The sequence below is a fragment of the Protomyctophum bolini genome (genome assembly GCF_963924005.1).
Source record: "Protomyctophum bolini genome assembly, chromosome: 3".
NCBI lineage: Eukaryota > Metazoa > Chordata > Actinopteri > Myctophiformes > Myctophidae > Protomyctophum > Protomyctophum bolini.
The window spans coordinates 9,599,467-9,660,414 of NC_137864.1; the positions used below are offsets into that span (position 1 = coordinate 9,599,467).

General features: G+C 41.5%; 2 protein-coding genes across 3 annotated transcripts; both read right to left on the bottom strand.

Annotated features, from left to right (window-relative positions):
• Positions 1–27,740: 27,740 nt before the first annotated feature.
• b3gnt2a (UDP-GlcNAc:betaGal beta-1,3-N-acetylglucosaminyltransferase 2a) lies at positions 27,741–30,801 on the bottom strand. The gene is made up of 2 exons (XM_080759929.1): positions 30,671–30,801; positions 27,741–29,382 (listed from the first exon to the last, which is right to left on the bottom strand). Exon 2 carries the CDS (start codon positions 29,359–29,361, stop codon positions 28,156–28,158), a length of 1,206 nt encoding a protein of 401 aa, XP_080616055.1. The 5' UTR covers positions 29,362–29,382; positions 30,671–30,801; the 3' UTR covers positions 27,741–28,155.
• Positions 30,673–47,955, bottom strand: commd1 (copper metabolism (Murr1) domain containing 1; the record flags this gene model as incomplete). Of its 2 annotated transcripts, XM_080759931.1 has the most annotated exons (4): positions 30,673–30,802; positions 36,439–36,525; positions 46,511–46,801; positions 47,782–47,955. In XM_080759931.1, the coding sequence occupies 4 exons, from the start codon at positions 47,953–47,955 to the stop codon at positions 30,794–30,796; spliced, it is 561 nt and encodes a 186-aa protein (XP_080616057.1). In that variant the 3' UTR covers positions 30,673–30,793. The 2 variants fall into 2 exon arrangements, with proteins under 2 accessions (XP_080616057.1, XP_080616056.1); XM_080759930.1 differs by lacking the exons at positions 30,673–30,802; positions 36,439–36,525 and adding an exon at positions 40,353–42,876.
• Positions 47,956–60,948: the final 12,993 nt, after the last annotated feature.

The following is a 60,948-nucleotide window of genomic DNA, read 5'->3' on the forward strand; positions in this document are numbered from 1 at the left end:
TTCATTTGGTGAATAAAAAAGACATTGACAATGTATACTAATACATGTGAGTTTCTGAATTAATTCTGAAAATAGTCAAAAGATTTCATCAATATACTGCCCCTTATAGCAGGAAATCGGAGATCCCATTGTAAATATCCTGCTAGCGAGATCAGAATCTAACACAGCCTTCAGTTTGCATTCAGTTTACTGTGCGGTAAAGAAAGGTAGCTAAGCTCAATTGGTATAATCCCTGCAGCATGATGGACAGATCTTTTACTTAACCAAATACATCCCGTGTTTGTACATCTTGTAACCTATGGATTAGATAGGAGTGGCAAATAAATCAGATAAGGATATTACCTGGTGATATTATCACCTCCAGTGAAATGGAGGAACGACAGGAGGATAATAACCGAAAGCAATAGCATCAGTATGGCATATCTGAAACAAATTCCTCTAATTTAAATATGAGCTTCTTTTGCTTTTGCAAACTCATCATAATCCACGTATACACAGAGCTCGCACACACAGCCTTTAAGGTGACAGATGCATCAACACTCAAGCCACGTTCAAAGGAGGTCGCATCTGCCTCTCCCCCATGGCCGACATTGGGAACGTCTCTTCCCCCATAATCCTCTTTGACTTTATTCATGCAAAGGTCATCTCTGATTCCCCAAATGGAGGTGGTTGTAGTAGCCAGTCTCCAGACAGACACGCTAGGGGAACCATGGCAGTCACTGGGAGGAGGAGGCGGTCGGGTATAAGGACACTTGTCATAGTTCTTCGATGCGTGTCACTCGGCATCATTTCATGCTCAAGGCCTTGAGAATATATTTGAGAACAGAGAAATGTCCACTTGGGCTTCAGAAAGAAATGCCCATTTTACAGAAAAGACACACAGTCATTATACTGAATGAAGTGTAAAGGCACACCACCGACCATGTAAAGCGAATGGAACCTCATCATCCAGAGTGCAAAGGAGAAGAGGTCACTTCTATCCAGAGACAAAGTACTAATTAAGAACAGTCAGTCGACTGCCTGCACACACAGATAGTTAGAAAGCTCTCAGCTGTCATAAGACAGCTTGTGCCAGGATGTCAGGGATCCAGTGAATTGTAACAGCACCACTACGCTTCAAAATAAAGAGCTTTGAACAGCAATGAAGTTTGCTGCTGGTTGCAAAGACAGATCAATTTTGGCCAAAAGAATGGAACAGACAGTAGGGACTCGGGAGGACTGTGAAACACTGCTGGAGAATAAAATCAAGTCAAAGACAAATGCGGTTACAATACAAATTTAAATATATCTCTGCTGTTGCGAAGGAAAAATGCAATACTGCCTCATCAAAGCTGGTGTTGTGACTTTAATATATTGTCAATAACTTCTATGAGACTGGGAGAGGTGGTGGAGTTGCCTTAGCAGACAGTTTGAGGGTCCAATGGAGTTAAGAGGTTTTGTCGGAAGTAGTTGGTTTCCTAGCTCCCAACAGCAACGATACAGTATATAAGAGTTCCTTTTGTTGCATGTTATGGTTAAATATCTGGTCAGTGAAACAGAAACAAATGGGTAGCCACCATAAATCTACGATAATAATGGACATGTTTTTATTCTCTAGGTCTAGGATGGTCTTTGATCAGCTAGGGCACTGCACGCACGCACACACACACACACACACACACACACACACACACACACACAATTACCATTTGCCGTTTCATTTTTGGGACTGTTAAAATCTTTTACGTTGGTCAAAGTCAACATTTGAGTAAATCAGTCCTGTCGACTCCTATGTTTTTGGTTCATGATGGGGTGAGACATTTCCAAATAGCATATTTCCCATCTACAAATCAACTTTTTCAAGAATGTGAATAAACCCAATGTATAAGTTCAAAACATATCCCGGATTGGGCCTCTAAACACTAAATAATGCTGATGCAACTGCATTCTCCATCTCCAACAGCATATTTCATGTGCATTGGTGGAATACTGGAGAACTCGGGTCGCCGACTCTTCTTCATCTTTGCCGAGATTTCTTCCCCTTTCGCCGACTCTTCGTCACTTTCCGGTCCGAGTTCTGTCTGAGAACTCGGACGGAAAGTGACGAAGAGTCGGCGAAACGGGAAGAAATCTCGGCACTGGAGCGCGCATCTAGCTACTACATGATGATCATGCACGCTGATCAGACAGCAGATCAATAAAAGCATGCAAAAGCATTCAGCTTTCACAAGTGTGCCCATATAGAGAAGGAAAATAATTAAGAATTCGGTGGCATTTCTTTCACATTGCAAAAGAGCAATTTTTGCTCTTTGTCCTTATAGATAGAAATGATATTCCCATTCGTCTTTGTGTCTGCCCGTGTAACGCACCAGCGAGTGTGAGGGGTTGGGGAACGGATGCAAAGTACATATGAAACTAACGTTAGCTCCCATGCTAGCTAGTAGCTTCCCTCGTCAACACAACAACACCACAGATCGGGTGGAAGCTGCTGATATCACGTTGCTTGTGCCCGTGGATGGGAAATAAGATTTAAAAGGCTATGGAAGCGTGGATGAAAGGCAAAGCACAGATGTGTGCAAAGTTTTGTCGGATCTGCCTGTGCATTCCGTCTGCTGCAGTGCGTGTGTGTTCTGTCAACTTCTGTGTTACTCTTGTGAGTCTGTCACTGGCTGGCTGAATGCATAGTTAAAGAGCGTCACTCATAAGCATGCGCCCTTCCTGCGCTGGAAGATCTACAAGTTATCTACCCGCCGCAATGCACGGCACGTTGGGCTTGTACATCTGTGTTTCTCCCGCAGTTTAGTTGAATTATATCGATTCACAACTTTATTTGCCCCTTCACTTCAGCAGCACAGAGACGCCTGTATGATAGACTCACGGAGCTGCATGGCCAGACTTTTTTCACTGATCACATAACGCGGGCAACGCTCGCACAATAACTATAGCGCCGTTATGGAATGGGGAAATGTAAAGCGTTAGGTTACTGCAAATAGTAGTTACGTTATGTAACGCAATCCAGTAACCCCAGTTTGAAATGCATATCATCAGTGTTTGGGTTTGTTTTGGTTGTGTTGCTTTAGCATCGTTAGCACAGTAGCTGGCAGTAGCTAACATTCAGAAACTTGCAGCTGCTGAAAGTGCCCCGAAACGTGGAGAATATTCGGCAGAATCTGAAGAAGAGTCGTCGCGCGGCGAATCTTCTTAAGAGTCTGCCGAATATTCTCCACGGTTTGCCGACTTGTCTTGAGAAGTCGGCAAAAAGGGTAAATCCGCCGAGTGTTCTTGTTACCCATTGGTGATCTACAGTGATGCGTTTTGATTGTTTCCATTTTCAACAGAACTCCAGGCTCCCTTTTTATAAAAACGATGCTCCATTAATTGGCAGTCGTGGGTGATTTGTCGTTGCCAAGATTTCTTTTCTCCACGCGTTTCTTGTTTGCCCGTTCTATTTGCTTGCATTGTTGTGTGTGTGTTTTTCTCTCCTTCTTCTCATCTCCGCCTGCTTCATTGTTTGTGGTTTAATCGCAGCTTATTCCTGGGTCTACGTTTCTTTTTCCTTGTGTTTTCATTTCATCCTCCCCGTCTCTGAGGGCTTGTTTTCTGTGCGTGCCATGGCTCTTTTCATGTGTCCCTCGCCGGTGGAAATCGACGCTTGGATCCACAGTGTGTGGAAGAACAAAACAAATAGGCAAACACCAGCCACAGAACACAGATGCAGGGTGGCTCCCTCAAATTCCTCCATCTGTGTGCGTGTGAGTGCGTGCCATGCATGCGTGCGTGCGTGCGTGGCTGCATGCGTGTGTGTGTGTGTTTCACACTGGAACGCGCACGCACCAGAGAAGAAGTGGTGCTGCAACACCGCACAACATCACTCCGAACAAAGGGTGATTTTGAAACCGGAGCCCACAATGCGTTCATACTGTATACATGTGCTCTGCAGATAGAATGACAGACGGTAGGCTCACTCTGAGGGTCGTCATAGTTCCACATTTATACAGCACACACCTCCATTACTCTATTCACCATCATGTTGCAGCCCGCCACCTGAATTCAACAATCTTATCATCGCCTTTGCAGAAGGGACTTCAGAGCGCTGCACTAATATCTAGAGAAGGCCCGCAGTGGTGTGTGAATGCCAGACACAGCCATATACACCATCCCGCTCAAAGCCAAGGCACAGATAACAAACAGACAAACTCTATTGAAATTTGGGAAAGTCATCCATTCTGCTATAATCAGGAAAGAGAGTGGGAAGGAGGGAGAGATGTAGGGAGCGAGAGGCCACACAGAAAAATCACCAATGTTGATGTACAAATGGAACCAAATGGACCCGTGATTCCATTTGTTCACTAAGGATTTTTACAGTGCAAAATGTGTCAGAGGTAGCAGTGCTTTATCATAGGACCAGCCACATTACATTACAGAGGGGCCACTAAGTCTACAGCCAGACCTTTCAGCAGGTTGGTACACTCGAGGAATGGTGGCAGGGATGAAAAACGATAATAAAAAAGAAAAAGCATTCCGGTATCCCGTCACTGCAGAGGCACTTGACATTTCTGATGACATTTGAGCCCCTTTGAATGTGCCTGAAATTGCGACGTTTCATCCCGGCGTAATGCTACACTTTAGAAAACCCCATCTTATCTGCCAGATTATGCTGCCATATTATATGGAGGTATTATGCTGCGCTAATAGTGCATGTAGATACTTCACAAATGATACTAAAAATGCCTCACATCACACACAAGGAGGATTTGGCCCTTTAGTAAAGAAATACTTCCGAATATGCAAATGCCTACAGAGGAATTGGGGCTTAACAGATTTGACTCACTCAGACAATGGCGTGCGCCTCTTTTCCCAGGATGCAACTGTCCGTCAGTTTGCAGGATTAGGGCTCTGGGTTGTGACAATGTGTTGAATGAAAAAAGGACAATGAGACACCTCTTTTATTATTGGGATATGACTATAAATGTTTCTCTTATTATGCCAGAAGAATGATTAAAAGCTTGAAGAAGAAGAGGGAGAGGATAAGGCTTGGCACTGCCCCCTGTAGACTAATCTTCTTCACTGCAACTTCCTCTGTGTGTGCCATGAGGTCAGTCTGACAAAGCATGCTCCAAAAAAAAAAGAAAAAAGAAAAAGCAAGGGTAGAAGTCATTCTACTTTCACTTGCAGTAAATATATTTTTTAGAAGAACTACTTTTGGAAAGGGAAGAAATACAGAGTTGCCTATTCTGTTATGGAACAATCAGGAGGAGATTCTATTTAAGTTTGCTTTGATTGCCTTTTCTCTCGTAGGTAAATCTTTGAGAAAGCGTTGGGGTTGGTATGATGCATTCATATGGAAGTCCTTGCCATAAGAGATAGGTTTGTAATTTACTAAGTAACCTGACTACTACTACTTGAGTAATATTTAAGTCAAGAAAGTAATAAAACGTAAGTATTTTCAGGTGCCTGATGTACTTTTAGCTGTAAAATAGCTGGTATAAGTATCGGTATCATTAAAGTATATGGCCTGGCCTCTGCAGGCAAGGGTTATTGTACTAGTTCCCTCCAATAGGTTTCATTTGCTCAGAGCCTCAGGGAGAGAACTAACCGGCGCAATACAAAATACATTAATACATTAATGTATTAATACATACATTAATAAGAGAACAAATACTTACTTGGAAAAATTACCATGTAGAACATGAATATTGTCTTTTGCTAACCCTATAAGGCTGATATAAATTCAATTCAGTCTGAATTCTCTGCTAGAACAACTTTCACTTCCACCACTTGACTCTGCATAAGTGGTAGACAGTGGATGGATGGATAAGATGATAATTTGTAGACATATTAATTGCGTAATTGCGTAATTGAGTACAATGACACAAACCTGCATCAAAATGTTTCATAGATTATGAAATAATCGATGAAATACACAGCAAGTTCCCAACAGGCCCTAAACAATACACATGGTTTTTATTTTGTTATCGGCCAAAACAGCTGATGTGAAAATGTCAATCCACTTTTCCAAGCACATGCCATTATTTTATTATAAAAGGAGTACATGAATGGTCTAAGATCAGGTAAGGTTATAGACCCATATTGAACAGATGTCCCAATATTGATCCACAGCTGCTCTGGGTTGAGGGAGGGGGCAGTAGGCTAATCTGTATTATGGTAAAAAGGGGAATAGAGTGCGTGGTTGTGGAGAAGACAGCCTCAGGTTATGCCTTCATTCACACCCTCCAGAAAGCCTTCTGTTTCATTGCGGGCATCAATACATTCTGGAAGTGTGTTGTCAGTTAACCATACATAACACTTTGCGGAGGAAATCAAAGCAGAGAGGAAATCAAAGCCATAGGCTATGACCTGAAATACTATACTTAATCTCTGACAGGACACTGCTTAACAGGGACACATTTTAGTGGAGCTGCGGAAAGCAAGTGCTTTTACCGTATACCAACTACTATAATGAGGCTGCTGATTTGACCACCGGAGGGTAGGCTACTGCAAAGACCAAAACAAACTTGAAACACGCCACGCACAACCCAACTAATACACAACTCTAGTTGTGGCCTTTCTTAATTTTCAGTCTTATTAATTACAAGCTTAGCACCGTGATTTCAGCTTGCCTGGCATTGCCAGGGTTATTGGGCTGCAGATCAGCGGTTCGGTTACCCAGCAATGACTAAGTTATTGTGTTGGTGAAATAGGCTCTCACCCTCCCTCTCCTTATCCCTCACTCCCGCGTGCTTCCAAATGCCACGGCAATCCTGTCCCGATTTGTGCCTCAGCCCCGCCCCCGGAATCCTCCCTCTCCCCCTATCCCTCTCTTAGCCCCTCGGTCTCCCTATTCCTCTCCCTCCCATAGCCCGTCTCCCTATCACTCTCTCCCATGTTGTCGGGATCTCAATATATGGGCATTTGACATTCACAACAGAAAGCTTTGCCAACGATGCTGGTTTGCGCTGACATCAGGCATGGCCATATTTGAGCATAATATGCTTGCTCACATCTTGGAAATGAATGTCCTTGTTTGGCCATTACAAGCATTGCCTCACAATGCCAATTTGAGCTGATGTCCGACTCAGGCATGTCCATATTGGGGCATAGCCTGTCGACCCACCGCAGATACCGCTGCAATGAACTTTATATAGAAGATAGAATATCATAAAGATGGTCTTTCAATTTTTTGGGTCCTATGTTTTGGGTCCAATGCATTGATGCATTGGGCCCAAATGCTCATAGGAGCGAAATTGATTTAGTCCCTTGTTTGTGCCGAATCTGGGTTGCACATGGTTAGCTTAACTCCCTCTGGTATTGTGGGTGTGGACTTCGTTGACATTAAGTAAGTATTTAGACAGCTACATTGGTATCTTGGTGGTGTTTCGAATCTTGTGGACCAGACCCATTGCAATTATAGGGGTTATATGTGACCATACCATTAACAACCTATACCAGTAAGAGTGCTTTGGCATGGGGGTCAGATCAACATATGGAATTAATTCTGTACTGGCCATATATGGAGCGTGTATTGTACAGGGTTTGATGAGGTCAGATCAACATGTCAGAACAGGTCAGCTCCATATCTGGAGATCTAAGGGTGGCAGCAGGGGCAGTGTCTTGAGTGTACAGGGTTTGATGAGGTCTGGCCATATATGGAATGTCAGAACAGGTCAGCTCCATATATGAAGATCTAATAAGCGTGGCAGTGGGGGCAGTGTCTTGAGTGTACAGGGTTTGATGAGGGCCGAGGTAGGACCGGGCCTTACTTTTCGGCCTGTTGAGAACTCTAGTTTTCACCCGCTGCTGGGCGTGGCTGCACGACTGCACGTATACATAACTTTGGGGCGGGCCCGTCTAGAGTTTGAATGAATGGACAGGTATCAGTCAAAAGGAGACATCGAAGAGGAAGGACGGGTGGGGAGGGATCAACATATGCAATGTCAGAACAGGTCACCTCCTTTTATGGAGATCTAAAGGTTTGAGGTCCGATGTAGAGTTGCAGGCCGGCACCTAGATCTGCATATTATGCAGATCTAGGTGATGATCCAGTCTTCTCCATGTATGGCTATCCAGGGTTTGATTAGGTCGTGTGTCGTGATCTTCATACCATATATGGAGCGTGTCATGAGGCGTGATGGACTGACGGCCATATATGGAGGCGTGACAGAGCGACGGACGGGTTTTGCATGTTTTCATAGAAATCTGTGAGCTACAGTCGCAACAAGGCAAAAATGTCAAAATGTCATTATGCTTTAAGTAGCATGTGATGTGTCAAACTACGGGGTTTTCATTATTCTGAATCCATTCCAAGCTTTAGTGTTGCACAAAAAACACACCTTGGGCTAAAAACGGTCAAAACCAGCACATTTGGGCAAGTGGCTCTGGCCGTTTTTAGCCCAAGGAGTGTTTTTTGTGATAAACTAATGCTTGGAATGGATTAAGAATCATGAAAACCTGAAAACGTATATAGGTTGATAATGGTATGGTCACATATACTGACTATAAAATAACTTGCTTAATAACGACAGCCAGTCAGCAAGTGGATTTATGAATGTATATGTAGACAATATTTTAGGCAGATAAAAAAAACTACAGTATATAACAAATTTCCCACTTTAAACAAAATAATCCTGTTGGCTGCCACACTATACGCATAATATTATGTCCTTTTTGTATTTTTCAATACATTACAAAATTCATCTTCATTCATTTCTAATTTATGATACCAAATTGCACTGGTCTGTGTTACTGTTTGTCTGTAAAGCACGTGATACTCTCCTTCTTGGGGTAACAACGGTTTCCAACACTTTTGTTCAAGAATGAACTGCTTTATTTATTTACTTTGGTTTAGCCGTTTTAGTTTTTTGAGTATTTTCTGTCTTTTGATTTGTGAATTGTAATATTGCTGTATATGAATGTCTACCTGTTGAGTTATTTTGTTCTTTATCTTGGCTACATTGAAGACGAGGTGCTGCCCCTCAACTGTACTCGAGTTGAAATAAAGGTTATGATGATGATGATGACTTTACAGAGTGGTATAAGAAGTAAAAACAGCAACAAAATAATAATAATGAAAAATAACAGTAGTAAATAACATTCTGTCATTTACTTGGGGGGTGCCAAAGAGGTGGTGGGCCATGGCTGTGTGAATGGAGGTCTTGGTGATATGAGATGCAGGGTCAGTGCAGTACCTCCTATCTAGATTCAATCAGAGTTCACATGGCCACGGTCAGTGTGCTGTAGTAGAGACAGGTCCCTTATCGGTCCAGCCAGTCCACTCACCACCTCTGCCTGCAAACCAGCAGCTCACAGCCCAATCACACTTCACAGGGCTCTGCTAATAGAAAAATAAATTGCAGAAGGAAACTCCAATACAATGTGCCATGGGAAGAAAAAAATAAATCTTTCCTCTGATATAATAGCGACACCACACTCATATCAGGTTAATAAAAATCTGTGGGATTATCGCTGAGCTCATCCCATTTGGGAGATGCAAGGTCAGCATTTCAAACAAATGCAGTCTATTTTTTTTTTTACTTCCCTAGCAACATAGAACACACAGGCTGCCCTGCATGTGGTCATCATGACATCACCTCAGCTCTGCCCCACAAGAGTCAACTTTAGGCCATTGATCAAGAAATGCTACAGAGATAGAATGGAAGCAAAATGGTCATTAGATAATGAATTTAATAACCACTAACCAGCTAACAACATCAAGTAAAGCAAAATATCAGACACATCGTGTCATATCCATTTGTTTGGTTTGGGGGGGTTCACACTGGTTCGAACAGTGGGGTCCAGGGATCCCCTGGGGTCCTTGGGGGTGTTCCAGGGGGTCCCCAGCGAAATGAGGAACTGCCCATTTGATTTCAGCTATGCAAAAAGTAGATTCATGTTTTCCAACAATGTTGACAAATGCTGACAAATCATCTCTTGTGGAGGTACCTGGCACAAACTCATTTCAAACGGGGGTCCGCAGCAATTTGAGGGTGCTTGACAGGAAAATATTTGAGAACTGCTACTGTATCTATTATGTAGCAATATCATCTACACACGCTGCAAAGTAATGCTATTTTTATTTTTTATTTTTTGGCTTTATTGATAGAATCAAGTGAAGACTGAAAGGAGAGAGGGGGAGAGACATGCAGCAAAGGTCGTCATGAACGGGACTCAAACGCGCAACGCGCTGTCAGGCCAAAGCCTATATGTGGCATGTCCCTGGACCACTTGGCCAGCGGGCGCCCCCAAAGTAATGCTATTAAACATCTTTTTTTATTCAGTTCAATAAAGTACCAGTAAGACGCCCTGAGGGCGAGAAGCGACCTTGACCTTGCACGCATCCGCCCGGGTGACGGTGGCAGATGGCAGACTGCTGGGCAAGCGCTGGCGCTTTGCATTGGGGGAGTCAAATCAACATATGGAATGAATTCTGTGCTGGCCATATATAGTGTGTCTTGAGTGTACAGGGTTTGATGAGGTCAGATCGACAAGAGTTCCTGGCTGGCTTCATATATGCAGATCTAGGATGATCCAGTCTTCTCCATGTATGGTTATCCAAGGTTAGATGAGGTCAGTGTCGTGATCTAATATATGGAGATGGCCATATATACACGTATATATATATATATATATAGTGACATCATGATGTCACATGATGTCACAAGGCATGATGAACCATATATGGTGGTGAGACGCAGGATTTCATAGTAAATGTGTGAGACCTTCGGTCGCAAAAACAACTATATTTCTCGATGTTATTTCACTGCACAGAGATACAATAACACTTTCCTGGGCTGCTGAAATACTTAAACAATTTATTCCCTTCAATTGGTGTACACACACTAAACCTTATGCCATTTCTTCATTTTATGGTGGTTCAGAGAGTGAAATATCATACATCAATTCCTTATGTTATGGAATTTAACTTAAGGCAGAAAACAATATAACCATTGACAGTAAGTAAAATCTGGGTTTTGCCCTGCCAAAGTACAAATGAGCTGACCACCTTGTGCAGCAGTGTACTGTACATTAATGAGTCACCAATACAGTATTATAAGGGCAATGTTATACACGAGGGGCGAGTAAGCCCACCCAAGCTGCCACTACAGTGTACCCAGAGGTTCATTAAACACTGTACACATCAGGTCCTTCTGTGTCCTTGTCTATCTCGCGGAGCAGATCACTGCCTGGCTCCAACACAAACACACTACACACACCCACTCTCACTGTGGTCCCAAGACAAAGCCTGGCCTCTCGCAACTCCAACCTCCGTTGGAAACGGAAGAACAGTGGAGGAAGTATGGAAGTCATCAAACTAAACTTCTCTTGAGGTCATACACATTACAGGTCAACAGCGGCAGAGGAATGTATCTCAGCGTGGTGCTGTTAATGGCTTAAGCACTATAGGTCTACTTGGCATACAGTGAATTGCAAAAATATCCCCATCTAAAATCTGAAGAATATTATCAATTTTCACATTTTTGAGGGGCGCTAGCCCCTCCTATATTCAGCTATAGTGTAGATTTTTGTCCAAAAAAGGCCATTTGTCTGAGCAAATCGGCTATTTTGTCATAATGTGAATATAAAATGCGATTGACAATGAAGCAAGAGTATTAGAGCAAATATAGCAATGCAGCAATAGACAAATAGATCAAATACAGCTATAGTGTAGACCCTGTCTGAGCAAATCGGCTACATGCTAACAACACAAACATTAAATCCCATTGACAATGAATGGAGATTTTACGTCATCTGAGGCTAATCTTCTATTTCGTCCTAATATGAATATTAAATGCCATTGACAATGAAGCAATAGACAATTAGAGCAAATAGACATGATGACACAAACACTGATAAGTTACATATTTTGGATCTCTCATTTCTCTTGGTGAGAATAAAGTGGGGTTACAGAAGGTGGATCTTTATATCATAAGTGCACCGGGATGCTGTGTAGTGGAAAACACGACAAACGGGGAGAGACAAGCAGAGCGAATCAAGCAGACAGAGAGAGAATGGACAAGAAGATTCAGTTGGCTAAGCAAAGAAAAGTAGGGTGGATGAAATCAAAGAGGGGATGGGAGCGATATCAAGACAAAACTCTACTTTGCCGAAAAAGGAATGCAGAGAGACAGAGAACCTGGCAAAACAGGATGAGACACAAAAGATAGCTCTTGATAGGAAAAGTCTAGAATTTACATGCAGAAGGGAATATCAGGGATGAAACTTTGATAACAATAGGTAGGACAATGGAGAAGTTAGAATTATCTAAGAAAAGAAAGGCAAAGAGGATGCCGTCTAAGAGGTTATTGAAGAACAGCAAACATAAGACTGTAGTAATTAATTAATAAATAATGTTAATTTATTGATATTTATTTTCGTATTTTTGTTTTAATGGATGATGTATACGATGATGAGAGCGCCCCTCACTTCACACGGGTGTGATTTTTTAAAACTTTTATCATCATTAAATTTGAATTGTGGATATTCAATGCTGTTTTTGAAAAAAAGAGAATTACTGTCATTCAATGTCCTCTATAGTCTATGTTAATGGTTCATCACCAACATCTTCAGATGGGATGTGACCATCTCCTACCCAACAAAGTATTATCTTAATGTACTACCAAATGAAGGAAATAATGGTCCATCAAGACAACACACGATATTGTACATTTATTGTACTTTGCTGACTCAAGTTTCATTGGTCAACTGATTCTAAATCACATCTTTGCAGCCGATTACCGCGACTTCACAGCACAATCCGATTAGGTAATCTTTTGCACCGGATGACGAAAATAACTCAAAGGCTAAGATTTACAGCACAACATCACACATGGGAGTTTCTCCCCCCACATGCACCAACAACAGTTACAATGCTTGTACAGTATACTCAGTTGGGGAGCTGAGGAGGGGATTATTATGGGGGGCAGCAGTGGAGAGGTATAGGTAGGTGAAGACAGCCATGGAGGTAGGGGTGGGGTTGGGTATACCCTCCTTGACCTCCAGCTCTACCTGAGGGCCAACAGACAGCTGAAGGAGTACCACACCCCCACACCCCCCACCCCCCCACCCCGCGTCCTGTGGATAGCTACACAGACCCCGCTGTCCATGAGACGTGAGGAGCATTGAAAACAGCTATCATACAGTACATGAAACAGCCATCATACATAAACAAAGACAATTTTCCCTTTAACACATTCAGACCGTAGGGCGTGTACAAACGTCATATCTAATCCAACCGTTGGTTCCAGTGGACGTGTACACACGTCATAGCACATCAAACAAAAAAATAAAAAGTCGGGTGCGCGCTGCCGTTCACTTCATTGTTTACGGCTCAGAAAGAATGCTTCGTAACTCGTAATCTATAGGGAGCTCTCCATGGTTTTGACCAAAAGGGCATACTTCTGTCTTAGAGCCCTGCAAGCCAACGGACCAACGGACAGGGCCGGGCTCGCGCCCCGTTGTATAAACTTTCCGATGCGAATTTCACCCAGACTGGACTTGCTTCTGCAGTGCGGCAGCATGCTGCTGTCCGCTCCATAGTGACGAGAAAACAACCCGACACACACACACACAAGCACACTAAAATCTGGTAAAGACTAAAGACTTAAAACAAACAACGTTTACATTCTATCAAACATTTCTCCTGCCTTCTCTCTGTCTCTCCGTGGCCCTGCACACCGCCGCACCATACTCTCGTCCTCTCTCTCACATTGATACAGGTATATCCATATATATTAAAAACTACAGTATGCTTTGGAAAATGGTCAGGTGTGTGTAACAATGGATTGTGTGCTTACATTTATGATGTGGTCTTGCCAGGTAGAGAGAGAACTGTCCGGATGTTCTGTCAGCACATCCCCTCCGGTCTTTCTTGGCATACACTGGTGGTCCCTGTTAACCAATGAACAATAAGGGGTTTTAAACTTCATTCTATCATAGCCCTTTTCAAGAACTCCTAGAGTACAACATGCATTTGTTTTCATATTTTCACATTTCTTATTTTAAGGGAATTAGTATTTCTTTGTATTTTAACTGTGTCAGAAATAAACAAATCAATCAATCAATCAAAACCACCTGATGTTGAACTGAATGACAACACTGATGATTTCCTGTTTTTGGCTATATGTTTTTGTCTCTAATTGACATGATGAATTGAACATCGTGGGCCCTGTCCACAGTTAACAGATTAGTATTGAGTTGTGCTTGAAATGTACTGTAAATCTGTTAATACATTCATAAATCATAAATCAATCAATCACCCCTCTCCCAACTCACTTGAGCGAGGCACCAACGAACCCCAACTTTCTTTGTACAACTAGGGAGCTGAGCTCCCAGGTGTCAAACTGTGTGGAACTGTGAGGAAAAAGAGCAAAAACATTTAGTGACTATAGCTCAGAATGAGTAATAGTTTGCAATACATTTACAATTATTACAAATCACATTTATAATATAGCTTGCATAATCAGGTGGCCAGGTCAATCTATGTCTTTAAGTCTATTTACATGCAGTTTGTATTGGTGATAGAATGCTTACGATAGCTATGCCTTTATTTCCACCTTCTGGTGGTCTACGCACACCTGGTCTTTGCACACCTGACCAGACCAGGTGCAGAAGGCCAGTCATCTTTATACTGTCTTTTATATTACATTGTTACCCTATTTCTACTAGTGCCACTACTTATTCTGTAGTTACCATAACTGTATCTTTGCTTCATTCTTACTGTATATAATAATACATACCCTATGCTTTCTGGGTTAAGGGCTTTCCGTGTCCCTTGAAGTGAATAATGCATATTGCACATTAACAACGATCAAGATTTAAGGTTTATTTTCTCAAATGGTGAGCATTTTCTCTCATGTTTAGTAAACTACAGAGGCATCAGTTCTAGACTACAATATACAAAGTATATTGTGTATGTATAAAGTGACTGTAAGAAATGGGAATAATAAAGGGGATATTTCTTCTCCACAGGAAAAGTGTAGCGTTGGAGCACAAAAGCACTAAGAGAGCAAACTGCCCTGCAATAAATAAATAAATAAAATAAAGTAAGGTCAGCAGACTCCCCATGTGACAGCACACTGCCTTGGATTAGGTGCGGTAAGCCTATTAATGTGCTTTGGACAAGGTGGGCCACCCTGTCTCCCGAGCCCAACCCAACATTAGTGAGTAGATTTCACTCCCAGCATGAAATGCTGCTACACGGTGGCCTTGTATTAGAGACTGAAAACTAAATCACAATCAAAAATTCAGTTCCATTCCATGTGATACTGTATCTCTCCTGTGTCCATTATATGGAAGTTATATGTTCATTTGAAGTGTGCTTGAGCAAACAGAGATACCAGCATCTTGGGCACTTCAGGAGAGACTACCCCAAAAAATATACTGGGGCACTCGACTGGTCTGCACTCTTCATGTGTTTTATTGTTTCAAATGTCTTCTTCCTCAGAGTCAAACAGGGCTTTACCAACAAGAACTGGAGAGTCTGGATTGGTCCAATGAGCTCTCGAAGAAACATGGCTTGCTTGGCTTCAAAACCAAATTTACATCAGTACTAAACAACATGGCTCCCTTGAGAACCATCAGGGTCAAAACACACTCGGAGCAATGTATGCATTCGGACATACTGACTGCAATGAAACCCAGACAAAAAATGCTCGAGTCAAACCTCGCCAAATGCCTCGACAGTGATCTCCAAGCTCAGCTGGGTAACCTAAAAAAATTGCAAAACTGCAAAGCTTTGGAAGCTACTCAATAACCAATAATGTTGCAGTCAGAAACTGAAAACCAGGTTTACAAACATCAAATTGAACGACACTCAACCCAAAATGACACTCATTAGCCCGTGGACCCCCATATGAAAATATATGCCAGGGACCCCCATATGAGAAGATTTTTACGACTCTAGAAGTGATTTTCAACCATTTTCATTTCAAGGACCCCCAGTTTGATATGCAACAGGCTACGGACTCCCATTTAATGGCATTTCTATCTCTGAAACCCCAAATTATTATATTGTAAAATCTATGTTAATTTAACTCTGAGAGTGTACAAATGAAACCAAACGTCCGTTTAGCTGGGGGACCCCCTGGAACTCCCTCAAGGACCCCTGGGGGTCCCGGGACCCCACTTTGGGAACAACTGGTGTAGAGCACATCAAAACTTTCTACAAAAACCTACTGTAGGTGTATGCAAAAGACCATTTTAAACTGGTAATGGTAACAACTGATGAGGTGCTCAAAACACCTGCAACCTAACAAGGCCACTGGCCATGACAATATTCCCTCCAAATTTCTCAGAGACTCAACCGTCTCATTAGCTCCAATCATCACCCACATAATAAACCTCTCCATCAAACAGGGACAGCAGGTCCCTCAAGATTTAAAACTCTCAAAAGTAAACCCCCTGCACAAGAAAGGCAGAAAATTAGACCCTGGACTGCCTGCTTTCTATTCTTAGCTCCATCTCGTAAGTGATGGAAGAAATAGTCTATGAACAGGTTGAAAAGTATCTTGCCAATAAAAAACAAATAGTACGAATAGTACGAATTCCAATCTGGCTTCAGAACAATCCATTCCACTGACACATGCCTCCTCTATTTGAGCGAGCACATCAAACACGGGGTGGATGCTGGCAAATACTGCAGCATGGTCATGCTGGACCTCCAAAAGGCTTTCGACACCGTAAACCAATCCATACTGATTAATAAGCTTAAAGCAATTGGTTTTGATAGCACATCAGGAAGCTGGATGCAACACAGCACCTCAAAGGCCCTTACAACAATGCTCCAGACATCGCAAAAGAAACTGGTCAGGCTACTACCCTGCCCATTTTGATAGGCTGGAATGGCTTACAGTACGTTTTAACAGCGGGAGACCTTAGAGACCAACGGCGAGCGTCGCTTGAATTTCATTGGCTATCGCCCAATCGCCCACTAGCGCCGGGCGACGTCGCCCAAAATATTTTTATCTTTTCGGCCGACGTTCCTCCGCCCACTTTTCGACCATCGCCTGTTCGCCTGCTATCGCCTCTATCGCCAGTAGTTGCCGGGTCCCATTGACAAATAATGCACTTCCACTTCCCGCTGTTAAAACGTAGTGTTAGGGTTGACGGGTTGAGTACAGCACCTTGCAATGGGCCTGGTCTACAAGATTCGCTACAACACTAAGATACCCATGTACCTGTCAAAATACTTCCTTAATGTCAACAAAGTCCACAATCACAACCCAGATTTGGTGCAAACAAGGGGTTCATTTCTCTCCTAAACTGTGGAACGCCCTACCAACAGCCATTAATAAATGTGAATACCTACTCTTTCAAATCTGGCCCCTGTAAAACTTTATATATGATTATATATATTTTTTCTCCATAGCCTATAAGTGTATATTTGTACGTCTTTAAATGTTCTGATGAATTGAAAATGGAGGACCCCCTGATGCAAACAAGTCTTTCTGGATTTATACCTGTACTGTATAACTGTACCCGTTCTACAAACTGAATATCCGTGTGAAGTGAGGGGCGCTCTTATTATACATCATCATACATGATCTCATGAATTGAATTTGTGATTGGTTAGCCGATTTGCTCGTCTACATGACGTACATTTTCCCTTCGTGGTCAATGGCATTTAATGTTTGTGTTGCCACAAATCTACATCATATTCGAGGCTCGCTCCCCTCAAAAATAGCAAAATGGGTAGTTTTGCTCTGTATTGGGGAGTGGGTGCAGCCGGTGCACACAAAGTACTGATATAGTAATAAATAAAACAAAAACAAATCCCACTCCTGGGGCCCTCTTATCACCATACATCACCAAATTCCGTGCTCAGCCAATCAAATCATCACATTCCGTGGTACACACTGACATGTAAAGCTGGGCGTTGCAATATGTGTGGTTGTCCCCTGGTAGACTAGGCTACATCTGGACTTCTTGTGGGAGAAATTTGGGTTCTCATCCGTGACAAAAGGGTTTAAGCTTGAATCCCAGGAAGGACATAAAAGTTATGGACTGCAGCTTTAAATAAAATATTAGAAGCCTGGAGAGATCCGTCAACATTTGTATCAATATTCAAAACAATAACAGCCAAATACATTGAAGTGAGTAATTTTATTAATACCCAAAGCATGAATGAATAGGCCAAGTTATGTCCCTGGAAGACAGCCTTCCCATACTGTGAAATTTCATAACATACAGAGAGAGGCATCATTACTTTCAAGGGTCCATAACCTGAATCAAAACATATCACAACTTTGCTGCTGCTGCTTCTGGGTCTATGACGTAGCTGTCTAGTGGTAGAAGAGGACTAAAGCGCACTAGGGACAGGTCTGCTGCAGGGCAGCAGTCCTCGGGATGGGACCAGCCGTCTTTGGGTCGCCTTATAGGTGGGGGTGGAGGGGGCAGGTCAGAGCAGCAAGGATCTGAAAGGTTGCCATCGACCTGAGTCCCGCTTGTGAAGATGAGGGCCCCCGTGTGGTGACGGTGGCACATTGCACCGACAACAAACAGGGTTATCAGGATGAGTCCACTCAGCAGGAAAAACATCACGTAGACTCCGTTGTTCAGCTCGGCAGGCGACTCAGAGCTACAGGCTGGGTAGGAACATCATAAAACTATTTAAAATGTGCGTCTGTCCAGGTGAGAGCGCTTGTGAATTTTCACATTTCACACAGCAAAATTCGGACTCTTAATTTAACCAAGCTGTCTAGAAGAGGCTCTGAGTGTCACGCTGACAGGCCAAGGAAGTTAACTCCCTGAAACGAAGCTTTCAGATAATGTTTTGTAATGTTTGAAATATACAGCCTACTGTGTATCTTTTTGAAACTTAATAAAATCACACCCGTGTGAAGTGAGGGGCACTCTTATCATAAACCATTAAATAGACACTGCCTATTTGCTCAGACACTGACGTAAAACTCTCCATTCATTGTTCTATAAACAGCTTTTGTCCCCACACGTCTCAAGATTTTCCATTGACCACGGTAAGAGAATTCCGGTCAAATGTCGGCTAAATGTTGTTCCCGCCCGTCTCAAGTTTTGCCATTGGCGATGAACGGAGAAATGACGTCAGAATTCCGCTAAATATGACGTAAATTAAACATCTAAACATTTAACGTCATTGAAGGGAAAATTGGAATATGAAAACGAGCAAATCAGATAAACCAATCACAGGCAACAGGCAATTATGAGATGATGCATGATGATAAGAGCTGATAATTCCGCGAAATATGACGTAAGTGAATCAAATATTAAACGCCATTGACATTGAAGGGAAAATATGTAAGCGAGCAAATCGGCTAAACAATCACACGTTGGTGGGAGCGCTTGGCCAATAAGGGACCACATTATGTACCTTATGTAGCAATGTCAAATGTCCACTAACATAAATTGATGTATGACGTCAAGAGCGCCCCTCATTTCCCACAGGTGTGATTTGTGGACTAAAATCTACACAAACAGCTGAATAAAGTCACACTTATGTGAAGTGAGGGGCCCTCTTATCATACATCATCACATTCAGACAGGCCAAATGAGATCTGGGATAAACATGGGAGCCAGCCATTATTAGACCCCTGCTTGTTCTCTTGCGCCATAATCCATAGAGGCATTGGGGTGAGAGAAACATTTCTGTTGTGAAACTATGGTCAACTAGAACTGCACTCTGCCGAGTGCATACTTGCTTGTTGCACACTAGTAGGCCATAAATGGCCTACTAGTGCGCAAGCAGAGCGCGCAAGTACTTTCGACCGCTGGAAACTATCACATCTCAGTATCTCTGTGAAGGAACGTTTGAAATGTATATCATTACGTGTAACTATTTGCTACCCAACTACTTTTTTACAGAAAAATGAATCATTGATATGTGATGAAAAAAAGGTATATAAACTGGTATATAAACTAAAATATATTATACAGTATAATTATTTTATTACTTATTGTAAATTGTCAATTGTTTTAAATGTATTTCATTTTGTACTATAGTGATATTAATACTAAATCATGATCAGAGTAATATGTGTCTCTAACTTCAATTTCTGTAATAATACTTTCAAATTTGTTGAAATATACATGATCTAAAATACTTCCGAAATCTGTAGTTGGATTTGTATCTCAGTGATGACGTAAGAGAAATGGTCATCTGTGTAATCTGGTCCCACCAGATACCACATTACGTCATCGTTGAGAGCTGGGACCAGAGTACACGGTGTGTATATGTATGACTAGCTCTCAGTGATGACGTAAGAGATATGGTCATCTGTGTAGTCTGGTCCCAGCAGACCAGGCACAGATTTACAAATTACAAATCACATTACAACTACATACAGAGTATGTAGTTGTAATTTGATTAGCAGTATACTGTGGTTACTTGGTTCCAAAAAGTGAAGCCAAGTTTTTTTCAACCGTAAGTCTGTGCCTGGTTTGCTGGGACCAGTTACAACATTACGTCATCGTTGAGAACTGGGACCAGAGTACATGGTGTGTATATGACGTAATGTTGTAACTTGTAACTTGTAACTAGTCTTAGCAAACCAGGCACAGACTGTATGTAGTTGTTCTAGTTACAACTACATACAGAGTATGTAGTTGTAATTTGATTAGCAGTATACTGTGGTTACTTGGTTCCAAAAAGTGACGCCAAGTTTTTTTCAACCGTAGGTTTGTGCCTGGTTTGCTGGGACCAGTTACAACATTACGTCATCGTTGAGAACTGGGACCAGAGTACATGGTGTGTATATGACGTAATGTTGTAACTAGTCCCAGCAAACCAGGCACAGACTTACGGTTGAAGAAAACTTGGCTTCACTTCGAAGAGACCAAGCGAAATGATTACTTGCGCGCTCTGCTTGCGCAAGTAATGATTGCGGTTGTTAAGGGGTGTGTTACAAAATAGTTTTCCTTGTTACGGTGCGTACCAGCGGCCTTCACATTGACACAGTGGGTTCCTCCTGATCCGAGGTGGGACACGTCCTTGAATCCGGGTCGGCAGTGGCACGCGTAGGATCCAAAATGGTTCACACACTCAGCATTGATGTCACACAGAACCAGCTGAGTCCCGCACTCGTTGACATCTAAAGTAGATGAACACAAGACAGAAACGAATGAACACACAGGATATATGATATCTTTTCACATTTTCCCCTTAATCAACTATTAAAGTGGAATATCGTTTATAATAAATTAAATCTATTAGTTTGATTAACTGTTACAGCCCTAGTACGCAGTGTAATTCTGTTCTAAAGTCCTATGCAAAAACAAAAAATATTTGTCCCCAATTTACAGCAGTATTAGATCAGATGCTCATTAGCATAATAATATGAGAATGCCTAATGTAGCTGAATTGTGGTTGCATACCTATTGTGGACATGGAAACAATGACAGCCTGCCTCTCACTGCTCCCTAGGCTGATGGTGGTTTGTCTAAGGCCCTCCAGGGAAGCAGGGAGTGCCCTGTGACGCGCAGGTGCCTCCCGAGTCTGGAGCCAGAGGATATACAGCACACCTGCATCCAACCTGAGCACAGAGATGGCACAATACAGGCAAAAAGTCAAGCTTAATAGTATGTGTAATATTGTGTTGCTTTTCATGTTTGCACTGGAGATAGGATCCCAATCAACTGCTGCTGGTGCCATTAATGAGTAAGTCTGTAGTTTGATGGCCATCACACCCAATGGCTTTAGTACGTCATTTACATCATGCTCTGAATTGTGACTTCAGCTGCATTCTGCACAGTTCGGCCGAATCAGCCACAGCAGTTTGAGGTAGGTTGTCTTTTGCAGACGAGCATATAACATAAAGCCATTAATAATATACAATTATATTATCATTTCAGAATGGAACTCAGAGGTGCGTTTGTATACCTTATTATTCTTTTGGATGATGTGCTTACAGGGTTATGAAGAACCAGTTGTGCAGAAATCTAAGGGAACAAGAAAGATGATTTGATTTGATGTTGTATACATGGGCTAATCTGACAAGGCATTAGAACAATCAAAATCTATATTTAAAATCGCCTCAAAAGAAAATTGGAGCACACCGATTTATGGGATTGTAATTTATTTTTGACATACCAAGTCTGTTATGGACTTTAGCAGTGATGCCGCTACATCATCCCAGGCATCTGCAGGATCATGTTGGAAACTGACCTCAATGGTGACTTCAAACAGAAGATCTGAGAAGCACCAAAACAAGATGTTAGTCATGTAACCACCAGTAACCACAGATATTTCATAAAAAGTAATACGGTAGGATTTCTTAACACTCACCCCCAGGTAGAGTGTTAAGTAGAATGTGTCGGGTATGATTTCTGTCATTTCCTATAGCAGAACGGAAACAGGCCAACATCCAAACAGACAGATAAAACATGCTGTATTTGAATGAGAACAGTATTTTACTTATTGCAGCAGAATTACAGCTCAGTTCTATCGTACATTTTGGTGCACATTATACAACTGTTAACCAAGGGGCGCATATATTATTTTAAGCCATTAATAAAACCTGAGGTCGATTCTAAAAATGTCTTCTAAATCCTAACAGTTTTTCATGTCAAGGATGGACCCTGAGCTTAACCTAACCCGAATGACTTCATGCCGTTTTGAACCTTGATGTGATAACCTTCCAGAAGAATGGGGAAAAGTAATCCACAGTAACAGTTTTTTGTATTGACTTTTGTATTCTGCATTTTCAATCAATCGGTCATTTGTTCCTTTGCCAAAAGAAAAAATGTACAGTTCTTACATGTGAGCTGCACAGTGCATGACATTAACACAAGGATCCCTTTTCTTGGGCAAACATTTGGCAAAAATAGCAGATCTACTGTACAATCTCAATAGGTCTGCTATTTTCAGAGAAGAGATTTGTGCAAAGGGAAAAAAGGAGTCAACCAGTAAAGAGCCCTGGGCAACCTAGTATACAGTGTCTAAGTGGTTAAACTAACATCTGTTGCTGTATACCCACCGTCCCTTCTATGCTCCAAGCGTGGTTCCACCATGTGGGGGTGAGGGTAGGTGCGTGTCTCCTCATCATCAACATCACGTGAAGCCTTAATGATCTGTATACTGTTCTCATCCTCTCCAACTTGCTCTAAATCTCCAACAGCTGCAGCGGTGGCCTCTGTTGGACCTTGTGTGGAGTCATCGTCAGTGACAAGAGAGTCTTCTTGTGTCGTCTGGTCCTGGACATCCACATCCCTCAGCGTTGCTGATGGCGTCTGTTGATGTGAAGAGATGGGATGTCGGTCTTCATCTGTGGGTAGTTGTGTTACTGTGGGAGAGGCAGCTCTCCCTGTGCGCAAGGTCTCCTGGGTGGACATTGCCACGTTGGGCAGAACAGTGAAATGGGATACATGACTGTCATTCACCTGACTGCTCTCCTCTTGTCCCTGAACGGGTGACTTCAAAGTGTCATCTGTCTCAGTTTGTTCCTCTGACTCCCCTGGAAGCCCGGCTTGGTCATCATCATCATACATACCATCATAGTTAACATCATAGTTAACTTTCTTAACATTAAGAAATGTGGGATGTTTTAATGAAACCGTCTTCTTTGATCTTGTGTCGACCGTGGGTGAAAATCTTGCGAAGCTCCTCTGACGAAGAGGCCGCTCTGTGACGTGGTGTTCTACATGCGGCTTCCTGCCTTGTTCTGTGATGTCGTCATGAGGATTATATACGACCGGCGGTCCAAAAGCTTGGTATCGGCCGTAGAATCCCCTGTATGGAGGGTCAGGGTAGCCACCGATGAGCAGAACCACATACAGCGTGTTAGAGAGGGATATGTACTCTGCCTCTCGCCAGCACTTCTGCAGGACCTTATGACCGGCAAAGTAACCAGTGGGTTCGTCGACATGGATCTGATCTTGCTTGAGGTGGCAGGAATCTTCTGGTGTTAAATCTTCGAGGTAGAGACGCACACGCTTCCCTGGAGCCACGGAAATGGTCCAGTTGCACCAGAGCGGTGGGCTGGAGCACATGTAGTCAGGGGAGAAGAACTCGCTGTTGTCGTCACGCATCACCTGGTGGCAGCTCTGCAGCGCGAAAAATGCATTATTTCTGTCTTTTCTTTGGCCATCTGAAGAACAACGAAAGGAAGAACAATAGTGCAAAGTTCACCTGGTGCAACAATAAGGCAGAGCAGGCTATGCATGAATAGTAAAATCATGAGTGTCCATTTCAAGCTGCAATTAATTCGAATATGTCACCCAACTGCTGCCCCGGAGAGGTGGAAAGTAACTAAGTACATTAACTTAGGTACTACTTAAGTACAGGTATTTGTACTTTACTATTTACTATGAGGCGATTTTACAACATTGCAGTATTGATTTTTCCACCACCACTGCATATGGAATCCCTTCCTTGCCTGGGGAGGTAATGCAAATAGAGCTTCAGGAAGTACACTACTTTTGTCAACCACTACAACTATACACATTTTAACTGTGTGTAGAAAATGGAAATGGGCGTACAGTTTGATTGATTGAATTGAATACTTAATAGTTTGCAGAAAAAAAGCCCAGGAATGAGTAGTTCAATACAAGGTCTGCAATAGGGATTTTAAACCCAAGAGTTAGCCTATATGGCTTGTTTCCATTTGGGTCCTTCAAATTCAATTTGGAAAGTAGATTCAGATTATTCAAGGAAGCCCTGGTGCAAAATAATATGTTGCTGCAGTTCACAACGTAAATAAAGTAGCGTCAATGTGTAGCCTTCTGACTCGAGCGAAAATATAGCTGTTCAACACAAAATTGTGATTCTTACCCCGACCATCATCAGCGCCGTTTATATCTGTCTGCAAAACAAGACAACAACAATCATATAATTATGTTTACCTATATGTTATAAAAAAAATGTAGGGGAGCTAGCTGGGTGTCGTATGAATGATATGGTCTTTGTATTGAAAATGCAAACTTACCTTTGAGTCACAGAGTTTAGGACATATAACAAATATGAGTAGAAATATGAATCTGCTTTTCAACCTTAAGCGATTTCTCGGCATTTTACGTTGCCTGTTTGATGTATTTGGAAATGTATGACCGTCAAGGATGCTGTTAACTTGAACTACTGAAAGACAATTTACAAACAACAGCTGAAACATATCAAGCCTCTGACGATTTGTGTAGAACAAATAGCTACCAGCAGATGTCACTGTAGCGCTTTCAATAAAAAATTAACCAATAAGACTGAATAAGTTGTTGCACTAGGCCTCTCTATTGACAAAACATTTAAAAAAAAGAATGTGTCAAATGTACAGTGCTACATATTATTTTTGTTTTTGAAATATAACATCGATCAACCATGAACCATTGATCAAAATCAAACGTCTCACCATGCTTTCCACGGTTTCCACCTCAAGACAGCTCTGAGGTTTATACACACACACACACACACACACACACACACACACACACACACACACACACACACACACACACACACTAAAGTGTTCCAGTGCAAGTTTGTAAAATGTATAGATGTGCCCACAGCTTGTTGTACGCTCTCCCAGTAGGCCTAAGCCAGGGGTGTCCAAACTTTTTTTCAAAGCCATATTAGAAAATATTAAAACACCCAAGGGCCAACTACATAATGTACCTTTGGATTAAACGTTTCTATTTAACTATCATCATCAATATTTAATATCAATGGTCTTTTGTCTGGTGTGCTGTGAACTAAACTCAAAAAGTGTATCTCAGCCTTTTTTCAGCCATCACATTACCAATTAAATGTAACCAAGCAAGCAAGGTAAAAAAGGAAAAGAAAAAAGAATACAAGGAACAAGGAACACTGACAAATTATACTCTGGGAAATGTCCAGGTTAAAAAAAGCTTTAATGTAAAAATGTCCTATACCCATACTGTTGGGTGTTCATAAATTCAGGTATGAAGCTGCAGGACATATACAAATCGCCCCAGGGCCGTATTTGGCCCGCAGGGCGCACTTTGGACACAGCTGGCCTAAACTATACTCCAATCAGGTATCACCCCAAATTAACTATGAAATGTATTGTTTTCCTTGAGACCACACATGGCAAATTAAACAATAATGAGCTGCATGCAAAATGCAGGCCACTAATGACGATTGTTTAAATGAATTATCATACAAAAATATCCACATATTTATTTTCCACAATGACTTACTTAATATAACAAACAAACACCAATAATCAAGGCCACACTCAACTCCAAATGAGATGTTATTGATGCTATTATGGACTTATGTTATGAACACAGATGCACATGATTACAGCAGCAATATATCTCACCTTTTGACAGCATACAGTACATACTGTAATGACAGCTGGTTACAAAACAAAAAAGCCAATTAACAGTAATCACAAAATGTACAATTTCATTCATCACAGTTACATTTGTCTCAAGTAGTCATAGTAGTAGCAAATTAAAACAATATCGTAAACACAGTCAAGTGATTAGAGTGAAAGGGTCACATGGTCAAGCTTTTCCAATAGCCAATATGCAGTAATGCAACACAGAAACCAACATGCACACTTCTTGTAGCTACAGTGGGTAAAACCAATAGTGAAATTCATTATATCATACCTTGATACCTGGTATGTCAGTTCATGAAAACACAATAAGAGCGAATACAGTCGAATCAGACTACGAATATTTTATATCACTGCCGTTCAGTAGTGTGGTGCAGTAGTTACACATTTCCCCAACAGAATGAGGCATTCCTGCTGATCTGATCTCACGAGCACCTCTCTGTGTTCCTCACTTTCATGTTGACATTAAATAATAAATATACAGACAGAGTGTAACCTATTCTCCACAAACGCAATACTGTGGAAAATGTCTCTCGAGACAGACTGTGGGAACTGGGAAAGAGGGTGCTGCTTCTCCTTATTTGCAGATGGGTTCTCAGAATGCATACAGTAAGAGCTGAGGCATAATTGAATGACTGAGTAGTTCTGTGGCAAGTGGTCTGCATTTATATAGCCTCTTGCTCCAAAGTGCTTTAAAATGTGTTACATTTGTGTGTGTGTGTGTGTGTGTGTGTGTGTGTGTGTGTGTGTGTGTGTGTGTGTGTGTGTGTGTGTGTGTGTGTGTGTGTGTGTGTGTGTCTGTGTGTGTTGCTCATGCTGCCACATCTGTATTTTAGTGCATGTGACAATTAAAATAAAGGTTTTATAAAGTTTTTTTTGTCCATGTACCTTTCACACTCACTTTCACACACCGACAGTAGAGGCAACCATGCAGAGCACCAACCTGCTCGTACGGTTTCACACAAATTCAGGAGGCACTGCCTCCTGAGCCAGCTGTTTGTCTTGTTTCTATAAGGGGTGCCCACGTTTTTTTTTACTTGAGAGCTACTTTCAAAAGGACCAGCTAAACAAGATCTATCCACTGAAACAATTATTATTGTTTGTATTTCTGAAAATAGTTTAAATATATGTACCCGAGGGGGCTTTCGAATAGCGGATTACATATAATTTGTCTTATAATGAGACAAATGCACTTGGAATGGGAAATAGAGGGGGAGAAATTGAATAGGTAGGAGTTTTTGTATTTATTTATTTGTGATGCTACAGACGTTTTTGTGCACAGCAACACTCTTGAAAACAAAATATTGCATTGTGGGTTTGAGCTGACAGGCCGTTTGATGTCAATCAATCAAGTGACCTTAATTCAAGTGTCAAAAATAGTTTTTTCTTTTAATATATTTAAAATAAATTAAATATTCTTTAGGGGCATATCATGTGATCTAACCGGCACAGCCTTTGTGATCTACTGTTAGATCAAGATCTACCTTCTGCGTACCCCTCAGCTACACAGTGAGCGGAAAACAAAGGACATGTTGAACATTGAAAGATAATTTCATCAGAAGTCAAACAAATCTTCAGTTCATGTAAGTAAAGAGAAAAACTGATTGTTGTTGCAGTTACACACTTACTTTAGCAAGAAAGTAACTCTATTATTCTTGCCCAAGTACTGTACTGTAGATTTAACAATTCAATTCAATTTAACATTGAAGGCTACACCTGGAGAGACGTCTCAAACGTGACTAATTAGATCTCTTGGTAAAGAGAACACTTTGTTGCTTCTTAAGTTCTTTTCATCACTTCTGAACAATAGCCCAGACAGATATCTTAGAATTCAGTCTTTCACAACTGTAAAAGTTTAAAATGATTCCAATAACAATAGTATGTATAACAAATGCAACTCTGCATAGATTGATATGAATGCTCACTGGCACTCTACATCGGGATCGGCGAGCCAAGACCATATCTGGATCATTTCCTGTGGTGTCCGACTGTGCACCAGCATTAGGCTCTTATAGATGCACGGGTTGTACCTGTACTTCTCCTCAATGCCAAAAGTCCTGAAGCCCTTGTGCTTTTCGGGGATGAGGCCCAGCTTTTTCAGACACATCCCCGTATAGACGTCATCAATAGGGTACAGCGCCACCTGTCCAGATATTGCACTGAGACGCAACGCCAGTTTGCCAGAATACAAGTACCCTCCACCGCCTGCGTAAGGCGGGTACTGTCCAACAAACACACTCTCTGGGATGAAGTACTTGAGCTTCGGGTCCCGGTGAGGCCCTGCGTTGTCGATGACATCACCTATGAACAGATCTTCAGCTCTGGCCTCTGGGAGACCTTCCAGGAAATCAATGATTTGCAGAGTGTTGACGAAGACGTCATCGTCAGCTTTAAGGATGTACTGCACTTGGGGACAGTGTTGGCTGAACCAATCCAGGAAAAGAACCTCCTTAAGGGTGAGGTTAAAAAAGGTATCCCTGTACTCCCATTGGAGGATGTCCCTGTGAAGCTCTGCCTCGTGCTCCAGCATCCACGACAGGTCAGGGAAGAAGTCGACCGATGTGGCACTTCCTAGCAGGAAAACCGTTACCACACCACGATTGGCTAAGACCCCCGCCCGTCCCCAGGATTCACGAATGGCCTGCCGCCGATCAAAGTGCGGAGCCAACGACTTTATAGCCAGCAGGAGGTAGGGTTTATTATCACATATGTGGGGTTGATTGATCAACATGGGGTAGGTCCTGCAATGCATGTGCCTTAGAAAGTCCTGAAAGCGTTGCGGTAATGTGTTGAAGTCCCAGATCTGAGTGGACACACGGACGTCCGTCTCACAAGGGTTGAGGGGCGCCGTGTCATTCAGCCAATCCGGCAGGTCAAGGAGGGAGCTGTTGGAGAGGGCTGATGAGAGGATGGGGTTGAAAAAGAAATCCAGGTGCTGCTGCTCCTTGTTCCAGAAGGACTTGCTTAGCGCCTGTCTTCGCCAGAACCTCTTGGATGGAATCCGGACCTTTCGTCGATCACTCTTGTCCTGGCCCAGGTTCCGAGACACGACCACCAGGACGCAGATGAAAATGTTGAGTATCAATATCATGCAGATCACCCTGGCTTTCCTGCGGCTGGTGGGCATGTTGCCTCCTCCTTTCTGGGCCTGGAAAGAGAGAGGAACAGGGGTTAAGATCGTCGAAACGTGACAAGAAACAGTCAATCTGTCTGCCTCTGAGGTTAGCACACTTACAACAGACTCAGAATAGAACATAGGTATATGTAGAAACATAGAAAGACTGGCTTTGTAAAAAGATGGAGACAAGAGTGTGGAATGTGTGGGAACAAATTGTGACCGTAGTCCTGCAGGAATGGGCCGATTCGCATATTTCCTACTCTCTCCTCTCTGACTTCAACAATGGCAGACAGGCATCATGGGATTCCATTTAGACATGCTCATGATACCAATTTACCAGCAGCATTAAGTCATGGCATATTGACTCCATACACACAAAAGTGCTCATGCATCTCAGCACTAACCTTTTAAAGCTTTTATTATTATTATTAGATTGTTTTTTTATTGCATGATATTCATCACATTGGCATGCAATTCAATGTAAGGAATTCTAAAATAGCACTAGTGTAAATAAGTGATTTCTGAAACATGTGGGTCCTGACTAAGTGAGTTCACATGACCACTATAAGAAAATCCCAGCAGCTGAGAAAAAAAAACAAGGAATGAAGTTTAACCTCAAATGACATTGCACATTAAAAACATTAAACATCAACCAGCTTAAAATAGGAAACTTACAACACAACACAACAGAACTGCACTTTCTAACACTGTAGTGATTTTACCTACTAGTGCCAGATGAGATGGTTTTATGGTTAACACAATACAGTGATTTAAGCTGCCAAAGATTTGTGCAAAGAGAGAACATTTCTCTCTTGCCGAACCACAGTTGCTCTCTCCACTCCGTTCTCATTAAATACAAACGCCAGGCCAACTCAAAAGTGTAAGAGTGAAAAAAGAGTAAACTGTATGACGGATTCACAAATAGCAAATGAAGTCATCTGCACAAATACGTCGTATGTAACACTTTTACAGCAGCAGTGAAATAGGAAATAGACACATTTCAGTTCCTCTGTGTTTCTGACACACGAATGTGAGGTCACATTATGCACATCATACCAAAAAGTGTGAACTTTATACAGTAGCTTCTGTTTATAGGGTTTTAACAGGTCATATGATAAAACTTCTTAGGCATTATCAACCATATACTTTGACCTTTTATGTATATAAAGTATGAACTGCACACTTTTGCTTGATTGGGTCTAGATTGTTTAGCTTCTCTGGTTTCCAAATTTGCTAGTTCTTCCAAATTCTGACTTTAATCCATTTGATTAAAAAGGCTATTGTGTGTGTTTTCCAAATTGTGAAGACCTGGTTTTACCTGACTAGTGGGAGGGAGTTGCTTGGTCCGTTGTGTTTGCAGACTTCCCAGAGCTCTATTCAAGCCATGTGGTTGGCTGGTAAATGTCCCCAGAAGACGCAGGTGTGGGGGCCTGGTACGTTATCAAGCCATCTGGAATGAAGCATAATCACACTGCTAATCAGAGAGTACACACTACCACCATGTTTTATGTTCACCTTTCTGTAACACTGGTAGTACAAACCAGGTCAAATGACCCGGAACATTATTAGATTTTCAATTCATCAGAACATTTAAAGAAGTACAAATTTACACTTCTATGATTTTTTTTAATCATATATACAGTCAACCTTTGGTCGTTGTAATATGTGCTTTATAAATAAAGTTTGAGTTGAGTTGAGTTGAGTGGAGTGGAGTACAATGGGACAGAAATTAGTCCTTGACCGTGATCTAGAGAATGGTTCTTACAGTAGGGGTGAATGGGCAAAAAACATGTAATAATAGCCTTGTTTGTTTTGCGAATATGAGATTCCATGTCTTTCACCCATGCCATTCTCGGACAGTGAACCATTGTGTTGTCCGTTGGATCAAATAATGTATCTATGTTCACATACAGTAGCAGCATGGCTCCAATTTGTAGTGGAAATACTTTCAATATTACTGTTTTATTAGGAGCATGAAATTTATGTGATGCAATTTCCAAATAGAGAGAACGAATTACTGTAGTAACAACTCGATTCCGGGGAATAAAAAGAAGGTTCAGACACATCACAAGTTAAACTAGAAATGCACTCTGTCGAGCTGCCAACTTGCGCTTTTCACACAAGTTAAGTAGGCCATGAATGGCCTACTTGTGCGTGAGCAGAGCGTGCAACCTACTGCTGACTTGTGTCAACTTACTGTCCGCCAAAAGGTATTTTGTCTCCCCTTTCTGAGTCCACCATGATGACCTCCAGATTGTATGTCTGGTAACAGGTGTCAAGTCTTGTTAGTGAGTCTCTGTCTTTGTCCCTTCTGAGTTATATGTCTATATATAACTCTGAGATATCCACATAACTTTGAAACATAGATGGGACATGTTGTCCCTCGGCCAATCAGGGAACACCGTTCTTACACACACACACACACACACACACACACACACACACACACACACACACACACACAGCCAATGAAATGAAACATACCATAGTTACGTCATCAAAAATACACAATCCCTGATTGGCCGAGCGACGCCACCGACATGCCAAAAATACACAATCCCTGATTGGCTGAGCGATGCCACCGGCATATGCAGCCGAAAACAGTATTTTTTTAAATGTAGCTGTTACTAAGGAGCCTCTCTTTGGAGAAGTTGAATACACCTGTTCAATGTCATTAAACATGAATTCCTTTATTGATGTATTAAATATGTTTTACTGCTGCACACCGGTGTCCTTGTATGAGTACAGTAGGTACAGTACATGGCAAATAAACAGAATCTGGCTCTGATAAAAAAAGGAGGTGAAATTACTAGATTAGGCATGCCTGCACAGGTCTAACCTGTGCAGGCAAGGAGCCAGGTTGCAAACCATTATCTGTCAGTTAATGCTTATATGGCTGTGAAATTGAATATTGTACCTTCAATAAAGCTGCCTTTTATTTTAACCAATTAAGACCCCCCATTAGAAAATGTTTTGTGCCAGGGACAGAAAAGAAGGCTTGTGTAAAAACACTTTCAATAGTTTTCCAAAAATGTTAAAAAATAGCAGATGGTTTTTTTTTCTCCAGAACTGTTATAAGTTATCCAATGTTCTAAATCCTGAGAGTTTTCTGAAAAACGTACAGTATGTTGACACAGATACCTTCCTGCCTTTAATGGTTTAACGTCCAATGAAACATTGGTGGTGCTAGAAGGGTTCACAGCCACGATGCCCAGCAAACAGTTCAGAACATTTCATGATAATCCACCCATTCTGTTTTGAGATGGGCCATGGCTTGTGTGCAAGTGGATATCTTAGCCTATGGGTGGTGCTAGAGCAGCTAGACGAAAGGCCATCGAGTCACCAATATCAGTAGGAATCATCCTCTGGGGGAGCAGGAAGTGGAAATCCCAGGAAATCCAGTCAGTAGTTCTCTAGACATGTTGTTTGGGGGCAGGGGCCAAATGTTGAATGGACTGAATGTTCAACCAATGGACAGACTGACTGACATAACCATCATTACCCTCATAAACCCTCTATCTATGGGCTACTTATTAGTATGGGCTATTTACTTAGTAAATATAACTTCAATTGGCTCTGTAGTTTATCCGCTCTTTTCCCCCTCTACTCCAAATCACCTTGCAACGAAAAATTGCAGATCTACAAGCTCACAATGTTTGTACCGTATAATTATCAGCTACTTTTGCGAATGTTCCCCTGGAACAGGGATCCTAGGTTCAAGTGGTTAGTTAGAGCCCCAACAATTAATAGTAATAATAATATTATTTTAATAATAATTAAAAAGTAAGTAACTAAGCAAGTTTAACAATACTTTTATTTGTATAGCACTTTTCAAAACAATTTCCAAAGTGCTTTACAAAATCAAGCAAACACACAAGCAGCAACACACTGAGCAACACATTCCACCTTCCAGTGGAGTTGCGTTGCTAGGGAACAGCTTGGATCCAACATAAGCACTTTACTGTAAACCTAACCCTATATGTTGAACGGGGTCCCCCAGGGCTCTAAACTAGATCTTCTAGTATTTCCAGTCAAATACGAGAAGAAATAAGGCTTTAAGGGCTTTCACTGTTGCAGTTTAAAATAGGATAAAGAAGGGAGAAAAAAAGAAAGGAACAAAAAAAGCCTGAGTTACCATGTTAAAACCAGTGTACTGTAGATTAAATAAAAAATATAAAGAGATTTCAGCGCAATTGATGAAAGGCACAGGAGACATGCCTTGGTTTTGTTCAACAGTCTGACAGACAGTTGCTAAATAAAAACTCTGCCAAAGTCTGGTGTTGTGGCTCTTGATACTCTGCTTGACTCTCCCCACTTTTCGCAGAACAGGGACGCTAGGGTTCATGAGTTCAATGAGTTAATTTGATGTAATCTACTGGACTGATATTCACAAACACTGCAACAGGAAATAAACTTGGAAACATTTAGAATGTTTATATTAAGTAAGTCCGAAAAGGTTCAGATATTAATCAGTAAATAGAAGAGATTAAGAGCTAGCCTTAATCTAGCCAAGAGAAGGGATAAAACAAGAAAAGAAAAACAGGAAACTATAAAATAGACTAGATAATATCAAATCTAGCACAGGTAAAATATGGAAATAATGTGAAGATAAAAGAATCAAACAATAATAGCAGAAAATAAGAGCTATAAGAGATTTTTGCAACTAATATAGTGGAAATATTGGTACAAGAGGACCTTTTATTTACAATGGAAGAGTAAGACATTATGTATAAAGGTACATTTTAGTCTGCCATTTAGTCTGTCATTTTAGTCTGTTGTTGGTGAGTTAAATTAACACTCAGATTTTTGTTGTGTGAAACATTCTATTATCGTGTGCTTTTGACCACACAATGTTGCAAACAATGAGTATCAAGTATCAACAGCAAGGTGTTAAAGCTTCCTTTGTAGTCTAAGACTCTTGTTACAGAAATATACCAACAGAACTGGAACATCGATCTAAACCCTGGTGAAGGAGGGCTAGTAAGATCCACTTACAGATCCACTGGCACCAGCAGCAGAGCAAAGGACACCTCGTCAGCAGCAGAGCTGTCAAATAATGATAAACACAAGTATTGTGTCCAACTGTTGAGTGTGAAATTGATATTAGCATGATTAACATACTTACTACCCTGGTGTCCAGCTTTGGCTTTGTTATTAATTGTTTGCCTGAGTCCCGTGGTGGGAGTTCTGGTCTGGTTCTGGTGAATATTAAGTAGTTCTGGTCATTTTTGTGGGGGTCTGGGGGCCACGCATAAAAAATAAAAATACTATTTGTATTGTTGACCTATTCACTAAAACAAGACCAGGATACCCACCACGGGACTCAGGCAATCAATTAATACCTTTGCAACCACTATATTTATGGCAAGTATTTCCTACAGCTTTAAGTCCAAAAATCTGAAGTAACCCCTTTAATTGGCTAAAGATACACTTTTGTCATACACATTAAGTGCATTTACATTGCATCTATTCTATACAGAACATGGTTGTACTGTTAACTAACTCATTCTCTCGCGCGCGCACACACACACACACACACACACACACACACACACACACACACACACACACACACACACACACACACACACACACACACACACACACAGGCTGGGAGGGCGTTAAATAACTTAGGATTAATGTCGCTCTGGGAAACCCTGCAACAACAGACTAGCCTGTTATTGTACTAACAGTTAACCTAGTTCTGTTATCTATTACTGTACTTTCCATGTAATGTAATGAGACGGGGCTTAAACTCCTACTGTTACTGTATCACTCGGATTTGAAATATTAAACCTGAAAGTAGCTGTAGTCTTTGCCTTAAAATGTATTGAAGATTCCAGGTTTTAAAGCAACAGATATAAATGCTGGAATTTGTGGAAAATAACATGGCATTAGTAGGCTACCTATGTTATAATTTGGCATTCTCATAAACAATAAATATGTTATAGCAGATACATTTGGGGTGTTTGAACAGCTAAATTCCGACACACTAGTAAATAAAGTTTGCGATGTCAACAGTGCAAGAAGTCAACCCTGCTAAATTCAACCAAACTCTTTGCAAATAGTCTACAAGGACAGGACACTTGGACAGGACACTGCGAATATTGCTGGTTTTGCATGCAAGAGTCAAGACATTTACGATGTATACATTTATAGGCCAATATTATACCAGTACAGTCAATTCCATCTGTAAAACTAAAGTAACTTCCTCTACTCATGATGAATGCTGATTTTTCAGCAGTTGGAGAAGTTGAACCATTCATATTTTAAGGCAACAAAACAGATATTGTTGTATATGGGAATATGGACTATAGTATTGTAAATATCTAAGTGTGTCTTATCTGTTGACTGTTGCCCTAGCTATTATGTTGAAATCGAATCTGTGTGGTAGGCCTATCACCTTGGACTTTTTACTGCAGACTGCTTACACATGATAGTCATATAGGAATATCAATTCTACCAGTGCATGTTTATAATGTTAGCACAAAATGTATTTAGTAGTAGCCTAAAACGTCTTCAGAGCCATTCAGCTTGTGATCAGATGTGTTAATGTGTAGCGTTGTTGCATTATGTGTTGCTGTTACATAAATGTAAAATGTCCAACAAGTCTGGATGTCTATAACTTTGAGTTTACCTATCTCCAGCTGTCTGCTACACCCAATTATGATAATCAGAAACTACAGCTTTATAGAAATTGTGTTAACTTCATAAGTGTAACATCTTCAGACAATCAAGTCAGGGCGAGTTAATTGAATGTTAAACGAAAAACTATAGGCTATGCACCTTCTGCTTACTATATATTCTGGTATGAAAACCCGTTGGGTTTTTCCTACACCTGCGGAAGAAGGGGACTATATAATACGTACTACCATGGCCAAATAAATGTTAACGGGTAATTGGGTAAACGGACATGCAGTATGAGAAAAGTTGACACAAGGTATAGATCACCTATTTTGCATGTTTTAAAACATGATTCGTGCAGTAGCGTGCGACCCAGACCATAATCAGGTAAAACCGTAAATCCACACCTTGTAGGCACTAGGCAGGACACGTGAGAAATTGAGAATATAACTGAAACTTTACCTGAATCATAAACGCTTTCTTTCTTCGGTCCATTCTGTTTCTGCAGCTCAGTGAGCTCACAACCAGAACCTGGAAGCTGGACCCTGCCTGTGGTTGTTGTATCACATCAGAGAGAGGATATTATGACAGTCCGGTCATTCATTCTCAGTTGGAACTTGGTCGCCATCTAGGGCCATTTACGAGGCGAAAGAGCTTGCCGTTTTATGCTAAGAAATGTTTGTACAGTAGCCATAGGCAGACGCCAGACGGGCAGAGGCAGGGCATGCATGCGCACGGGTGCTACAGTTCTTCTGTTGTGTGCGGTGACTGAAACTTTACCTGACTCGATCCTCCTTGTAGTTGACGTAGCATGCCTCAGGGGCCGCTATATGTACACTCCAAACCTACACCAAATACTAACTAAAGCATATGTTGAGCAAATGCCATTTGGCATAATGTGACCATACCATTAACAACCTATAAGGCCTAGACTGCTAAAAGCCTAGACTGCTAAAAAAAACTATTTTCAGCCGTCTATTGCTCAGTGGGTTACTCACAATGCTGAATGTATTGCACACAACAAAAACACACTCTCTCTCTCTCTCTCTCACACACACACACACACACACACACACACACACACACACACACACACACACACACACATCTCAGCCTCTTATCTCTTTTTAACACACATCTCTTTCCCTCTCCCACTGTCTGTTTTATACACACGCCCACGTGGCACGTGCACGCACGCGCGCACTCACACACACACACACACACACACACACGCACACAAACTTATGTTCCATTTAACCTTGGCCTACCTACTCCTTCCTTCCATCAAATAATCCTCTCAAACTCATATACTCTCTGGAATGAATCATAAATTACTACTGCTCAGTGCATGCACGAAGATGTAAGCGACTCACAAAATGTTCCAATAAGAGGTTGCTCTAGTGTCCAAAATGTAAATTTTTCAGAAAATGAAAAACATCCAGCTCAAGTGATTTAGGAGGTTTTTGCCGAAGCACTTTTTCATACTTTCCATTAATTGGTTCAATATTCTTATTTGGATTATTGCACTTTATGTCATGGTTTGCTCCTCTGGCCCCATGAGCCCTCTTCAACAGCAGCCCTGGCCACTTTGATGTCTGGCCACATTCTCCAGTCCTTGGACATTATTCCAGTGTTCTCGATTCTCTCTGTCTTATCTCTCACTCTGCTCTCAATCTTTGCTCTCTTTTTCATTCTCTCTTTCTGTCTCTCTCCTCCGGCCACTCCAACATTCCTCTCCACCTCATATGTGTGTTCATACCAGGTTGCTCATTCACCTAGTGTCCTCATTTCCCCTGTGCTCTCTGTTCCATGCCAATGTGTTGAAATATGTTGATGAAGAAAAAACTGCAGTGCCTCTGGTCGTCTGTGTTTGGGTTATACATATATCTCTCAAGACATATGTTTTCTTCTCTTTTTTTGTTGATGGGTTCCCAGATTGGGATTCTACTAGCCTCGGAGCCTGCAGGCGTTTTGTTTTCAAAGGGTTGATAATCTACACTTAGTTTTAAGTGAAGTTTTAAATTAGCTGATTTTATTGTTATATCTTTGCATTGCTTTGTTTGCTCCAGGGACACTATTTAGTTATTGACGTTTGCAAACCTGTAAATATATTTAATAAATAAACTTCAACTTGAACTTCATGTAAGATCTTTAGTTTAGATTACTGTGTTACCGCTGTGGACATTTCAAGATAAATGTAGATTTACAGTAGGTAATAAAGTGAGTGTGGTTATGACAGGTCTTAAGGAATGGAAGCCTTGGTCACAATGGTTGTGCTATAGTGGTAGTGAAGCTATTTGGGGATTACACAAAGCTTCCCATTCTGGCCTCTTTTTTTTCGATATAATTTTTATCCCACGATTTTGTAACCCATTTTTTACCCTTGTGTCAATTATCTAATGTGATCCTGGGCTCTACATACCCTCCGCCAACCTGGGGAGAGCAACGGACTTGAACTCATGCTTCCATGAGTGTCCGAGTCGCTCCTTTACACCTGACAGGGGGGCCTCTTCTAGAGAACCAGCCACCACAACGTGAAATCTAGAGGCTCAATGCCTGCTTGACACCTAAATGGTGTGGACAATATCCACATAGACAAACAGAAGAGAAACTTTGCATCACATCTCTAATGGTCGTGACTCGAAACAGAGTCTTGCTGGAAATCAAGATATGGACAAAATAGGTATAGCCTATACTGGTATGTATAGTGGTAATGCACTCGGCTTCACCACCTGAAGGTGACTTGAGCCACAAGAGGCACCGTTCTGACCGCTGCGGACTGTGGAGTCACCTTCAGACAACTCAGCGCTGTCCGAGTTACAGTATGTACCTGGCAATTAGGCACAGAATCGTAAATCATCGCACATCCTGAACATAATTCTACATTCTTACAAACTCTGAACCTCTGGATGGAGGGAGTCTGGGAGATTGGTGGGTTACTGCTCTAATCTAATGGCCATTAGAATGTCCTGATATGAAAGAAAGAATTCAGAAGAAATAAGGTTACAATGTTTCTGGGAAATGTTTGGAATATTTTATTTTTTATGTGGTGTCATAATTTAACTTCATGTTAATGGCACTTCATGTCACAAAGGTACTACAGTAGCTAGGCTGAACTGCCATATAATTAATCCCAGGAAATTCAGTATTGTGTTAATAACAGTTTATTATTTCTGGGATGTATGCGGTTCTGGTCAAGCCTCTAATCAACATCAGATCCTGCTGATGTTCTAATAATTACACGGGTAAACACTGGGCACTTATGCAGCTGTCGACATAGATTAACGTAACTTTTTTACGGTGTGGCTCTGTAGAAGTAACCTGACGCTGCCAGATCCAAAAAGCTTGCTACACAAATTTGTTTCACAGCTTATTGGGAGCAGATCTGACTCAGGGCTCAACTCCGTCAGAGATCCCAGATGAGTGTTGTGTTGGGGAATATGTTTCCCCAATACCGCCCTCATCTGACAGCGTCAGGTTACTGTAGAAGGGTGTGTGTGCTAATCTTGGCAGTGGGCTGGACAAATCAACAAACTAACATGCACCTTTTCCACAATGTCAATGAGATCTCATCAGATCAGATCTTAGAATACATTTCACTAGTGTATTGGGATGTGAGGACTAGTGTTTCTCCTGGAACAAATATTATTTTTGTACCTTTCTGAAGGACAGAATGCGGGAATCAAACGTATAATGGTGTAGCACAAGATATTGGTGATACATACTGTGGGTTTTGGTAACATGGGTGATGTCTACAATGAATCTTGACAATTTAATGTCCACGACATTCATATACACACGGAAAAGGTAGTAGTAGTCATAGTGGTAGTAGTAGTTATATATTACATGACTGAATTGACTATACAGTAGTTGTACTTGAAATAATTCATGAATAAAAAAGGGGTAAATTGGCTCAGCGGTCCAGGCACCTTGGCCGGTAGTCCAAGTTTGGCAGTGTGCCGCGGGTTCGACTCCCGATCCCGACGGCCTTTACTGCATGTCACTCCCCCATTTCCTGTCAGCCTACTGTTTGTCCCTTTATAAAAAATATACAATAAAGGGGGGTAAATTGAGGTTACTTTCCGCTACACTTCTTGCTACAGTAGTACTGAACTGACAGGTGGAACATTTATCTTAACAAAACACTGAATGTTAATCTCGCCATGCAAACAGCTCAGCCACCCCATTCACCACCCTATGCCAGCCAGCGTTGCTTGGCTCCACCCATTTACCACCCTACAGTATATGTCAGTCAGCATTGCATGATTCAAAACATTTACCACTGTATGCAATTCAGCATAGCTTGGCAAGTTCAAACGATCATAACAGGCAAAGATTAACATCCTGGTGTGTTTAAAAAAGATATAGAGACAATGGATCATACTCATGATTTATTACAATACTTTAATAATAAAAACAGCATGAAAATGCTTTGACTCTTCCAAAGTACAACTCGATTAAGGCTCATAGATGACAGAAACCACTTGTCAACATAAACATGAATTATAAATATTTTCTTTTGGGAGGAGAAAGGTTGAGGTAATGGTTTCCTGAGCATACTGCACAAGGACAGGAGGCTTTGAAGTGAAGTACTGCACTGGTTCCCAAACTGGGGTGATTAGATGATTAGCTTACTGTGCAACAGCATTGTCATCTCACTCTACACTACAGTAAACAAACAGCATACTGTAAGTGTATATGTACACAAGGTATCTGCACAAGTTAAGAAAGAGGCAAACATTGTGAAAACAGCCACGCTTGGTAGTTTGGTTGTTTTCACACTATTTACAGAGTCAAACAAAATGTAATGGCTACAATTCTAAGTGCTTGGTTCCCCAGTTCAAATATTCTTTTTGGAGGTCGTGGCCTGAAACGTTTGAGAACCCTTGGTGTACTCAAAAAAGGTACCAGAGACAAAGCCCTTTATAGATGCCATGGACCTCATTTATAACTAGCGTGTTAACTTTACTCCTTCTCAGAAACAGACTGAATTATGTCATACCTGCCTGTAGCTTTTCATTCAATTGATAAATAGGAGAAAACAATGCAACTTTTGGGTTTTAGTATCAAGTTTTTCATTAACTAAACTGTTACCTTGGCAACATTTGTGCACAATAATCGTATATATATTTTGTTTCAATATGTCACTGTGTACTAAGTGGAAAAGACTACTGTTTGGTGCCTGGACATGGACAATAAATACAAGATGAATTCCAGTACAACAAAGTGCAGAAAGAAGCATATTGTTGCTGTGGGGCAGAAACCTTTTTTTCATTAAAGAAGCACTATGTAACTTTCCTCCTCTACCCCAGATTTGAAGCTAGTTTCCTGCACAGTGCTGACATTTTTACAATTGAGCTAATAGAGCCTGCCTGCTTCAGTGCTTGCTTGCTCAGAGGATACATTTAATCTTGACCATTAGGTCAAAATTTGTGTCAGATCCTGTGTCTAAGTGAGACAACAATCTTTGACACGATCTAAATGTCTCAACAGAAGAGCAGGGAGACAAAATACAACCACCCCAGACTGCCGAAGAGGTGCTGGCCTTTGGTCTGACACACATTAGTCCGACACCCTACCCCGAACACTAACCCTAACCGCATGTGGACGCCACAGGTGAGTTTTAATGGGTTAGTTTTAACCCTATCTACCGTCTAGCAGCGGCCCCGTCGCTAGGTAACGCTCACCTTGGCTGTGGTCCGTCAACTGATTCCCGCTCATCCACTGCCATTATAACCGCGATCTTAAAACCCTATTTTCTCAGAATCATTTCTCAGATTCAGGTGTTGGATCAAAACCGTGATGTTAGCGGCTCATTACTAAATCGTTGCTACCTCACAGTTACAATATTAACGCTTAAAAAACGGTAGCCAGATTAGCTTTAGCTGATTTAGCTTCCTGTTCATTTTGGAGTCTTCAAAAATCTTCAAACTGAATCAATGCTGGCAGTAAACTCTACCATACAGATTGGACAAAATTAAAATGTATTAATAAAAAAAATATCTATATTTATATAAAAAGTTATATAGTTACACTTTAACGAATGCCCTATTTAAACTTTGTGAACGTCTGTCTGTGGATTTTAGGGTTAGGGTCTTCGATTGGAAGACAGGTTCTTTTTTTTTTTACCCCATTTCCTAAAAGGTAACAGCTTTGGACATGCATAGGGTACAAGGTTTCCGCCCAACAACAACGATATGCGAAAATGTCATTCACTGTATTTATTACTTGCAAGCATGTGTGACTACTCTATATGCCTGTAAAATAAATTACATTGCATGCTGTAAACGGAACCCTAGAAAAATGATTGGATGAATAGACAGAGCGCGTCTGTGAAATGCTGCCTGCTCAGGCAGTATTACAATCTCTTAGATGAACAAAATCAAGTGGTTCTGTGCAAAGAAATGTGGATAGGAATGGATAGCAGTCATATACAGTATGATACACATATTACCGGTAATACATTTGAATGATATAGTCTGATCTATAGGACACACAAGTGTGTTTTCCGGTGAACATAGATCTTTAAGGCTTTAATGCACATGTATGAATGTATTGTTTTGAAACCAATACTGGAGAAGAAAATGAAATAGTCCAACCTGGACAGGAAGTCATTACATCATTATGACATTGAAGGAAGTTACAGTACAAAGAGAGCGAGAGCACACACACACACACGCACACACACACACACACACACACACACACACACACACACACACACACACACACACACACACACACACACACACACACACACACACACACACACACACACACACACACACACAACTAGCTGCGGTGAGCAATGCTGTCTATGCTCTCTTGAATGTTGCTCATCTTTTTCAGAACCTGGTTGATCTTGGCCTCATCAAACTCCAGACACACAAACTCTGAGTCCTGCAAAAAAGGATTACATTACCGGTACATTATTATTGCATTTTAAAGCATTTAATAATAAAGCCATCATGGTGTTCGGTGTCTTGCTCTCAGACACACATTGGACTGCTGTGGATATTAACCAATTAAAACACTTTCGGGGCCTTAGATTAATCTATCCATCCTATCTAGGCTGCCAGGATTGATCTGTTACCTTTGGAGCATACACCGAAGTATTTGCAGCTTTAATCGACGGAAATCTGGTGGAAAATAGTCCCATGGTTTGTTGATGAAGAGAAAAACATGCCTAACAAGTTAACAACAATGTCTAACCCCAATATTCCGTCCTGGCAAAACAAATCAGTCAGCTCCATATATGGAGCTCATCGATACAGGTGTGAGAGCCGAACCTCCAGTGCCTAAATTGTTAGTTATAGCTCTCATAAGTTAACCATTGTTTGAACGAAACCATGGTATTCTCACAGCCATGTCTGTGAGAAGTAGTTTTATGTTGTAGTTTTATGTTGCCGGACATTCAATGATTTCACACTAATGAGTGTGATAAATCATGAAACATCTAAAACTAAATTTAATTTAGTTGCTACTAGAACAGTGGCAAGAACGACCACTAACAAACCTACTAACTTCAAAGCGATAAATGAGACGTAGCTTGCAAGTCAGTTCAGGCAGACATACTCGAGGGGGTTCATGCCATGCTCAAAGGTGCATACTATACTCAAGGGGTTAACATGCTGCATTACTTGTGGGCGTATAAGTGTGTGCAAGTCCCACACGTCATTCGCCGATGCGGCAGTCAGCTGACCAATTGGGCAGGCTACTTAAGCTCACTAGACTGCATGCTCTTCCTGCCTTCCTCTGCTCATGGTTCCCGGTTGTATGTGATGTTTGCTCCCACCACCACCCCAGCACCACTGGTGGGCTCTGCTATTTATTGTATATCCATCTCCCTGCTCTTTATGTTTTATGTTGTTGCTTAATCGTGCCGAGCAGGGAGAAATCCAGCAGAGCCGAATGCCAAGTCAAATATCATTATGCACACTTGTTACTCATTCTGTAATAAATATTGGTAAATCTATTCGTGAGTTGTCTGACTGAACTAGTATTTAGTAGCAATTGGCTGGTGGCAGAGATCATCATAGCGTACCTATTTTCATTTTTGGCAAATATTTCCACAATTTTCCAAAATATTTCACACAATAAAATACAAATAGCATGCAGACCTACAAGCTCACAAGGTGCAAGGATTCGACACGTTGTGTGAAGCAGCTATTTTCACTCTTCGTCGTATGATGAAGTATATATAGAGCTTAACGACTTAAAACCCTATATACTTTGTTGAACCCCAAGAGTTACATCTATCTCAACACGTTGCGAGCTTGTCGGTCTGATATTTTTCGCCTCAGAATACGGAGAATAGGGACGCTAGGGATTGCGTGACGTAACGGTGCAATCTAGTGAGCAGAGCACCGTGCACAGAGCTCTATTCATCTCTCTCCATGTCCGTGACAATAACATGTGACCTGTGCTTTACATTCTACTTAAATATGCATGAAGTGGAGTTCAGTGACATCTCTGTGACACTGACATGACATACACTGCCCCCCGGCCTCCATCCACCTGCTTTATTCCTCCGATTGTCCTAAACAATGGATGTCTCGCAGGGATCCTTTTCTTCAACACCTGTTGCCTGGTTACCACCACCATGTTGAGCTTTGAGCTACATTTTTATGTAAGAAAAGTGCTATATAAGTAAAGTTCATTAACATTGTTCCAGGATAGAAATTGCATCACTTGTTCACCCGTTTACATTTGCATTCTGTGTGGACATACTCATGACAAAAACTATATTTCCTGCTGTGTAAGACAAGTGTGTATCTGCACAAGGATCTCAAGGAGTGAAAGGGCTACACAGTCACCAAACCTTGAACACTACAGATGTATTCTAGTGATGTAATGGTTGAGTGGATAGTACACCGGTCACATACTGTAATCATAACGAGCTTTCAATTGACCCCTGTTGCATGTCCTTCCCCCACACTGCTCCCAGTTTCCAGTCTGTACTGTCCAATTTAAAACCAAGCAAATCTATCTAAAATTGCTAAAGACAGCAGCCAACCTGCCCCCAATAGGATAAAGCCTGGTTGTAACCTAGTCCAAAGTGGTTTAAAAAACCCAAAATCAAAATTCAGCAAAAATAATAATATTTATCTTGAAAACTCTAGAAAACATGAAAACCACATTCATGAGATAATCACTAACTAATCAGCCATTATAGGTATAATCCACAGCAGTACTGTGTATAGGTTGCTATGGGTGTGGGTGGACTTGTATTCTGATCCGATAGGCAGTGCCAGGAGAGCTCAGAATCAGATCTGGGGGAAAGGGAGTCGTCCCTGACACTATGACAAAGTAGGAAACACACTCCTGGGGGACAATCTGACATACAGTACATGATGCCACCAGGTCTAGGGCTGTCACCATTACAAATGACGATGAATTGTCACACAGATAATTGCGATTAACGATTTAATTGTGTTTCTTGCATTGAACATTGGAACGTTACAATTTCTATTTCTGTTTGCCTCTCAACGTTTCTCTCTTATCAGTCCCATTCTTCTTATCAGCGTATAGTAGCAAACACTAAGAATTTGTGTTTCTTTCATTGGGACACGTCTCAGGTTCATGAGGAGTTGTCATACTGACTCACTGTTGCAGAACATGGCTTTCCTGATCCTCTCTACCCTGTGTGTACTGTAGTGTGTACTACTGGCTCCAGCATCTCATTGTCATTCTAGAGACAGCAGATCAAATAGGATATGCCAAATACCACGTGGTAATAGCACAACATTCAGAGCAGCAGGAAACATCCTCTATTTTACTATATAAACACAACATTCTAGATACAGTCAATCGCAATGTGTTTCACTTTCAACCTGGCATATCTACAATCTCGTTTGCCACTGGACACAGCAGTACGACGAAATATAAAATAGTGGTTCAATAACTTTCCACTGTTTCATTTAGTTTAATTATTTACAATAGACATTATGTCATCTCTGCATAAAACAATTCACTGTCTGGCATAGTGCATACAGTATCTATTTGAGGGCCCATGGCAAGATACTGTAACTGTGGTCAAACCAGGGAAAAACATGTGTGCTCTATTGTATATTGGGCGTGTCTGAGTTTTTGAATTTTGAATTTGAATTTTATGACACCTTGCTGTGTTATCTGATATGGTGCCATGGGCATGGGAGTGTACTGTGTATGCCACCTACAGTATGTACAGTTATGGTGTATGATGATTAAGCCTAATTTATGGTCCAAAGTACTATGGTGTATGCTTGATTTGATTACATTTATTTGTATATTAGACTTATGGTCTACCCATGCAGCATATTTGGAGTTTCGAACCTTTTACTTTTGACCTATTTATGAGTTCATTGTAGTTTTCAAAATCTTTCCCAAAATATCGAATCATATGCATCTCGAGATCCATATTGGAATGGCGTTTCTCCAATGTGGATCTAGTCAAGTCATACGGTATGACTCCAAAAAAGGTTAAGGTTAAGTACAAAACATGGGAAATGGAGGTTCTAAGTTAGCTTACTGGAAGTGTACACAGTTAACTCACCTGGTCAGCCCTGCCTAGCTCCAGTTCCACCAACGCCACAGGGCTGCTGTTAGCCGTCTCGCCCCTGCTGGCCGCCGTCTGCAGGTCTACTCTCCAGGACAGACCCCTGAGGCCTGGCTCCCAGCGGCTCTGTCCCAGCAGGCTCTCCCTCACGCGGCTCCGCTGGCTCTTCCAGAAGCGAGAGAGAGCAGCGGCCTGTTCGCTGCTCACCGCCCCGCCACCCTGCTTCCTGGTCTGGGCTGTAAGGAAGGCCTCGAGCTGCTCATGATCCATGTCTGCCACGGCAATGGACTAGGAGATGGAGAGGGACAGAAGCGTAGCATTGTGTAACTATGCATGATCATATTTGATTAAGGGGGAAATGTTTAGCAACATAGTACGGTAAGTCTAAATAAATCTTGCTACTACCAGTAAGAACTAAAATAGTAAACCATTGTACTGAAAGAATAGGAAATCAAATGACACTTTGTTATCAACAATTCTGTGAGACACCTGTGGTCATAGCTATGCTGATAGGATGTATTAGTGCTGCCACCTGCTGGAAAAAATAAGACCAAGAGTAGATAATATACAGTAGCTAGTAATAGTGATCTTATAAAACACAAATTAAAGTCATGCTTCTGTGTCATGTTATGAGAGCAACTTAACTTAACTCCAAGCAGCCATGATGTGTGTCAAATGACACATTGAGCGTGAACTGGAAAGTGATGTCTTGGAGATGTAATGTTAGCTTGAACTTTTATATCAAAGCCACTGTACGTGTGCCATTTCATTATACCAGTGGTTCTCAATGTCCAGGGGTCCTTGAGGGGAATTCCAGGGTCCCCAGTTAAGTGAAATAGGAACCAAACTGCAACTGCAACTCTGAGAGAGTACAAATGGAACCCATGGGAAGTTGGGATTTGGGAACCCATTTGTTATGAGTTATAGGAGTCAGTGAGTGTCCTAATGCAATACCAAACTTGGGATAGGCTACAGCAATCAATTAATTGCACGTTGCCCTCTCCTAGAGGCCACTTCCCACTATGTGTGAGTCAATGTGACAACAAACAAAGACAACACACGGTTTGTTGTTTGTTGTCTTGTTACAAACCCCCTATGTGACATCATCAGACAAACACACAGTCACAGAGTACATGTTCAGTAATACCAAATACACCTGCTTAGACATTCTCAGTGCTAATTTATAGGTCAGACTCAGACGTTATAGTGTACTGTATAATATTATCATGTTGTGCGGTGAAAGACAGCAGGAATACTACATGATGTACCTTTATAAGGCCTTTCATCTTCTCGTACAAGGCGTAGAACTCTTCCTGCGGGAGGTCTGGATATAGTTCATTTTTCAACAGTTCTTCGGTGATCTCCGTATTATTGTAATAGACACTTTGAGCAATCCCATTTAGAAGACCGATCAGAGATTTTGCTGCATCGACGTCCGCCATGTTGCCCTGTTATGATCACGTGACTGTCTCACATCACGTGAACGTCACGCAGTAAGGGTAACGTCACACCCACGACAGACTGTAAAAAAGAAAAAAACCTGTGGAATAATAAAAAAGAAAAGAAATAAAAGAAAAAACTGCGAAAAGCCTTGAAATACGAGGAAGAGCAAAGGAAAATTCTGACTCACTTGTCCTTATCCACAGGTAGGTCCAAGGAAGAGCAAAAGAGGCCAGCCTCAGAGTCAGACATGTGAGTTTGATAGCTTGAAATCAGTTTGTCATGTGGACTTGACCAGCAGGGGACACTGGAGGTAGGGGTCTGCAAATATGCACACGGTTCACCTGACTTGGATTTACCTGCCAAAACAAACTAATTTGACTATACTTCTCGGTCTGGGGCCCATGACCCACCTCTTGCCAACCCATTTTGCTAGTCTAAACTGGCTCCGGGTATAGACTAGAGGACAGAGTTAAGCAATAAAAAATGTGATTAATTTATTTGCCCTCAATGCCCTCAGTGGCCTGCATACCTGACTAACTACCTCAAAAAAGTGAAAGCGCAGCTACAGCAAAAGCAAATGTTCATTTAATTCCAGGGTAAGCATATAAAACATAAAATCCCATGTATTTCATAATTTTCATTTTGGGTTATAAGATCACTCAAATTGTTGCCTAGGGTTAGCAACACATCCGTTTTTCTTCGAGAGAAACGAAACTTTGGGCCCCAGAGTGTGTGAGACTTTGCTCCTTGGACCCATTGATAGGCTATAGGCTCTGTATCGGTGTAGCTCTTAATAGCCTGTTATAAAATGACGTACACAGTACACTGTCACGTACCCTATTTACTGTATTTGGTTAGCTTGAAATCATTGCAGTCCGTCAGGAGGATTTGAAAGACAGCGCTCTAGCAGGGGTATACTGGGAGGGCCTGCAAATATGAACACGGTTAACCTGATTTGGATTTCTCTCACAGCCTTTCAGTGTATGTGTGGTGTTATTGGAACCCCTATAGGTAAGTGGAGAGGGGAAGAGAATATCACTGAGGTCTATGGCACTAGGTTTAGAAATAATGGGGAAAATAATGAGAATTATTCTGGCAGCTTAATTTTGAATTATTATCAAGAACTTCTCTTTGGAGTCTGGCAACAATGGCTAATCATTCTAAAACGAATACGGTACTATCACTATTTGATTTAAAAAATGGCATTTCGGAAATTGCAGTGAGTTTGATAGTTGTCAAAGTGGGTGATACAGTAGATACAGTAGCAGCAACAATCAAAGCCCATAATGTTTGACATGGAGGTTGGTCGTAGCCTACAGTACCTACCCATGGTTTCATTGTTTAACTTCACCTACTGTATTATTATTGTACTGTTCCTAACTTCCTATTACTGTTTTTCATAGTCTCTGTCACAGTCCATAAATGTAAGCTCCATGTCAATGTACTGTATGCAAAATAGGTCATACCTCCATCATAAACAAAGCTACACAAATAATGAGATGCTGTAATTGTTGAAACAAAAATATCGAGTTGAAATCACACAGATGAGCTTTTTAATTCAAATATGTTAATAAGAAAATATGCTCGTACAGTATGCAGTTTTAAAATCAATCAACTTCTTAATGTCCAATAATCTGTCCAAGGAATTACATAAAGATAATTGAGCTTTTAGTCAAACAGGTGGTCATTTGAGAGAGTGACTCGTATACACAGAATGAACAATCTAGAAATGTTTTCCTCTAAAGAGCTATACTGGATCTGGAGCCTGGTATCAACTACTGTAGTAATACAACCAACTTTGCTTATGTTTAATTTATCAAACTGAAAACTGTTTCACTCTTAAACTGACTTTCACCGCTGCTATTTTGACAGGCAAACACATCTGAAGTCTTAATAACACTAATAGTGGGTGCTTTGCATTGGATGTACACTGTACAGTACAGTAGATGTTTCTGCCAACATTAAATCTGTAGTTTGAGTTGAGTTGTTCATGACATGTAGGCCTAGATAAAACACAAATAATGGCTAAACATAAAGTTAGACATGTTTACTATTATCAATCCATATGAAGTCACATGCTGTTTGGTTTTTCATTTGGTGGCATGACCTTGAGCATCCATAAAAGGTTAAACTCTTCACCAAAGTGGATTAATGCCTAAAAAAGCGAGAGCTTGCCTGTGTGTTTCACTGTGTAAAGGTGGCTGTGCCTTGTTCCATGTAGTATGATTTTTTACACAGTAATTAATATACTACAAATACATGTTGGTCCCATTCCAGTCAGGGCTGACAGCATCTGGTTACTAAAATCGAGAAGACTTTCAACATTAATGGTGTTTTCTCTCTTGTTGTTGTTTTCAAGGAACTTCAGACATAAACTGTGGGACTGCATCAAATGTAATAAGGGTGGGGAGTGTGGCGGAGGGATACACAGGTAAAGTAAAGTAAATAATTGAAATTTAAAGACTTTCATTTAAAAATGTCATACAGAATACATGTAGGAAACATTCTCTATTTGGGAACTTCACAATCATCTTCTTACAATAACTAACTCCCAGCCTCTGCCTCAGCCAGTGATTGCCATGGCAACCCCACACCTGCCATTTAATTACTTAAAGGGACACTTCACCCTTTTTGCAAAAAAATATATGTTAATGACGTTTAGGAGCATTAGAACACTTTCCTGGGGGTCTTTATGTGTGCAATATGTGGTTTTAGATATTTTAGATTGTAGCAGTGAGCCTGTTGTCTCTGATGTCATGGACACTGGGCTCACTTCCTTCCTGGACTACATGTTGTCTCAGTAAGAGCTCTCCCCCCTATCCACAAGGAGGAGCAGTGCACCAAAGAATTATTGGAATTGTAGTCCAGGAAGGTAGTGAGACCAGTGTCCATGACATCAGAGACAACAGGCTCACTGCTACAATCTAAAATATCTAAAACCACATATTACACACATAAAGACCCCCAGGAAAGTGTTCTAAAGCTCCTAAACGTAATTAACATATATGTTTTTGCAAAAAGGGTGAAGTGTCCCTTTAACCAGTCCACGTTTCAAAATCAGTTTGCACTCTTCAGACACAGGCAGACAGACAGATACAGAGATCTCCATATAGGCACAAAAGGCCGGGACTCAGACGTGACAGACGGGCGGTTAAAACGGGTATTGCATAGGTTCCCAACTTTCATCGTTCCCAAGTAGTCCAGTGGCTGATGGGCAAAGGTCTAGTATTTTATAATACATTAATATGACATCACTTCTTCCATGATAATCCAGGAGCAATCGAGGTGCTTAATGGGATCCCAGAAGGTACCAGAGTGACACTCGAATCCTACGCGTTCGAAGATCATCTCATCTTCCTGGAACTGAATTTCACAGATGGAGATTCGAGTGCTATTGTTCAGACTAAGATGCCACTGGATGCCGACGTACTACAAGATGTATGTTTTGATGGTTGGATTCTATAAAACCATTCCACCTCAAATTATACTTATTATAGACACTTAATTGTACACTTAACTTAAACCTTTCCTCTTCTTGCAGTCTGGTGGAGTTCTGTATTATTCTGTTAGGTGTGTTTTTGGGGTGAGTGAGACACAAATATACACAAATATACATTTCAGAATACATACAATAATAATAATAATAATAAATACAAAATAACACAATTACCCTTGTAGGCTGTCAACTATCGAACCCTGGAACTCATCGATGAAAATGACAACAGTCCCATATTTGAAAAAAAGACATATAACAAAAAGTTATCTGAGGTAAGTCATTGGAACCAACCAGAATTTTGTGTGCATAAGCTTAAATTGCTAGTTTGCCATAATTTAATGCATAAAATAATGGAACTTGCATACCTGGAATGATATGTTACGATAAACAAATAAATTAAAAATCTAAGATTTATTTTTATTTATAGATGAATAAATGTTTTTGGTGTATTAAACACAAGAGGATGCTGTGGACGTGATTACTTTTATAATAGTTAGGTGATGGGAGACGTCTTGAAGATACTGTTTTCAATTTCCAACAGAAGATGAGGCCAATACAATACATTAATTATGTGTCAGTCATGCTGTGTTGAACCAGGTAATAATTGTTATGAAGAATCTGCTGTCAATAGTCTTCCTTTTTCAGACTTTGTCTGTGGATTCTGAGGTTCTGGAAGTAGTAGCCAAGGATGCAGACGTCTCTGTAGATCACCACACATTGTCATATTCCATTGTGGTGAGTGGTGCAAACTACACTGCCACAGAGTATTGTTTTTAAATAACATTTGCCATCAAATAATCTGTTGAACTATGTCTGAGGCCAAAAAGCAACGTTCAGACAAATCAAATATTGTACCAAACATTCATTAGGCTGTGTTATTTTCTAATCAGCTGAATTGAGATGGTAATCATGTTGTTTGTATCTTCCATCAGCCTCCAGGTACACCATACTTCATAATCAACAATGCCGGACGTATTATTTTGAAGAAACGTCTGAACTACAACCTATTCACAAACTACAACTTTACTGTGGAGGCCAAGGTAATAATAAAAACACCCTGTCCCAATGAGGTCATTATTTTAGTCCTGTAATTGACCTTTTGTCCATTACAGAAGTTAAAACTGTGATTACGTTAACGGTTTAGTTCCTAAACGATTAAAAAATTTGCCACTTATGCAACTTGATTTGCTTTTGTCATTGACTACAGGACAATGGGGGAAAGAGTGACAGCACGGTTGTGCTTTTTGATGTGATAGATTTTGATAACCTGAACCCCTATTTCAACCATAACCTGTATGATGCTTCCATACATGAGACCCAGGTAAGATATACAAACTTCACCATACAGTAGGCTAATAGTTTTATTGTAGATTGGGCGTTTTCAAAAGATTTTGTATACTTTTTTGAAAACATGTAAAATGGGACATTCTGCATAATGATAATAATAATATCCCATGGCTTTTATTTTATCATCATCATCATCAGACAGGCCCATTTGACACCATTCTACCAGAACCCATAAAGGCCCAGGATGGAGATACTGGGATCAACGTGACTGTAGTTTACAGCATCAGTACCGGTAAACTATCCTGAAGCCTCTTTCATGAATCATAAAATTATGATTCACGAAAATGGACCATGATATAAAATCAGAGAGTTGCATATGATTTTTCCCCTGATTTCTGTGATGTATCAAACCTTTAGTGATTGTTTATACATTAGATAGGTAAATGGTCTGTAACAATATAAGAAACATACTCAATCTTCCATCAACATTTGGCAAATTGCATGTAATAACTCACCTTGAGATGGAGTGTATAATGAAGTGCAGTCTGTTGTGAATGTCATATGCTATGGATTGATGTTTCTTCAGTTTCTCCAAGCAAGTATCAGAGTAACTTCAACATTGATGCCAGCAGTGGAGTCATTTCTGTAGTGACCGCCATCGATAGAGAGGAACTGGACAGTAACATTATCACTGTCAGCATCAAGGTATCAAAGTTACATCCTTAGATTAATTACCTAGTCAAATTAACTGTAAATTGTTTTCTGTGCACCACCAACAAATGGATACATATTATTCATGCCGCCTGTAGGAGTGTAGGAGTTATTTCTGTAGTGACTGCCATCAATAGAGAGGAACTGGACAGTAACATTATCACTGTCAGCATCAAGGTATCAAAGTTACATAGATTAATTACCTAGTCAACTTAACTGTAAATTGCACACAGATCTCATAGGATTGACCCTGAGTTTGACCGAATGCCTTGTCCTCTTGACTCCTCTAGTAACACACAACTTTTCCGCCTTGGGTGTAAAGCACAGCCTCTAGCCCGGCCCTAGACTCCTAGAGGTTGGACTCTTAGTTTTGTGGATGACAGTCACTGTAATCCTATTGGAAACTGAAGCTTGGCCATGCTCGGACCTTGTTCAACCCACTGAGATACAGATCAGCTATTTCATGACTAATACAGTAATACTACTGTTACTAGGACTGAGTCTAATATTCCCTTTTCTTCCACCTTTCTGTAAGGCGGCCCAGACAGATGATAACCTGAAGACAGCTGGTGCTGTTGTCTCTGTCACTGTTGAGGATGTGAATGACAACCCTCCAGAGTTTGATCAAAGTAGCTACTCTGTTCCACTTTTGGAAAACTCTCCCGTTGGCGCTATTGTTCTAAAAGTTGTACTCACTGACCAGGACGAGGTGGGTCTGTACTGTTTACATTTGGCATGAATGTACAATAACAAGGTTTTCAGCATTTGTTGGATGTATTTATCCATAGCGCCTTACAGTACACTGGTTTAGATTAAATACTCATAGACCAATTTATGTTTGACCAGTTTGTACCTATTTAACCCATTCTGACCGGGAACCCATTTAGGTGTTTGCATCATGTTATGCTTTAGCTATTTAAAAATAGCAGATCTACAAGCTCATAGCGCGCCACCGAGTGGCGCGCTACGAGCTTGTAGTTCTGCTATTTTTGAAAAATCGAAGAACGACTGACATTTTTAGAATCTGATCTCGGGTCAGAATGGGTTATAATCAGACCAGTGTGTGTCCAGTGGAAACCTCGTATGAATCTGATCTCAGGTCAGAATGGGTTAAGCTAGAAACCACAACTGTGGTGACTACTATGTCTTTATTCTAAATGACATTACCTCCTGTTTTACAATGCAGGGAGGATTTAAAGGAACTCTAGGGATCGTTCCAGAATCTGCTCCTTTCTCTGTGAGTTCTGATGGAGCTGTGAGAGTGAAGAACTCTGCTGCGCTGGACAGAGAAACATCAGAGATCGTCATATTTCAGGTTAAAACTTTAACTTAAAGTGTCAAATAGACCTGGTTGCTTGTTGAGAAAGAGTCACTAAAATGATTTTCTCTGATCCACTGTAAGATTGAAGCAAGGGAGACCGAGGCTCCTAACCATGTTGTGGTGGCTGATGTGAATGTAACCCTTCTGGATGAGAATGACAACAGTCCTACATTTGAGCAGAACACATATGAGGGCACAGTGAGCAAAAACCAAACAGCGGGAATGCTGGTCACACAGGTAAACCATCGGAGATTGCCCAGGGATTATGTGTAACAGGATTGTAGTATTCCGTAATTCATCACCTGAAGGAAATACAGTGAAGGAAATACAGTGAAGGAAATACAGTGATATTACACAATACATAGGTTAATTTAAAAAGTAGGTGTTAACTAAGTAATAACAGTAACAGTAATAAAGGATAGGGAATTACAGTCTGGCAGAGCTATAAAGGGTTGATAGTACTCTTGCTGAAGATATTAAAGATAACAATGTCAATATGTAACAGCATGTGTTTTAATATATCATCACTGTTGCGTGGAAACGTTAATGTTTATTACTTGGAAAGAAGAGAAATCTGTCCCAGTAGATCTAATTGAGTTATAGGATTTAGTCACAATACATTTCATTTGTTTATCACTTTCAACTTATTTTGGAAATGTTTTTTAAAACTATAACAGAGCCTATAGTGGTTAAATAATATTAGTAACGCCCACAGAGACATAAAGTGTGACCAAATAGCATTGACCTATTAAAATAAAATCCATACATCCAGCCAACAGTGACGATATATAATGACATTTAAAGGTCAAGGCAGTGGACCCAGATCAAGGTCCAAATGGAGAGGTCAAATACACCATTGACTTTGGGAACCAAGAAGGCTACTTTTCCATAGATGAAAACAATGGAAGGATCACACTGAACAAGATCATACCGCTGCAGCAGAACAAGACCTTGGAGTTCTCGCTCTACGTAACTGCCAGAGACGGTAGACAAGCTGTTTTTGCATCTCTTTCCTGTTCATATTTATAGTTTTTCTTAATCGGCTAATAACATGTACTGGTTTTGTTGTGTTGATGAATGACTTATTGCATATTCAATCTATTTCAAATGTGTTTGCAGCTCGATGACAAACTTCATCCCAACGTGTGACTCTTGCATGAGTCTTGAACATTTTACGTGTCTTCTATCTACTTCTACTGTAGGTGGCAGAGTGTCGCGCTCTTCTTCTGTGCTGGTGAGCGTTCGAGCTCCCGGGGATTCTAGAGTACAGTTCCTAGAGAGCACCTACAGTGGCAGCATAGAGGAGGAGCAGGAACCAGACGTTATAATCACCAGGGTGAGAGATCCTAGTGTTGTCACTGTTGCCACCTCAACCTCATCATATCTGTGCTCCTAACTTCTGCCAGAACAATCAGGAAACTTACAGCTGATTTTATCTCTTCAGGTTAGCTTCCTGGCAATTGCATCAGAGGTTACTCTTCAAGTGGAGACACATGCCGACAAGTTTGCTATCAACAATGATGGTGTTTTCCGCTCTACGGTTAAGCTTGACTATGACGAGGCTCCGCACAACTACTCTGTAACAATCTCCATTTCTGATGGAGATAAAACGGACAGTGCTGTTGTTGAAGTTCAAGTCACTGACATCAACGATAACGCTCCTGTTTTCGCCTCCAGTTCAGTCACACAAATCGTCCCAGAAGATGGTAGGGTAGGAATGAATGTTACCACCATTGTGGCCACAGACAAAGACAGCGGCGTCAATGGGGAGATAAAATACTCCTTGCAAGGGGGCGAGGGGAAGTTCTCTGTCGATCCGGATTCGGGGGTGGTGTGTCTGGCTGGGGATCTGGATCGGGAGGCCAAAGAAGAGTACAGCCTGATGGTGATGGCTTCAGATCAGGGGTACCCGGCCATGTCTGCCACTGCCAGCCTGATTGTCCAAGTGTCTGACATCAACGATCACACACCAGTGTTCACCGAGGCAGAATACGAGGTTGAAGTCTTAGAAACAGAGCCAGTGGGCATACCATTACTTATATTGTCAGCTGTGGATCCGGACAAGGGCGCAAACGGGACCGTGACTTACCATATTTTCCAGCAGAATCCTCCCTCCACCCCTGCCGTTTTCCTTTTGGACTCTTCCACTGGGGTTCTGAGTCTTAGCCACACTCTGGACTACAGTGAGACAAAGGTGTACAGTCTAGTGGTCCAGGCTGCCGATGGAGGGTCTCCCTCTCTAGTTGGGAATGGTTCTGTAGTGGTGAAGGTGCGTGATGTGAACAACAACCCACCACAGTTCAACAAGGACAGCTACGATGTGGCCGTCTCTGAGAGCCTGTCCAGTGGATCGTCCATCCTAACCTTGGAGGTCACCGACAGAGATGAGGTGAGAGACATCACGTCACATCACCACCTTCATGTCTGAGCATAAAGCCATAAAGTGGGTTCTGAACCCCCTCACAGTACTTTATTTGGGCCTGGGTTTCCTGATGGACATTTTATGGAGAATATTGATCATTGCAGATGTTAACAAGACATACAGTATGTTAAAGTTGTAGGCTGTGTTTGCTGGTAATTGGGCTAGCACATACAGTAGACATTGGTATACTGGTTGGCAGGACGGACAGGTTAGGCTCTGTGTGTTGACTCCTGTTCGGGCCCCTCCTACGTCTCACCAGGTCCACTCCTGCTCTCACCAGGCCCAGGACCTGTGCATTGCACCAGAGTCCCAGCACCAAACACTTCATTCAGGAGTGGTGGGCAATGGTTCCGCAGACTGCACCCGAGCGAGAAGGTGGTGCTGCCGCTTGCTGCTTGAATGGCCCTCCTAAAGGCCTCACGAGGGTTTGTTGGGCTTCCTCCTCACGGAGGACACAGGCTGGGGCGCTAACCCTTACTGCTCACACGGGTGCCGTCTACTGTACATTCTGGCTGTCACCCGTCTCTCCGGTGGTCACCAGACTATACCTGGTTGTCACATAGCCTATTCCTATGAGTCACTATAAATAGAAGAACAAAAAACATTGCATGGATGCACCTGGGACTCAGTGATGTATCCCAAGGTCATCAGGGTTTCGGGTCTCTCGAACATCATACCCCTCACTCAGGCGACCCAGCCGGTGTGATCAAGTCCCGACTCATGTCCCAGTAGCTTCCCTCAATCAGTCCCACTAGGGAAAAACCAGGGCCACACAATCCGTTGGAACTACTCCAGAACTACTCACAACAAATAACAAAATCATAACTAACAAATGGCAAATTCTTTCCAATTTTCTACAACATATATTCATTATTCATACATAATTTCAAAATGCCAATTTTCCAACAGAAAATCTTCCATTTTTGCCAGAGGCCAGCATGCCAAGTACTTTATTTATTGTACACACTGTACACTATTACATGTTGACCATTAATTGAATCTGTCTACTGTATGTGTCTATGTGACCCTTATGGGTTAGTTTCTGCACTCTCAGAGTTACATGAACAAAGACTCAGGAGTTTGCTGTGCGTATGTGCTTGTGCTTCTACAGGGTGGATTCTCCAAAGGGTTCTTCCTCTACACCAGTGACACATTTGAAATCAACCAGCAGGGTGTTGTGTCTCTGAGGAAGAATGCCACCTTGGATAGAGAAACAAAGGATCATTACATCATACAGGTAAACCTCTCCACCAACACTCATGTTTATTCGCTGTATTGTCTATTTGTAATACTTCTGTTGTTGCTGGCCAATTAGCAACTCCACAGAAGCAGATGAGATTTAATAGGGAGATCAGTTTGTTGAGCTTGAGTTAAAATGAGGACGCCACCCGACGTTTATCGATTTTGTCTTTGTGTTTAGGTGGTAGCAGTGGATCAGCCTGTTGCAGGCCTGAATGCCACAGCCCAGCTCAACATCACTGTCCTGGACTTTAATGACAACAGCCCACAGTTCCCTCATCTCCCCGAGGCTCTCCTCATTCCTGAAGGACAGTACTCTGACATGTCCCCAGGGAAGGTGATCAGGATCCTGGCCACAGACGCTGACCTTGGGCCCAACGGAGAGGTCACCCTGTCCTTCCCCTCACCTAACCCACTCTTCAGGTTCACAGAGGTCAGCTTCCCTGTCGTATAAAAGGAAATGTATTGTGGCTCAGAAATCTGAAATGAGTTAGTATATATATTTTTTAATGTGCTGTCAGGTTTTAAATTTGGTTTGGTATATTACTGACAGATGTATAGTCATTGTAAATAATGAATCAAGATTCATAATAAAGTCTAACTGTACACACATGGTACAATGACAAGTCCTTGCATGCACACAGTTCAATGAGACGATGCAGATAATGGACTGTACGTATGATTCTATTCTCTATCACCATTCATTCGTTATCGATGTGCATTCAAACTGAGCATCACGAAATGACTACAATATGTTTGTTTTCTGCTGTAGAGGGAAGTGCCATGCATGCCATGCACAGACACTCATCGTATAATAATGTTTATTATTTACTGACGCCAGTGTGTGTGATGTTGTGTGTTGAAGAATGGGACCTTGCTGGTAGTGGGGGCTCTGGACCGAGAGAGCAGAGACTCCTATGAACTGGTCATTAAAGCCTCCGATGGAGGAACACCACAGAGAGAGGTACTTCCAGGACGAATATTTCTTTAAAATATGTACAGATACAAAATATATAATCTGCAGTGAATAACAGGAACAGTTTTTTCATGGAACCTGAGTTTGTTCACCTGTATTTGACCCTGTATGCAAATAACCACGGTAACACAACCTCCATTGCTGACACCATGTTAAATGCTATGTTGTAGAACTTCACCACCATCACAGTGAGCATCACAGACATCAATGACAACACACCAGTGTTCACCGAGGCAGAATACGAGGTTGAAGTCTCAGAAACAGAGTCAGTGGGTAAACCATTACTTATGCTGTCAGCTGTGGATCCGGACAAGGGCACAAACGGGACCGTCACTTACCATATTTTCCAGCAGAATCCTCCCTCCACCCCTGCCGTTTTCCTTTTGGACTCTTCCACTGGGGTTCTGAGTCTTAGCCACACTCTGGACTACAGTGAGACAAAGGTGTACAGTCTAGTGGTCCAGGCTGCCGATGGAGGGTCTCCCTCTCTAGTTGGGAATGGTTCTGTAGTGGTGAAGGTGCGTGATGTGAACAACAACCCACCACAGTTCAACAGGGACAGCTACGATGTGGCCGTCTCTGAGAGCCTGTCCAGTGGATCGTCCATCCTAACCTTGGAGGTCACCGACAGAGATGAGGTGAGAGACATCACGTCACATCACCAACTTCATGTCTGAGCAAGGCATAGTTTTCATGTCAGGATATGATTTTAGGACCCAGAAGCGGACAGAAACAGGTTGAAGGTTAAACAGAGTTTTAATTGTAAATCAGCAATTCACAGGAAAGGAAGTCCAACAGCAAGTCCATGAACATAGATCCACAAAAACCCTGGCAATCAAATCCAATATCCGGCAGGCAAAAGGAAGGTCAGAATCCAGGCAGGTGGTCAAAAAACAAAAGCTATAAATGCAAGCAAACTGGTGGGACTGGAGCAGAGAGCACAGGGACACGGGGATATAATCTGGCAGAGAACAAAGAGACAAACAGGGTTTAAGTAGACTGAGTGTCACAAACGAACAGAGTGCAGGTGTGAAGCTCCACTCTGATTGGCTGATTGAAAGTGAGCAGATGAGTGGGAGTGACGGCACTGGAATGACAAGAAATGACAATTAGTCAGGGCAGAAGCACATATGGCAACAACTAGAAGTATAGTCACACCCACAGGCAAGCCCAGACCCAAGGCTCAGACTGTATTCCTGACAGTTTTCACACGTTCGACGCGGTATGAATTTCTTTCCCATAGACTGCTAACATGGCATGCCTAAAGGCAACAGATTGGGAAAATAGGTCCAGCGTCAGCGTGACCTACTGGTATTTTCCCCCCAGTACTTTATTTGGGCCTGGGCCTGATTTCCCTGATGGAGATGTTAAGGAAAATATTGCAGATGTTAACAAGACATATGTTGTAATTATTAATACATAATTTCAAAATACCAATTTAGCAACTGAAAATCTTCCATTTTAGCCAGAGGCCCTGTATGAAAAGTTATTTATTTATTGTACAGTGTACACACCACACTATTACATGTACAGTATGTTG

What these genes read in the sequence shown, in the direction of transcription:
- b3gnt2a (XM_080759929.1), bottom strand. Translation starts at nt 29,361, where the DNA reads ATGCCCACCAGCCGCAGGAAAGCCAGGGTGATCTGCATGATATTGATA.